At 34.6% G+C, this 72089-nt stretch overlaps 2 long non-coding RNA genes and 2 other non-coding genes across 4 annotated transcripts; 3 read left to right on the top strand and 1 right to left on the bottom strand.

Annotated features, from left to right (window-relative positions):
• Window positions 1-11504: 11504 nt before the first annotated feature.
• Window positions 11505-11576, top strand: TRNAQ-CUG (transfer RNA glutamine (anticodon CUG)). Its single transcript has one exon. It is a non-coding gene; the product is annotated as a tRNA-Gln (tRNA).
• A 29202-nt stretch (window positions 11577-40778) lies between these two features.
• LOC149987720 (uncharacterized) lies at window positions 40779-46094 on the top strand. The gene is made up of 3 exons (XR_016506608.1): window positions 40779-41945; window positions 42072-42146; window positions 43314-46094. It is a non-coding gene; the product is annotated as an uncharacterized LOC149987720 (long non-coding RNA).
• On the top strand, window positions 45584-47686 carry LOC112292934 (uncharacterized). Its single transcript, XR_012219010.2, has 3 exons — window positions 45584-45723; window positions 46369-46424; window positions 46946-47686. It is a non-coding gene; the product is annotated as an uncharacterized LOC112292934 (long non-coding RNA).
• Window positions 47392-47463, bottom strand: TRNAQ-CUG (transfer RNA glutamine (anticodon CUG)). The gene has a single exon. It is a non-coding gene; the product is annotated as a tRNA-Gln (tRNA).
• Window positions 47687-72089: the final 24403 nt, after the last annotated feature.

The raw sequence follows: 72089 nt of genomic DNA, 5'->3' as shown, positions 1-72089 counted from the left end.
ACCGATTTAAATGGCAAGCAAGGCATATTCAGGCAATGCAAAGATTGAAGAAATTATTGATGTCACCTCCAATATTGAGAAAGGTTGATTATAAGTGCAATAGATTAGTGATTCTTACTGTAGACACTAGTCCAATTGCCATTGGATGGGCTATGGATCAAGATGATTCCAGTGGGAATAGATTTGCATTTCGATTTGGAGCTAAAGTTTTAAGTATGCGTCAGCATGCATATTCGCAAGTCAAAAGAGAACTTTGGGGAGTTGTTTCGGCTATGAAAGTTGAAAGGGATTATTTGATTGGAGGAGTAGTAGTAATTGAAACAGATTGCTTGCCATTGCTTGGAATGATTATTAAATGTTCAACGTCAGATATTACAATATTGAGATGGATTGCTTATATTAAGTCACTAAATCCAGATTTTAAGCATATTACTGGAAAGGATAATTTAGTAGCGGACATGCTGTCTCGAGCAAGATACAAGAGGAAGGACGAAATGGTTGAAGACATTGATGATGTCAGATTGAAATTCTATTCAATATCAAATCTCAACAGAGAAGACAAGCTATTTCTTGAAGAATCTTATGAAAGAGAATTATTGGATATTGGTCATTACTTGAATACCTTGACTAAGCAGGAGAATTGGTCTACAGAAAAATTCAAACAAATAAGAAAAAAAGCATATGGATTTTTACTTCGAGATGGATTCTTATGGAAGAGACCGAAGAAAGGAATCGGGATGCCACAACGAGTGATAGGCAAAAAGGAAGAAAAACTAAGATTATTGAAGGAGTTTCATGATAGTTTATGGGCAGGGCATAGAGGAATCTGGGCTACTTTTGCTAAATTCAAGGAACGATATTGGTGGAAAAATATGTATCGAGATGTGCTCTCATTTGTAGAGTCATGTAAAATCTGTCAATTGTATTCTAATATCCGACATCGAGATGGTCTTCATCCTACGTATCCTCTAGCTATTCATTTTAAATGGATTGTTGATTTGGTTATTATGCCGGTTGGGTTATGGCAGATGAGATATTTGGTCTTAACTTGTGAAGATTTATCAAATCAAGTAGAAAGAAGAGCATTGAGGACAAAATCTATAGAGGGGATTTGTAGGTTTTTGCTTGAAGATGTCATTTGCTGCTACGGATGCATAGGAAAAATCACTGCAGATCGTGGAGAATTAAATGCACAAGAAGCTCGTAAGTTCTTTGAAAGATGTGGATTTAAACTATCACTAACTACTACTTATAATCCGGAAGGGAATGCAAAAAGTAAACGTGGTCAGCCACCGATTGTGAAAGCATTAGTTAAAGCTTGTAATGGGAAAGTTAAAGAGTGGCCACGGCTTTTGTCATTTGCATTATGGGCTGATCAAACAACACATAGTTCGGTGACAGGATATATGCCAGTAGAACTTATGACAGGTCAAAAACCAATTATGCCGATTGAAGAAAAGATACTTACATGGAGTATGCTACCATGGGAAGATGGATTAATAAGAGAAGAACTTCTGGCTATTAGGATTCGACAATTGGAGCAAAGAATAGAAGATGTCTAGATAGCATTGGGAAGGTTTAAAAGAGTAAGGTTACAAAACAAGGTGCGATTCGATAAGCAACATCGATTGAGACCAAAAGCAATCGAGGAAGGTGACTGGGTACTTGTTTATGACAATAGTCTGGATAATCAACATAGTACTTTGCAGAAATTTTGAAAACGTTGGTTTGGACCATATGTAGTAACAAGTGTTCATGATAATGCGACTTACTCATTACGGGAGTTAGATGGTACAAAATTGAAAATACCAATTGCAGGGAAGCGAATAAAAATATTTAAACAAAGACACACGGAGATGAATATGGAAGACCTTAATGAAGGTATAGAGATTCAGCAGCAAGAAGATGAAAGTGATTTAGATAATGAAGGTGACGAAGATGAAGAGGACAAAGACGTAGAAGATATATTCTGAATCAAACAGCAATTGGGTAAATTAGTGCATACCGGAGGATGCACAGGTTCAGAGGGGGTGGATGTTGTGTTGTAACACGAGTATACCATGAAAATATAAAGAAAGGGGACTTTTATTAATGTTCAATTATCTCGTATATTGGGAGCAACGACCAACTCCGGTGTAAATACTGAGTGGCCTGGTTCAGTCACCCCGTTATAGTCAGGCGGGGGATACTGAAATGCTCCATTCGATTCCAATAACGGGAGTCAGTAGGAAGAGAAAGGACCAATTCACATGACGGGTGAGCTTGGTTCGAAGAGCCAATTGGATCCAATTTCAAGAATCCAATCTGGGTCCTCTTACCCAATATGAGACCTGCATTGGTTGGGCAACCCAATGCAGTCTAGTTACGAAAAAATCCAAGTCTTACTATGGGCCTCAGCCAGTCTGACGCGAAGGACCAATTTGATCCAATTATGGGAACATCCTGGTTACTATGGGCATCTTATCCAATACGAGACTTGCATTGGTCGGGTAACTCAATGCAGTCTAATTACGGAAAAATCCAGGTCTTACTACGGGCCTCAGTCAGTCTAACGCAAAGGACCAATTTGATCCAATTACGGGAACATCCAGGTTACTATGGGTATGTTATCCAATATGAGACCTGAATTGGTCGGGCGACTCAATGTGGACCCGAGTACGGGGTTTCGATTTTGTTTCAGGCTGTCCTATTCTCTGTGCCATTTCACGGAATGTTATTTTCGGTAAATGGATCTCTTAAAGGTAAATATGGAGGAGGAAGCTCTGACGGCGGGAGCCAATTTTGGATCTAAGCTCTAACGATGGGAGCCAATTCTAGATCCAAGACGGAAGATTGAAGAAATTCAGAGGATAAGGTTAGGGAGAGAATAAGATTAGAGGGGGGGGGGGTTTTGGATCGAAGAGCTAACTTCAAGTTTTTTTTTCAAGGTTACTAGTTCGGTTTCATAAGAGGTTTTTGAAGATCAAGGGGGATTGGAGAGGAGCTTCATGCTTCGGGTCGGGGAAGAAAAGACGGAGAATTGGTTTTTTCTTCTTCATAGAGTTTTGGGAAGACTGAGGCAATCATTGCTGAAGTTAGTGTTGTAATGGTGAATTGGAATTTTTTAATGAAGTGGGTTTGATTACTCTTGACTGTTTTGTGAAATCGAGTTACGTCTGTGATTGAAGAATTAAAAGGGTGTCTATAGGATTGAGTATGCGGAGTGAATGAAATTTATTGGATTAATCTAACAAGACAGTCAGTGGATACAAGATCGTAAGTACAAAGCGGTATCGTGTTGTGGTTCGGCTACTATATGAAAATAATGTAATTATGTACTTAATATATAATTTATTAAGTAACATAGTAAGAGCCATGTTAGTAGATTTTAGTTGGTTGTAGGATATAATTTGATTAATACTTTGAGAAGAGGTTGTTTAAAAAGGTTACTATAGAATTTTTATAACTTTGATTTCTTTTTCATAGTGGCTTTTAAGATTGGTTTAGTTCATAGTGACTTCTAAATAATTAGAATCACCTTTGTTAGACATTGGTGACCTTTGAAAACTTCTTTTGGATTTTTTATTTGGTGTCAAAAAGACTCATTGTAAAAATCTTATAAGAAAAGGGATGAAGAAGGGGGTTTTGGTAGCAAAAAGATTAATTAGGGCACCAATATGGATGAATGGAGATGAAAAATAAAAATCTCCATTCCTATTGGTCAAAAATCATGACCAATGGGCTTTGAGGAGGCTGCCCGAGGCCATATTAGGGATTAGGGTAAGTTTCTCGAGGCCATTCGAGTTTTTGAGGCTAAGGTCAGAAGGTTTAGGTTTTTGGATATGGTTTTGGTGCAAAATTTGTGTCATTTGGGGTTTATATGAAGAAGTTATAGGCGCTCAAAGTTAAGGTGTAAGTTTTCGACGTACTGTCACTCTTTTGAGCATACCGCACGCGTACGGACAGCAAACGAGGATCGGCGACCGGATTTGAAGAAAACACTTTTTCGGCTACAGTTTGTGCATACTATTCATCGAATTCCAAGCTTTTATGAAGGAGATATTGGCAGTTGAAGTCAGCGCTTGATATCTAAGGATAGTAAGTAGCCCGAATTACTTGTACTTGTGATTTGAGCTATATCTTAGACAATTTGATGAGGTTTTAGCTCAAAATTTTCAAGATTGAGTGTAATCTTGTTATAAAGCTTTCTATATAAGTTTTGTGTGATTTGGAGCTTGACTTTAAGAGATATAAGGAAAATAGTTTTCGGGTGCTTGTAAGTTAGGGTTTTGTGCACCTGCTAGGGTTTCTTAGATGCCGAACGATCGGTGATAGATGTACGGTTTAATTGTTTTTATGGTAAAAGTTAAGTATAGCATCTAGCTTATGTAGAAATTTGAAACAAAGTGAACGGTTTGATTAGCTTTTATGAATTTTCAAAGTCTGATGTAAAAAAGTCCTTGGCGGGAAGAAATATATTTTGAAGAATTTTAAGATATTTTGAATTTTTATACAAAACAAGGAGTTTGTTTTTGAGAGCTAAGGCATTATATAAAAAAGAAACCTAAACTCTCTACAGCTAGATATCCGGTGTATTCCCAGATAGAAAATCACGCCATACGACAGTGGTATCGGAGATTAGCAGATTGGATTGTTTGGGGTTCTCTGTAACGTCTAGAGACCTACCGACTGGGGCAAAAAGGACTTCGACAAGTAGTCGAAGGGCATCCGTATAGATTTACGGTGTATTCTTGCAGTCGTTTATATTCCAGCAGTCAAAAACTAATAGACTGCTTGACTATTGGCGAATCTCCATACTACCTTCTACAGCCAGATGCCCGGTGCGTTCTCGAGCAGGAAAGCACGTAATACGACACCGATATCGTTGCAAGTCCAAATAATTCAACCATTTTCTTCTCAGAAATCCGATTTAATTCCATTTCACGAACATAACATCTTAAATACCTTGAAATATTCCTTCCATCAAATTGATCAATTTTATTGACCACTGCTTGCAATGCTTTGGTTGCCAAAGCTTCCTTTTGATAATTGCTTTGCTGTTGCTGCATTGATAATGAGAAGGCTTAAAACATACTAGCAATAGACGGATCCATGTGCATACCTTGTCCTTTAGAAGACCCCCACCAGAAACTCCACCCAAAGATCCTTCAAAATTTTAATTTTCGTTCTCCATAAAAATAAAAATAAAATCAAACGAAATCCAATACCTTCCACCTCAAGCTTTCACGTCGGGTTCACCACTTTATGTCGTATTATGTGCTTTTTTGCTCGAAAATGCACCGGGCGTCTGGTTGAAGAAGGTAGTATGGAGATTCGCTAATATTCAAGCAATCTATCGGTTTTTGACTATTGGAATATAAACGATTATAAGAATATACCATAAATCTACATAGATGTCCATCGATTGCTTGCGGAAATCCTTTTTTGCCGCAGATGGTAGGTCTCTAGACGTTACAAAGAATCCCAAACAACCCAATCTACTAATCTCCTATACTGCTTTATACTCACGACCTTATATCCACTGACTGTCTTGTTAGATTAACCCAAAAATTTTCATTCACTCCACATACTCAATCCTATAGACACCCTTTTAATTCTTCAATCACAGACGTAATTTTGATTTCACAAAACAGTCAAGAGTAATCACACCCACTTCATTAAAACCTCGATTCACCAGTACAACACATCGACTTTCAGCAACGATTGCCTCCGTCTTCCCAAAACTTTATGAAAAAAAAAAAACCCTTAATTCTCTGTCTTTTTTCCCCCAAAGCATGAAGCTAGCTCTCCGACCCTTAAAACCCTAATTCTCCCCTCTTTCAAATCCTAGCCTCTGAATTTCTTCAATCTTCCGTCTTGGATCTGGAATTGGCTCCACCGTCAAAGCTTTTTTTTCTATTTTTTGCTATTTAAAAGGTTCTTTTTTTAAAAACAACGTTCCCTGAAACGGCACAGAGAACAGGACAACCTGAAATGGAATCGAAACCCCCGTAATCGAGACCACATTCAATCACCCGACCAATTCAGGTCTCATATTGGCTAAGAGGCCCATAGTAAGACTTGGATGTTCCTGTAATTGGATCAAATTGGTCCTTTGCGTCAGGCTCGCTCAGTCATCGATTTAGTCCTTTCAATTCTGTTGACTCCCACTATTGGACTCGAACGGAGCATTTTGTTATTGGTAAGTGTGCCCTGACCGATTGTGACGGGGTGTCTGAACTGGCCCCAAAATATTGGCACTGGAATCGATCATTGCTCCCAATATTTGAGGTAATTGAACATTAATAAAAGTCCCCTTTCTTTATATTTTCATGGTATACTCGTGTTACAACACGACATCGAAAGTTCTGTGCTGCTGAAATCAATTATGAGATCGACGATAAGGAACTTCTTGCTATAGTGGAATCTTTCCAAGAATGGTGTCATTTTCTTGAAGGAGCTGCACATCTAGTGACCATATACACTGATCACAAGAATTTGAAATATTTCATGTCGGCTTGAGTTCTAAATCGACGTCAAGCTCGGTGGAGTATGTTGCTATCTAGATTCGATTTTTTTATCACTTATCGACCTGGAAAGCAGCAAGGACTATCCAATATCTTATCGAGGAGATTGTATCTTGTACCAAAGGTTGGAGAAGCAGCATTTCATCAACAATGTATGACGTTGTTGAAGCTAGTGCAAACTTGGCTTTACGCTACTATTGTGCCAATTGATGCTAACTTCCTGAACTAGGTACGTGTCGTGACCATTGAAGATTCAGTAGCCATTGATATCAAGCAGCGTGCCAATGACGACAAGGTCAAGGTGGAGGGAGATCTTTTATACTTTGAGGAGCGGTTGTATATTCCAAAAGGACTAGCATGACTCCGAGTTCTTCAATCTCGCCACGATTTTCCAACTGCGGGACATTTTGGATTCAACAAGCCCTTGGAACTTATTTCTCGAGATTTTTGGTGGCCCCAAATGTGGAAGGATGTGAAAGTTTTTTTCCACTCCTGCGATATCTGTTTAAGATCTAAGAATCCTCGACATCGCCCTTATGGACTTCTACAGCCATTGCCGATTCCACATCGACCATAGTCTTCAATTTCTATCAACTTCATCATGGACCTACCATCATCGAACTCATTTGACCGCATCTTTGTCATGGTAGATCGGCTTACAAAGATGGCACACTTTGTCACTTGCAAGAAGACATCGTCCACTGAAGTCACAGCAAGGCTCTTTCTTAATAATGTATATCGATATCATGGACTACTAGATGATATCGTATCAGATCGAGGAACCCAGTTTGTATCAAAGTTTTGGAGATCTCTCTTTGAGATACTGAAGGTGGATATCAAGCTTTCTTTAGCTTTTTATCCTCAAATTGACGGCCAAACGGAACGGGTGAACCAAGTCTTGGAACAATACTTACGATACAGCATCAACTATCAGCAAGACGATTGGACTACATATCTGCCGCTAATCGAGTTTGTATATAACAACACCCTCTATGCCTCGACTCAATACACACCATTCTTTGCTAAGTATGGATATCATCCGAAGCTTGATTTATTGAGTCCGTCAACAAATAACAATCCAACAGCTGAAGGATTTGCAAAGCAACTATCACAGCTTCAAACTACGTTGAAGCTTCAATTACAATCCGCTCAAGAATCCTACAAGGCATCTGCAGATAGATTTTGGAATTAAGCACCTACTTTCAAAATTGGAGATAAAGCATGGCTTCTTTGACGGAATATCAAGACCAAGTGACCATGTGATAAGTTGGACTATTAAAGATTGGGATCATTTATCATCTAGAAGCAAATCAATCCAGTGGCGTACCGTTTGGAATTACCGGCTTCTATGAAGGTACATCTTGTCTTTCATATTTCTCTGTTGGAGCCTTATCGAGAGTCATCTTTTCCTAAAAGAGTGCAATGTCTGCCACCTAGTATTGAAATCGAGAACCACGAGGAATACGAGGTTTAAAAGGTGTTGGATTCACGGCAAAGGTGGGGCAAGTTGGAGTATCTTGTTCATTAGAGCGGCTACGATATTAATGAGCGAACGTGGGAACCAGCTGAACATCTTGCCAATGCGCCCAAAAAGGTACAGGAGTTTCATCAACAACATCTTCATAAACCTAAGTCTGTTCGACGATAGCTTCCTTTTGAAGCTTGCTCACCCAAGAATATAAGAAAGGGGGAGAGCACCACCAAAATTTGTAGTTGATGTAGTTATTTTCTCCAAGATAAAGTAGAATTTTTTCAATAGCCATAATTTGGTCTTCTGAGATGGATAGCCAAGAGATAGATATTATGCCAGTCACATTATCTCAACTGACTTGCTCACGAAGGCGACCCTGAGATGAAGAATTGCCTACACCATGATGATGACGGAGGATACCAAGTAACCGATCACTGGTGATAGTATTTGAGTTCGAGCCTACTTACGATGGTCAGTCAGAAGGCATGTTTGCAGCATAATTTCACAATGAGGATACGGAAGTTCATACTTAGTCAGAAGTTGAAGGAGTGGGCCACTATTGTTGGCTTCAAGGGCCGATGAACCACTTACCTCGTGAACAACAGTTGGAGTTCATAGCTGATGTTATGCAATAGATCTTCATTTTCTTGCGTTGGTACTGATTAACAACAACATTGCTTCTCAGAGACCTCGAAGCTAAAAAAGGGGGTGATATTAAGGACATAGTCTTTCGAACCTTCTAGAGACAAGTTTCTAGAACCTTCTAGAAGCTTCCTAGTTGATAGAAGTTACTTGAGAAGTTTCCTAAATAGGAGTATATATTGGAATCGAGGCTGAAGAGTTCTTCAGTCTTGACAACACATCTCTTGGAGCTCTAGTTCACGTCTCTAGTGTTGTTCTTGTATTCATCTGATTAATCTAGTTCTTGTCAATTCTTCTTGAACTTCTTGTTAGATCTCGAGCCTGCATTTCTGTGTTCGTGACAGAAGGTTGAAGCTTTTTATCAATGACATTCCTTAAAATCAAGATGAAGAATTACAAGATCCATGATGATGACTGCTTCTTATAGAACTTGTCCCTAAAAGATCAAATATTATCATAGACATACACATTTATTCCAATAGTTATTTATATAATTAGATAGAAATAAGTAAATATAAATTAATTTCATAATATCTTCTAAAAAAACTTCTTAGAAGCTTTATAGATGTAATTTTGACTTTACATGTATTTGTACTTGATTGATAGGTTAGAAACTTGGTCAACAAGTTAATCATGTACCACATATATTAATAGCTTGTAGGACAAGCTACTTATATAGGACACATGTAGATAAATTTTTTTACGAGTCAAAACATGTATCTAACAAAGTCAACACATATTAGAATTCTTATAGAAGATTACCATGTAGCTCCTAATTAGAGTATATATATAGAGGTAAGAATTTTAAATCTTAAAATATATTCATTCTAAATAAATTTTCTATTTTTTAAAGATTTTTTTTAATATTTTTAATATAAAGTATTTTTTGTTATTTTCATCTTATCAATATTCTTAAATAATAATAGATAATTTTTTGTCAATCTAATAAGTCCAATAGATAATACCTTTTTTTTAAATTAAGTAGGAACTTTTTTATGCTTAAACCATTGCAATCTTACTTTGTAATGGTGTGTAGTAAAAACCCTCAAGATCTTCAAAATTTTCATTTGATAATGGCTTTTCTTTCAACTTATTGCAATTTTTATTATGATTTGCATAAATAATTAAAAATTAAAGTGCATTCATTCCATCTTAGTTTCTTATTCTTGTATAAGTTAAACTATCATTTGTAATATTTATTTGCATTTTTATAGCAATAATATATAGTTTTTCTAATATAATAAGATATCTAGGCATATCATGTACAACTTATTTTTATCCATGAATAATATCTCTTATCATCACCCTATTATTTTAATAAGTTTCTCATAAATCTTCATTTAAATTGTTGAAACATTTTTGTTGATCTTATCATCCATCCATATTCAACATCAATAGGCTATTTTTTTCTTTTCATATAATTCTTTTGATATCAAATTAATCTCAAAACCATGATCAACCATTATTATAATTGATTATTCTATTTTTTTTTAATTTTATCAAAGTTTTTGTAGTAGCTTTTCATCAATGATTTTAAGAATAATGACTAGAGGCTTGAATAAAATCTTCTTCTTTTATAAATGTTACTTATAAAATATCTCCAACAAATCACATTTCAACCTCTTTATCTACATTGTTTCTTATTTTTTTGTTTCTTATACATTTGATGTTGTAGTATTTTTTATATATTGTCATTTTTTTATTTTATCAATAATAATTTCATGAAATTTAAACTTTTTAATTCCTAAAATTTTATAAATTTTAGATTTAACATTTTTACTTAAAATCTATTCTTCTAATGTCTTCTTCAAATTTGTAGCAATCTCAATAACTGATTATAATTTATATGTAAGAGCTTCTCTTTTTTCTTTCATAATTTTTTTTCTTTTGTAGAAATGTTTTTTATTATATTTTCATACATAAAATCTTTTCATTGTTCTATATTTTTTTTTCTTTGTATAGTTTTTTTGATAGCCCTTTAGTATTATTTTTTTTTCTTCTATTAATTTTTCATGATGACTTCTTGAAATATGTGTATAAACAAGTAAACTATCGATTAGATCAATCCATCCAATAATTTGTCAATTATTGCTGCAAAGTTATTCTAAATCATTTCTTATAAATTTTTCTTTTCAACATAATTCATTGCACTTGACCACAAAAAATTAGATTCTTGTGGAAATTCAATATTTATGCATAGATATTCTCTTTGAGTTGATTCCATCTGATATGTTGATGCTTTATTGCTTGAAATTATATGTACTTTAATAGTATTTCATGTAAATACTTTTATTCCCTCTTAACTAATGATTATATGCATTTTTTCTCCATTCTCTTTTCAGTGTATCATACCAACTTTGAAAAATATAACTCCTTTGCATAGCATCTTTCAGAATCGGCCCAGACACAAGCACGCCGTGATGGCTTGCAGCGAGTGTTCCGAAGTATGCGTCAGGTTTCGAGCTTCGAAAAATCTAAGACCACGAGACGCCTGTTCCAGTGGCGCACAAGTCCCATGCGATTCAAGGCGGGGGGGGGGGGATGCAGAAGAGCCACGGCTGAAACAAAATCCTGGAGAGGAGGGAGGGGGGGGGGGGGGAGCAGACTTGAGCCTTGCATCATCGATCAGCACGGAAACATCACTTCTTCAGACACCTGTTGGAAAAGTGGGGCATGGTGCTTCTCGCAGCTGATTCAACGTGTCACTGCTGCGTACCAAGCCGGGAGCTCCCAACAGCAGCGGGTGGGGCAGGAACTGAGGCGTGATGCAGGAGGGCAGGACGAAGTGGTGAGACGCGGTGCGTGCGCGCTAAATCATGCGTCTCGCCTGTCAACACCATCCAGCCGCTCGATCAGCAGATTCTTCTGGCAATCTGACTTCGGCGGGTCCCGTAGTCTAGCGGTCAGGACATTGGACTCTGAATCCAGTAACGCGAGTTCAAATCTCGCCGGGACCTTTAGCCTTCCCTTTTGCCTTCCCTTTTGCCTTCCCTTTTGCCTTCCCTCTTGCCTCCCCACGTCTCCCCGATCCCGTCAGTCCCCACCGATGGCTTCCAGGCGCCGCGTTGTGCCGCTGTTTTGCTCCACCATCTCACACCTCGGTCCTCCTGCCGACTCATCCCACGCCCCACCGGCTTGTCATGCCAACACCACCTCCGCGCCCGCCATGCACCCTGCGCTGCACGACTCCGCCCGTACCCAATTCCAACATCCCTGTGCTCAGCATCCTGCCTCACGCTCTGCGGCTCCATCCCGATGCCTCCGCCTCCGGAGGATTGTGAACCCAAAGTCACTGGTTGGAGAGTCACTGTGGCTCGTCCTCACCCGACCCCTTCACAACGGACGCTGGAACGTCGAAGGTCTCTTTTTATAAAAGCTTACATTGTGCAATTGTTTTCATTTTCTGTTGTATGTAACGAAAAAGAAAAAGAAAAGAAAAATTATTATTACACCTGATGAACATTAATTATCAAAATTTGAGATAGAATAAAATGAAATTTAATCAATACTAAATTTATTATAATAACTATGTTTTGAACACTATGACACATTTTTGTGAAGAAATATTTTACACACATTATTCTGAAGCAAGTATTATAAATATAACCATGTTTTGTTTTTTTCATAACTAATAATAATACTAATTCAGTTTCAAATACATACATTTTATAGAAGATCTTTTCTGATAGGTGTATATTATCTACCTCACATAAAGAAAGATAATCACATATGCAGATGTCTGTATATATTAAAAATATGGAAGATCAAAAGAAAATTGATCTTATTTTTAGTGAAAAAAGCAGATAGAACCATTCCATAAAGCCTTGCACAAAACCACTACCAGCCAAAAATACTTGCAGACATTTAAAGCAGTGTTCTCAACCATGGCACATAAGAAAGAAGCTATCTAAGTGGGGCATTTACTTTAGCACCTGTTGATACCTGCATGTCGACTTCGATGGATAACATTATATATAACTCTGTAAACATTTTCATTTATTAATCTTAGTCATACAGTGTAAGACCAAGCACATGTCTAACATACATATCTAAAGTGGATTATAAAGATATGTATATGATGTCTCCGATTACTTCTTCATACTATAGACAATGCTTCTTGATATGGTATTAGAACAAGGTTGCAAACTCGCTATTATTCCATCTCTTTCTATTCTCCAATACTTGTAGTATTCAGCTCTTTCAAAATATTTCCTATTTCCACTCACTTAAAAGCATTACTTTTCACGTGAATCATCATGTCCAAGGATAGTTTAGTATAAAAAGATGTCAAGTTACTAAGCTACTCCAATACTTGTAGTATTAAGCTCCATCAAAACATTACCTATCTCTACTCACTTAAAATCATTATCTTTCACATGAATCATCATATCTAAGGGTAGTTTAGTACAAAAGGACGTCAAGTTATTAGGCTCTTTTAACTTCTATATCTGAAAGTATCTGATTACTTGTATAGCAAAAAAAAAACAAAAAAAAAAAAAACTTTAGTATATATTTTGTGGACAAGCATGGAATTTGAAGAGAGAAGAACATGATGAAGATAATACAGAATGACTGATATACATTATAACTATGTCCATTAAATTCACTCTATTATTGTATCTTATTGAATTTCAAGAATCAAAATCTGTGTGGAATTCTTTATATAGGTCCTTTGAAGTCAGCAATGACAATTACAAATTTGACTTCAAAAATTGCTTAGTTCTAATCCCCTCCTTCAAAATTTCACGCTTATAAGCATACTTCTCATAGTTTAAGCATACATTGACAACTCTAAAACTAGTACCTTTTATGTAAAAGAAAAAATTGTTAAAAATAATAGATCTTTATACATTCCAAAATTGAGTGATAATTCTTTTTAATAACATTATTCTAAACTATCTTATGCTTTAGATTTCAATCTACAAATTAAAAATATTATCTATCATTACTATAGAAAATAAGGATACAAATTCTTGGAATGTCACAAGAAACAAAGATATCAAATAAAGAAATCAAAATCTACAAGGTCCTATGTTGTTAAAGCAACATTATATCTATTTATGATAATATCTATTGATATTCTTGTTCAACTATGGTATCTAGATTTTAAAGCTAGCAATCACATGTCTCTTTTGAAAACCCTTTTTAACACCAAAATTTGTTTTACTAGGAGATTATATATTTACATACTGCTGAAGATATTGGATCTATCAACTAATAGTTCAAATCTCGTCAATACATACAGATATTAGATATCTTGTATATTTTAGAATTAAAAAAAAATCTTCTATCAATGATTCAAATTACTAAAATTAAATACAAAAAATTAAGCTTATCAATAATACATATGTTATCAATACTAAATCACCATTGTAGTAGAATATAGATAAGATATTTATATAGGAATAGATTGTTAGAACCATGGAAGTTTCTAAAATTGGATTTAGGTTAGTGGACCAAGTAGGATCTACTGTAGAACATTCTAAAAAAAATTTATGACAATTATTTAGATGAACTGTACTATAGAAGCTTCCAAAAAAGGCTTAGGGTACTTATTTAGGTGGAATCTACTACCTAAGAACATTCTAGAAAGTCCATTATAGTAGAACAAAGTATAAATAAGATTGGTAAGGCCCTTTTGGGATATTTGGTCGAGTATGGATTTGAACCTTTTCTTTTAATAAAATTTGGTTTTACATCTTCTTGTTCAGTTCTCTTTTGTTCTATTTTTATTTGCTTAGTTTTATCTTCCATGTTCTATTATGTTTAGTTTTTTTTAATTTTGTTCTAGTCTATTTTGTCTTATCTTGTAATGAAGTTTTATGTTGCAGTGGATTACAAGGATCTTCGATATTTGACATAGACCGGTCCTATTTTATTGATATTAGAACGTATATAAGACTATTTATTTTTAATAGTGTGTCAATAGTCATCATGTAGTTCAAAGTTAGTTGTTGTGGTCACATTAGATACTGTGTTAAGGCTACCATGAGCTACTCTTAAAAAATCAACTGGGAGATGAAAAGACATTACAATAGTAAAATCTAGTAAAGAAATTATTCCATGGGAGATATGGCGGAGCAATCTCAGATGGAAGCTTAAATACAACACCTCTTATGCAAGATAGCTACTTTGCAAGGACAAATAGAAGCCTTGAGGATAAAGGAGTCAATATCTGCTAGGTTGAAATTGAATAAATTTAGTACATATTCTGAAACTTCAAGACAAGAAGATGTATGTCAATGGCTCTTCAACATATGATAATACTTCCAATTATCTAGAGCAAATACCACTAAAAGAATTATATATGCAACCAATTATTTGAAAGATGTGGCAGCCATTTGGTGGTAACATCGAGTTCAAAGCTATCCACTTAAAGGTAGATTTTGTGATTGAGAGGAGTTTGAAATCAAGTTTAAGAATCAATTTTGGTCCATTAATGTGGAAAAGATAGCACACAATCAATTGACAAATCTTACACAATCTAGGTTGATGCAAGATTATGTCTCCTGATTCAAATTCCTATATCTTCAAATTGACAATGTTTTGGAAGTAGAGATGATAGATTGATTCCTACAAGGTTTGAAACCTAGAGTCTAGTGAGAGATGGAGCTAAGGGATCCACAAATATTTGAAGAGGTAATTTGGATTATAAAGAGAGTTGATGCTATAGATTTTAAAAATTGTAGAGCAAGACCTATAGCATGAAGTCCTATACCGCTATTTAATATTATAGCACAACAACTAACCAATGGAGATTGATGCCTTACAAGGATCATTGACACCACAAAGACAACAAAGATTGGTATAAAAGGGATTGTGTTTCAATTATTGAGAGTCAGGCTATTAGATCGGAGGTTGTTCAAAACGTCAATATTCAAGCACCAACAAGACAAGGCAGGTTCACAATCTTGAAAGTCATCGAATTGATAATGACGTAGAGAAGGAAAATGAGACTTTCCAATAAAGTCGCCAAAGGCCAATACTAGGAATAGCTATTGTCTCTCAAAGACAAATGGCATGGCCTCAAAGAACTATAATAAGAGTGAGTTGGTGCATCTAACAAGACTACTAAGAGGATAACCATGTCAAGTATTTGTAGATTGTGGCTCTATGAAAATTATATCTCAATTGAAATTACCAACCAACTTGGAATTAAAACTAAGGCAATTAAAGGAGGAAGTATATACCTTGCAGATAATTGAAAGAATATATTGAATGAGACATGTGAAAAAGAAATCTTGAAGTTGATTGACTCTTACATCTTAAGAGAGAAGTTCAAAGTGATAAAGCTAAGATATAATATAATCTTTGGTATGTCATAGCTAGAGATGGGAAATAAGTAAGTTGATTGGATAACAAGGACAATCTCCTTTAAAGATGGTAGATGCAAAGTGACTCTTTATACCACCATATCAAGTAAAGAAAAAAGACAATTTTTAATCAAAGACTTACTTGTAGAGACAAACTTTATGAAGAAGCAAATATAGTATAAGCAATTGATATAAATGGTGGTTCTAAATCTTGCAGCATTGGTAGATAAGACAACCCAAGGAGTAGAATAAGTAGAGTAACTCATATAGTAATATTAGGATGTCTTTTCAATTGACCCACATAGTGGCATGTTTTTTTATTGAGGTACTCTTTTTCCAATAGAATTATTTCTTCGAGCCAAATAAAGAAGTCAATCAATTTGTTGCTTAACACTAAAAGAATTTGAAGAGTTACAAAAAATATTGGATAAACTCTTAGAGAAAGGCCTCATTTGAGAAAGCACATTACTATGGAAAGCACCTGTACTCTTTGTACCCAAGAAGGATGGTGGACTTTGTCTTTGTATTGACTATCAAGGATTCAACAAGTAGATTGTCAAGAATGCATATCCATATCCATGCATGGATGATCTTCTTAACCTACTTCGAGGTGTAACTATCTTTAATAAATTGGACCTTTGGAGCAACTATTGTCAAACACCTATTGTAAGAAAGGATGTAGAAAAGACGACATTTTGTACAGACTATAGACATTTTAAATGGCTGGTTTTATCTTTTGGCTTCACCAATGCTCCAACTTCTTTCATGAGTCATATAAAAAAATTATTTTAAGACCTTTTGGACAAGTATGTAGTTGTCTTCATTGATGATATTCTTGTATATAGTAAAATTCTTAAAGAGTATGAGCAACATCTATGAAAAATGCTACATCGACTACAAGATAGTGAATTCTATTTCAAGCAATTAAAATATGAATTTTGAAAGCCAGAAGTCAACTTTTTGGGGCATAAGGTGTCCCCTAAAGACTTGCGTATAGAACAAGATAAAGTGAAAGCAATGGAGGATTGGCCAACCTCCAAGGATGCTTCTAAAGTCCGCTCATTTTTAGGCCTCATTGGATATTATCGCTGTTTTGTTTGACAATTTATTCACATTCTTGCCTCATTGATAAACCTATTGGAGAAGGATGCCTCATTTGAATGGAAACTGGAGAAGCAAAGCACCTTTGATAAGTTGAAGAAGGCACTTATTATTGCTTATATATTACAACTGTTATCATAATATGTGAAGTATTGCTTGAGAGTGCACCTCGCACATGGCTGTAGAAAGTAGAATGGAAATTGTAATAAAAAAATCTTAATTCTAATAGAATATTAAATAAATTCTAATTAAATCTTAACAATTCTAAACAAGCTTTAATCAAATTCAAAAAAAAACTTCAAAGAAATTATAAAAGAAACAATAAGAAATTTTAAAAGAGTTGAAAGATAATCCACAGTAATTCTTAAAAGCATCTTTAAGAAATCTTAAAAAAAATATTAATATAATCACAATATAATTTAAATAAATTTCAATTAAGTTCTAATTTAATCATAATTAAAATCTTGATAGACTTCAATCAAATCTTAAAGAAATGCCAAATCATAAATCAAATCCTAATCAAATCTTAAATCCCAAAAAAACTTTAACTAAATCCTAAACCAAATCCTAAATCAAATCTTAACTAAATCCTAAATCAAACCCTAACTAAATCCTTAGAAAATTCTAAATTCTAAACCAAAGCCTAACCAAATCTTCACCAAATCCTAAATTCTAAATCAAATCCTAATCAAATTCCAATCAAATCCTAACCAAATTCTAACCAAATCATAATTAAATCCTAAATCCTAAACCAAACTCTAACCAAATCCTAATCAAATCTTAAATCATAAGGTAGTTTAGAACCTCAATATCTTTTGATTAAAGTGTTGATCTTATTTAAAATTTTGTTTACCTTTTAATTTCTTAGTTAAAAACAAGTATAACAAATTTGAAAACAATTGCACTTATCAAATAGAAGAAAAATCCTAAAATCTGCTTAGATGTTGGCAGGCCTCTTTTTCCAACCTTGATATTAATCTTCAAGTATTAATATATCTCCTTTGCACAATTAAACTTGATTTCAAATTTCTCATATATGTAGAAAAACAAGTCTTCTATCTACATACATAACTTTTATTCTAATCCAATGAGTACATTGCAAAAAATCTTAAAAACCCTCACTACACTTAAAATTTTATTTTCTAAGACCTTGACCTACTAAAACCTCAATAATCCTCAATTCAACTATTAAATTAAGCTAAAATTTATAATACATATTAAGCACAACTATAACCATTAATCCACAAAATTTCACTCATAGATCTGGTACAAAACTCCTCATATTACCCAAAACATTAGTCTTATTTTATTTCACAAAAGCCCAAATCATCTCAAATAATCTTGATTTTGTAAAGATCTTACAAAGTCATTACAAATCCAAATCACACAAATCAAATGCTTATAGAAACTCTATCAAGTTTGCTATTAAATTCTACTCTTTGATCTACAAAAGAACCTCGAAGTAACCATAGGTGTACTGTTTTGTGCCCCAGGGTCTGATTTCGACCTAAGTTGATAACTGGTCATCTTTGGGTATAAATTTTTGGCTTCTTGACATAAAATTTTCTAAAATATACTTTAATTTTTTCCTACACATTCTTGTATTATTTATTTTTTAAATTTATTTTATTTTGTCTTATTTATGGTCTTACAAAAGTAAATAGAAGCCCATTTTATAAAAAATAATATTAGTAATTTTTAATTTTATTATCCCTTTAACTATTATTTATATTTTTAAGATAATTTACTATAATATTTTGAACTAAGATCTTTTATAATATAGTAATTTCTACATTCTTTCACCTATTAGCCATATTATATCATAACACCATATGATCATAACCTTGTATGCTAGACATTGATGCTTTTGACTTTGCTATTAGAGCGGTCCTTCAAAAAGACTTTGATAGGGGCCTTCAACTTTTGGCATATGAATCACGCAAGCTTTGAAAGGTACAATCCAATCACTTTACATGTAATGAAGAGCAATTAGCAATTATACACACTACAAAAGTGTAGCGATACTATTTGTTGGACAAGCCAATGGTTGTTTCGACTTATTATTGATCCTTACTATACGATTTGCATTTGAAAAATATGAAATTACAATATCATTGTTGAAAAAAAAATTGTAGCTTTTTGATATCCAGCTTGAGTACAAGCAAGGACAATAATATATTGTACTAGACAACTTATTACAGATACCAATCTTGAAGGATAAATCAAGTGATATGATAAAGTTTCTACTATTAATAGTATAATTTTAAATCTAACCAAAGAGGCAGAATGAAAAGAAGTTATCTATCAAGATATTTATTTTAAGAAGATTAATGATTGGCTGAAGGTGGGTCATATATAATATCAAGGTTACACTCTTAATTATGGCTTACTCTATTTTAAAAAGTAGATTTATATAGTCAATAATACTATACTTTGGATACACATACTTTAAAAAAGATATGACATCATGATATCTAGACATTTAGGACAAGAAAAGATTCTAGAATAAATCTCAATGACATGGTTTTGGATAGATTTGGATTGTGATATTCAAACCTTTGTATGCTCATGCAAATCATGTTAACATAATAAAACAAACAATGCAGCATCTCCTCAATTATTACAGCCAATTCCACTATCTATGACATGTTATAATATGTGAAGTCTTGCTTGAGAATGCTCTAAATACCTGGCTATAGAAGGTAGAATAGAAATTGAAACAACAAAATCCTAACTCTAATAAAATACTAACTAAACTCTAATAAGACCATAACAATGCTAAGCAAGTTTTAATCAAATTCAAAGAAACCTCAAAGGAATTACAAAGAAATAATAAGAAATATTAAAGAAATATTAGAATGATCACAAATATATCTCATATACATCTCAATTCAATCTTAACTTAATTCTAGTTAAAATCCTATTGGACTTCATTCAAACTTTAGGCCAAAAATTAACTAAATCTTAAATCCTAAAAAAATCCTAAATCCTAAATCAAATCCTAATTAATCCTAAATCAAACCTTAATAAAATCCTAAACCTTAAATCAAATCCTAATTAAACCTTAAACCCTAAACAAAATCCTAAAATCTAAACCAAATCCTAACCAAACCCTAGCCAAATCCTAAATCCTAAATCAAATTCTAATCCTAAATCAAATCCTAACCAAATCCTAAATCCTAAACCAAATACTAACCAAACCTTAAATCCTAAATCAAATCTTAATCAAATCCTAGTAATTTCTATAACAAATTTAAACCTCAATAACTAATGAATGAACCATTGATCTTAACTCAAATTTTTTATACTTATTAAAAACTAAGTTGAAAACAAGCACAAAAAATTTAAAAATGATCGAAATTACTAAATAGACGATAACCTCAAAAACGTGCTTGGGTATTGGCCGGCTTCCTTCTCCAACCTTGATGTCAATCTCTTAGAGCCAATATCTCTCTTTTTCATTATTCAATTGATTTCAAAATTCTTATACACATAGAAAAATAAATCTAATATCTTTTCACATAAATTTCACTCCAATTCAATCAATAGATTGCAAGAAATCTTAAAAACCCTCACTCGAACTAAAATTCTACTTTTTGAGACCTTAATCCACTTAAACCTCAATAATCTTCAATTCAGCCGTTGGATCGAGCTAAGATTCACAATACATATTAAACACAACTATGAACATTATTCCACAAAATTTCACATGTAGGTCTATTACAAAACTCTTGAAATTACTAGAAACGTCAATCCTATTTTATTTCACAAAATCCAAGTCATCCAAAAACAATCTTAACTTTGTAAAGCTCTTACAAAGTCATAACAACTTCAAATCACCAAAATCTAATGCTTATAGAAACCTTATTCAGTTTGCTATCAAATCCCATTCTCTCATTTCCAAAAGAACCCTCGAGTTGCCGTAGGTACTTGGTTTTGTGCCTCAAGGTCTGATTTTGATCCAGGTTGATAACTGACCATCCTCGGGTATCAATATCTAGTTTTTCTAAGCAGTTTTTGTTAGAATTTACTTTTAACTTCTTTCTAAAGATGTTTATATCATTTATTTTTCCAATCTACCTTATTTTGCCTTATTTTTGGCCCTACAAAGTAAGTAGAAGCTTTTTAAAAGGGCAACATTACTACTAAAAGTTTTACTACCTTCTTATCTTTTATCCATATTTTTCTACTTTTTCTTTTAACCTAGCTCTTCTATAATAAGATCCATATTATTATCTTTCATCATATAGTCGTGTTACAATATGACAACGTTGGAAGCAAGTGACTATAGATTTTATAACATATTTGCCATAGATGCCTCATAATCATATTGCGATTGCCATCTTTGTGGATCGACTCTCAAGGCAACTTCACTTGGCTATAATGCATTCGAATATTCATGCTCTAGTACTTGCATGAGTCTTCTTTGATACCATCTTTTGTCACCATAGATTACTTCATGTTATTATCTTAGATCAAGATCCACACTTCACAAAAAAAAATTGACATTCTTTGTTCAAGCTACTAGGCACACGACTTGTCATGTCTACAACCTTTTATTTTTAAACAAATGGACAAATAGAGAGTACAAATTAGACCTTGGAAAATATACTATGGGCATTTATGATGGTTCATCATAATGATTACAATAAATACTTGATGTCCTTAGAATTTACTTTCAATGATAGCATTTAAGCAAGTATCAATCATTCACTATTTTTTCATGATATCATTCAGTATCCAATTATGCCACCAACTCTCTATCATTTTATTGACACCAACAATCTGATAATAGAGGAACTTATACAACAACTTACAATGACCTTACAAGAGGTACAACATCGCCTCTTTATTGCGTAGAATTGACAGAAGTAGTATGCGGATAACCATAGGCAATATAAGACCTTCCGAAAAGATAATCAGGTATTATTTTCTAGTGCCAATTTCCCACTTATTACATCAATTCAAATCTGTAAACTAATACCTCGGTGGCATAGACCTTTTATATTTTTGCAATGATTTTTGATGTAATATACCGCCTCAAGCTTCTACCACATATTTGGGTCCATCTAATCTTCTATATTTGATAACTAAAGGAATTTCATATCAAACCAAAGTTCTTTGTGGATTGACACCAACTACTACCACCACCAGTTGTAATTGATGACCAGTAAGAATATGAAGTGGACAACATTTTGGAGCATTGCTACCTTTGTTGTGGCAGTGGATGTCTACAACTTTAATACATAATTCTTTAAAAAGATTATCTCATTTACGATGCAACATGAGAACCTATACAAAACTTGACTCATTGTCAAGAGATAATTTAGAGATACCATCGAGAGCAAAATAAAGACGTTTTGCATTAGTGGAGAAGGATTAACTATAATAGGATATATATAAGATATTTATATAGGGATAGATAGTTAGAACCATAGAAGTTTTTAGAATTTGGAGTTAGGTTAGTGGACTATGTAAGATCTATTGTAGAACATTCTAAAAAGAATTTAAGGCAATTGTAGATGTGGAGCCTATCATGGAACCTTCTAAAAGGAGTATAAGGTGATTATCTAAGTCGAATCCACTATTTAGGAACATTCTAGAAAATCTAAGGTAGTAGAACAAAGTATAAATAAGATTGATAAGGACCTTTTGAGGCATCTAGTTAGGTATGGCTTTAAACCTTCTTTCTTAATAAAATTTGGTTTTGTATCTTTTTATTCAATTGTATTTTATTCTATTTTTATTTATTCAATTTTATCTTCTATATTCTATTTTGTTTAATTCTATTCTATTTTATTTTAGTCCAATTTATCCTATCTTCTGATGAAGTTTTATATTGAAAAGGATTACAAGGAGCTTGGACATTTGAGATAGACTGGTCATATTTCGACCATGGACTAGTGAGATTCATTTTTTTTCAATTCTTAAACAAAACAATCTATATTCTTTTAGTAAAAGAATTATACTAATACTTTCTTTACTTCAAATACATAATAATAACCATCAATGCTTGGTAACTATCTCTATTATAGATATATATATTTATTTTAATATTTATCTATATGTTTAAATAGAAATAGTTTTAAGTAGATTTATTTCATAATATTTCCTATGCTAATGAAAGAAATTTAGTGTCAGTATCAAAAACTTGTGCAATTGAAGGAAGTAAATAGATATACCTTACAACCAAATCCATGAAGTTTTGCTTCTACAAGTACAATGGGAACAAGGATTAGTATGCCTAAGAAGTTTGATGGAATAAGATCAAAATTTCAATGATTTCTATAAAATGTCAAGCTCTACATTGTCGTAATACGTGAAGTCTTACTTGAGAATGCTCCAGGCACCTGGCTGTGGAAGGAAGAATGGAAATTGCAATAACAAAATCCTAATTCTATTAGAATACTAACAATGCTCTAATTAGACGATAATAATGCTAAGCAAGTATAATCAAATTCAAAAAAATCTCAAAGAAATTTCAAACAAACAATAAGAATTCTTAAAGAAATATTAAAAGGATCACAAATATCACTCAAATATATCTCAATTCAATCTTAATTTAATTCTAATTAAAATCCTATTGAACTTCATTAAAACTTTAGGCCAAAACTAATTAAATCTTAAATCTTAATAAAATTCTAAATCCTAAATAAAACCCTAACTAAATCCTAAACCAAACCCTAACCAAATCGTAATCCTAAAACAAATCCTAATCCAAATTCTAAATCCTAAGCCTTAAATCAAACCCTAATCCAAACCCTAATCGAATCTTAAACCAAATCCTAAACCAAATCCTAACCAAACCCTAAACCAAACCCTAGTAATTCCTATAACAGATTTAAACCTCAATAACTAATGAATAAACCGTTGATCTTAACTCAAATTTTGTACACTTCTTAAAAACTAAGTTCAAAATAAGCACAAAAAAATTGAAAAGGATTTAAGTTACCAAATTGACGATAACCTCAAAAATGTGCTCGGGTATTGGCTTGCCTCCTTCTCCAATCTTGATGCCAATCTTCCAGAGCCAATATCTCTCCTTTACACCGTTCGATTGATCTCAAAATTCTAGTACACATATAAAATCAAGTCTTATATCCTCTCACACAAGTTTCACTCCAATCCAACTAGTAGATTGCACGAAATTTTAAAAACCCCTACTGGACGTAAAATTCTACTTTCTGAGACCTTGATCCACTTAAACCTCAATATTCCTCAATTTAGCTGTTAGATTGAGCTCAAATTCACGACACATATTAAACACAACTATAACCATAAACTCACAAATTTTCACTTGTAGATCTATTACAAAACTCTTGAAATCACCCAAAACATAAACCCTATTTTATTTCATAAAATCCAAGTCATCCGAAACAAACCTTGACTTTGCAAAGCTATTACAAAGTCAATACAGATCCAAATCACCCAAAATCAACACCCATAAAAACCCTATCCAATCTTCTATCAAATTCCTTTCTCTGATCTGCCAAAGAATCCTTGAGTCGCCGTCAAAGCACGGTTTTGTGCCTCTAGGGCTGATTTCGACCCTAGTTCATAACTGGTCCTCTTCGGATATCAACTTTCGTCTTCTTGAGGTAATTTTTACTAATTTGCACTTCTAACTCATCCCTACATATTCCTATATCTTTTATTTTTCTAATCTACCTTTTTTTGCCTTATTTATGGCCTTACAAAGTAAATAGAAGTATAATTTGTAAATAGGCAGCATTAGCACCTTTAATTTTTCTACCGTTTGACTAATATCTATTTTTCCAAGATAATTTGCTACAATATTTTTGAAGTGAGATCCTCAAAACATGATATTTTCTTCACCATTTCACTTGTTATCTATGTTACATCACGACAATGTAAGATTGCATTCCTTCCAATATCTTAATGGATTTATTCAAGTTGAATTCATAGATATACTTCTATTTAGAAATACTTTATCTTGATTTGCACCTTTGTTGGAAACCAATTCACAACTTTTTTATGATTTGAATTTATTTCTAGAAGTGTTTATAGCTATATTTGGAAAAAATAATCAAAAAAGAATGGTAGAGACTAAGCTCTTATCTTATAACAAGGATCATGGTCAGCCACCATATATGTTGCTGAATTGTAAAACCTTGCTTGCAATAGAGACTGGAATGACAAAGCTCTTAATAATAAATTTTAATATGGGTTGAAGGATAATGCCAAAGATTTTTTTACTCATAATATCAAAAGATTTTTTTTTTTGAATAATTTATTGTTTAAGCCATTACATGTAACAATCAATTATTTAAAAGGCATCAAGAACAAAGATTTGATTGAAGAAGAATAAATCAAGTAATAACAAAAACTTTTAAGTTTTTTGAAACTTATTCATTAAATTCCAAAATCAATGCAAATTAATATGATATGTTTTAAATTTCTTACTAAGCAAGAAAAGACTTTTTATTGTTAAGAAGGTTTATATTTATATTATAGAGAATCCAAGCATATTGCTTAATGTTATTCAAATAAACAATACAATTATAAAATAAAGAACATGGTTGCCAAAGAGAACAATGTGTCAAAAAACAAGTTTCTCCAGTTATAATAGAGATTGTGCAGCTGAAATCTTACATAACTCCTAGTAAAGGTCCTATTCTCTCTTTAAAATCCTCACTTTGATTTTCAATAGAATTTTTTTTAGAATCAAAAAATTACAAAGTCTTAGCTTTATTGGATTCAAGAGCATCAACTTATTTTATAGACAAAGACTTTGTCAAAAAACAAAATATATCTTTACTTAAAAATATCAAATCTATGCATGTAGAAATAAAAGATGGTCATTTATTGTCTTTTGGAGATGTCACACATAAAACTACTCCTATAGAATTAACAACTAGTGGTCTTAATAGTTTAATAATATTTAATGTGATTAGATTTTTTTTCAATCCAATTATTTTAGCATTATTACATTTAAAAAGATATGATCTTGAAATAAACTAAATTTCTTGCAATCTTAATTTTTTCTATAGTTTAGCCTAAGTTTTTGCTAGGCAAGTAGAAACCTATAAGACTAATACATCCAAATCATTATTGGTAGGTGCAAAAACTTTTATACATGCTACAAAAAAAGGGTCAACTTTTATTATATATACTACACTTTCTATTGATAGAAAAAAGATTTTAAGTAGTATTCTAAGTCAATACTAAGAATATCAAGATGTTTTTGAAAACAAAAATGTAAATATTCTTCCAAAGCATCATGCTTCTGGTTTTTTCATTGATCTTTAAGAAGAAGCTCAACTACTATTTGGACCAATCTATAGCCTATTACAAAAAAAATTGGTTGTATTGAAGAAATACATTGATGAGAATTTGGCTAAAAACTTCATGTGTCATTCTTAATCTCCAACCAAGGTTCCTATCTTATATGTGAAGAAAAAAAACAAATCACTATAGATATGTATAAACTATCAAGGATTCAACAAGATTACTATTAAAAATAAGTATCCTCTATCATTGATTTTAAAAATTCTTAATCAATTGAATTAAATAAATATCAATATAAAAATAGATTTATAAGGAGCATGTAATCTAGTACGCATTTAAAAAAGACACAAATAAAAAACTACATTTTGAACTAGATAGGGGCATTTCAAAAAAAATAGCATGCCTTTTGGACTCACATTGTACTAGATGCATTTCAAGGCACTTTTAGTTCAATCACTATATATATGGATCACAAGAACTTTGAGCATACCAAGAATAACATCATATTTGAGCTTTGTTTTCCTGAACTTCTTTATCAAAGCATAGAAATCACTCAACCTTGAATTTTCTTGATAACAAGATTTTTAATTAAATAATCTTTAATTGATAGATTGGAAGGTCTAAAAGGTCTAAATGATACCAAGATATAAAGTATCTAATATACAAAAGCTATACAAAGAAGAAAGAAAATTATATTTAATAAATAATATGATGTTAGAATTCTTAGGCTTTGCATGTTGATTCTTTTATAAGATGCTAGGAAATTAGATTTTTTAATAAAATTTGATGCCATATAATTAGGACCTTATTTATTTTAAAAAAAATTACTCAAATAATTTAATTTGGTTGCAAACATTGAACAAAGAAGTCTTCTTTATTAGAACTTTGAAGAATAGATATAAATGATATAGAGTGTGATTGTTATTGTACATTAAAAAATAAAATAAAATAAAATAAATACCTTATTATCATGTTCATCCTTATCTAAGGCCGTAATAAATCAAAGTCTTCAAAATGGTTTGTTCAAAAGGATAAACATTCAAATTCAAGAAAAATAAGAGAGTTATTTATAAGTCTTTTCTTCTTTTAAAACTTAGCTTTCTTTACTATATACTTAAGTGATCCAAAGTAAGTAAAGAAGATACTTCATTAGATTTTTATGATTTTTGAGTCCAAAAATTAATTAATTAATCATAATTAAAAAATTAAAAATTAAAAATTATATAAGATTGTGAGTATTACAAATTATATATTTGGATCATATTTAAACATTTAAACATTTTAGAATTATTGGTCAAGTTAGAGATTATTAATTGAATATCTTGAATTCAAATCTAGTTAACAAAAAAAAAGGCTATTCTAATGAGCTAGTGTTTGTGCATAAAAGACCAACATTGCCTACTTAATGAATATGTAGGCCTTAGAAGATTGATACTAAAATCTTTTCATATTGAAAAAGAATCTCAAGATACTACTTTTTAAATTTTTAGCTTATTTTTTTTTCCTAAAATCTTTGATTTTTAAAATAGATTTAATTTTATTTTAAATTACTTATGTAATTTTATAGAATAAAATTGACTTTAATTTATTATGTTTAGTAATAATATCTTGTTTATTGTGATATTTTAAAAATTAATAACTTTTATAAATAAGTATTTTTTTTAATCAATAGATTTTAGATGGTTAACTCTAAGTTATTCACTTTTATAAGCTATCTTAGATGGTATCTCAGACATACATATTTATTCCAATAATTATCTATATGATTAAAAAAAAATTAGTAAAAGTAGATTAATTTCATAATATCTTCTAGAAGAGCTTTCTAAAAGCATCATAGATATAATTTTGATTTTGTATGTGTTTGCAGTTGATTAGTAGATTAGAAACTTAGTTAACAAATAAATTACACATCATATGTATTAATAGCTTATAAAATAAGCTATTTATGTGGTACATATATAAAAAATTTGTCTTGTAAGTTAAGATATGTATTTTCCAAAGTCAACACATATTGGAAGTCTTATAGAATATTGCCATATAGCTCATATTTAGATAGTATATATGGAGGGAAGAATAAAGCCTTCTTCACTTTTATCAATGGCTTTCGAGTTCCTAATCTTATTTCAAGACTTTTTAGTTTTTTTGTCTTTGACAATAGCCAATTTATTCAATATATTACTATCTTTGAGTAACTTTCTAATCTTTTTAAGTGGCAGAAGAGTTTATTGAGTTTTTTTTTTTTTTTGAGATTCATATCCTTGATAGATGGTCACCATGTGTAAGTTAAAAAATCAATTCAAGGATTGTTTTAGGATAAAAGAATATAATAAGAGTGTCAATTGGTAATTGTTAGTTGAAGATGAGTATAGAAGATGCTAAATAAAAGTAAAATACCTTGCCATATACACATGTCATTGGCATGATATGCATGCCCAATTCAGGTGGCTTTAGAAGGTGTTATCAAGAAGCATTAACCTCATTATCAAGAAGTAACTTGAAACACCATATGCAAATAAACTCATCCAACTTGGATATGTTTATCACATATGTACTTGGTCTTAGAGATGTGCTTGGTCTTATTCTAAATGAACAAGGTTAAGAAATGAAAACAATTATAGAGTTATTTGTGATGTTATTTATTGAAGTAGACAGGATATTATGAATACCCTTAGTACCAAGATATATAAATAATGTTATCATTCTAAAGACAAAATATAGAGGAAATACTAGAAGAATAGTAGGTGTGATTAGGTGGTGATTCATAGAAGTTTAGAAAGCGAGGATGATGTCTATGGAGATGGATTTGCAAAACTAATGTCAATTGGTCAGTATATGATTAATAAGGTTTTAAAGATTATTCTTGCCTTTAGGATTATAATTGCATACTAAGATGACTATTTGAAGGATGTCATCTTCTATGTAGGTGGAAATCATTATTCTAGATTTTTTTTTGACTTTTCTTCATCAAATTTCGAATTTTGCTTTGAATGTGATGACTTAAGTGAAACAATTTCATCCTTTAGAGTCAAATGTTAGGGATTGAGAAACTAATTTGGACAAAGTAGAGATTAACTATTGTTCTCAACCTCATACTATGGGAGTATTGGAGTTTTACGCAATAACGTGGGATTTTAGAAGAAGTCTTTTTTGGAATTGGCAAGAATGCAAAGTCCAAGTAGGCAAGTACCATGGCATTGAATTTTGATGTTTCAGGAGTTTAAAGAAGGCTAAGAAATACTCGCATGGATATTTTATTCATCATAGGAGGATTAAGTTTTTTACATCAAATTCATCTTTTAGCTTGATGAATCTCTACTTTTCTTGTAGTTTTATAAATAGATTTGTGATCTGATTGGAGGTTTATGTGTAGAATATGTTGACTACCTCAATGAGTGTATTAGGAGAATTATACTATATAATATATTAGTCTCCTATATAAAATACTATGTACTCTATATTGACCTTACACTAAGAGTTGTGGCTCTTGATGGCATCTTATTACATACAATATATTGTATATTAATTGATCATATTAATAATATTATTATTTCTAACATGATATTAGAGCAATAGAAATATTTGATCTTTAAAAAAACTTCAATGAATGCTTTATTAAGAAAAGAATTGCTGATATTATAAAATAGTTTATAATAAAAATAATTTCAATATAATTCATTATAATAGAAAAGATTGATTAAGAACTTGAAGTTCTTCAAACCATGAGAAAGAAATTATAGACCTAAAAATGGAAACATATAAACCATAAGCAAAAATAAAATTAAATTGATTACAACTAAATTTATAAATAATTTTAATTCTACTTCAAATTAAGAATTTTGAAGATTTCACAGAAAGTGGACATCAATCAGGTTTTGAAATTTGATGGTTTATATTTTAATATATAAAAACATAGATTAACATTTGTTCTTAAAGTTGAAAAGTTATGGTCTATAGTAAGTTGTGAAGAATGCTTAGCAGTGAAATCAATAGTAGCTGAAATTATTGCCGGAACTCCAACTTTACCAACTACAAGAGTAGGGAGTATAAGCACATGAGTAGACAAGGATACCTTGTCTTTAACAAAAATCAACAATTGCCTAGAAAACAACATTGTTTCACATATACAATCTTGTATATCAATAAATTTAGTATGACAAGAATTAATATAAATATTTGAATTACATGATGGAGTAACTAAGATATATTTAAAAGATAAATTATACATCTTAAAAATGAGAGAAGGTGATAGTATTATTAAACACATACATACTTTTAGAGCACATATGGAACAATTGTTGGCAGGATGATCAATAGTTCAAAATGATGAAGCAATTTTTACTTTAATGAGAAGTTTGCCTCTAACTTATAAATCCTTGATTAGCTCCTTAAGAAGGTAGCTTAGGATCTTATTAGCATCTTTGATAATAGATTTGATCCAAGAAGAAACATTCATGAAAAATATGAATTTAACATCTGATAATAATTCAACTTTATATGTACGTAAGAAATTTTAGAATAAGAACAAGAAATCTTAATTTAAAAAGAATTTCAGAAGGAATTTACAAAGAGAGAGTAATACCTCCAAACCACATGAAAAGAAAAATTTTGCTATTGACAAGAAGTACTTTTTCTACAAGAAATCAGGTTACTTGATCAAAGATTGTAGAATAAGAATAGCAACTGAAAATTGTAATAACAGAAAAGAAAAAAATATTATTACCAAAAAAAATAAATTATATGTGGCATCACTTATAATTAAAAAAAATCCAAATTCAATGTAATATGTAGACTTGGGAGCAATCCAATATATGTATTATGAGTTAGAAAGATTTGTTAAATACATCAAAAGTGAAGACAAAAAAGTTGTTTATTGAGGAGATGATATTATATCATATATAATAGAAGAATAAGGTGATGTAAACATCAAACTTACAAATAGTGATGAGAAGATTACAACTGAAGTATGTCATGGACATATACATTTACCTCAATAATTACTTATATGATTAGATAGAAATAGATAAATATAGATTATTTTCATAAAATCTTCTAGAAAAACTTTCTAAAAGCTTCATAGATGCAATTTTGACTTTAGATATATTTGTAGGTTGGAAACTTGGCCAAAAAATTAATCATATGTTAGTAGCTTGTGGAAGAAATTAATTTTGTATTATAGCATGTGAAACAAACTAATTATGTGACGCACACATAGATAATTTGCTTTGCAAGTTAAAACATGTAGCTAGCAAAGTCAACATATGTTAGAAATCCTACAAAATATTACCATGTAGCTCCTAGTTAGAGAATATATTTAGAGGCAAGAGTGAAGCCTTCTTCATTCTTGACAAGACCTTAATCTTGTTCTAAGACTTTCTAGTCTTCTTGTTTTTGGCAATAGCCATTGTAGTTTAATATTATATCATCTTTGAGTGACTTTTTAGCTCCTTTTAGTAATATATGAGTGTATTAAGGATTTTCTTTTTTTGAGATTTATATCCTTAATATTTTGACAAGAATGCTAATATATTGTTTCTATCTTGTTTTAGAAGTGAGTGGATTATCTTACTTCTATTGTTCTATTTCAAAGGTTATAGACTATCCACCTTTAAACAAAAAATATTATCTTCTAATATTGATCTTTTCCTTAAAGAGAGTGGATTTTCTCTCTTTGTAGAAATTTTTATTAGAAGTTGCCAATTATCCTCCTTTAATTTAACTTTTTGAATTTGTTTGAATTATTTATGAAAGAAAAAATTATGGATGGTACTCTCAATAGAAGTGAAAATAGATTTGTAGCTATTGCAAATCTTCATGAGCTTGTCAACACTCTAGGTGTAAAAATTTTATAAATTTTCAACATGAATCATAGAAGTACTATACCTAGGCCTATAGAAGAAGTTCAAAGTCTATAATAAGAAGTTGTGTGATTAAAAGAAGCAAGTAGATTGATCTCATAACCAAATCTAAGGAGTTTTACTTCTGCAAGCATGATAGAGACAAGGATTAGTATGCCTGAGAAGTTTGATGGAACAAGATCAAAATTTTGAATATTTTTGCAATAAGTCAAGCTCTATCTAAGGTTGCATCCTTTCCAATACCCTGATGGATTTATTCAAGTTGAATTCATATACGCACTTCTATTAAGAAGTACTCTTTTTTGGTTTGCACCTTTAATTAAAAAAGATTTGTAACTTCTTTATGATTTGAATTCATTCCTAGAAGTATTTACAACCACTTTTGAAAAAAGTGATTGAAAAAGAGTAACAGAGACCAAGTTCTTATTTTTACAACAAGGATCATGTTCAACCACCATATATGCTACTGAAATCTAAAACCTTGCTTGCAATATAGACTAGAATGACAAAGCCCTTATCAATCAATTTCAATATGGATTAAAGGATAATATCAAAGACTTGTTACTAATAATGCCAAAGATAGAATCTTTGAAATAATTTATTGTTCAAGCCATTGCATGTAACAATCAATTATTTGAAAGACGTCAAGAACAAAGATATGATTGAAGAGGAATAAATCAAATAATAATAAGAGTACTTAAGTTTTTACAAATTATTTATCAAAGTCAGAACTAATGCAAATTGATATGGTAAGTTTGAAATCCCTCTTAAAGTAAGAAAATAGTCACCGATGTCAAGAAGGCTTATGCTTACATTGTAGAGAAGCTAAACATACTATTCAACATTATCTAAAGAAACAATGTAATTACAAAATAAAAAGTATGATTGCTAAAGAAAACAATGTGTCAAAAAATGAGTTGCTTTAAGTACAATATGGACTATGTTATTAGAATCATGTATAACATCTAGAAAAGGTTCTATTTTCTCCTTTGATCCTTCATCTTATTTTACAATAGAAGTCTTTTTAGGACCAAAAAATCACAAAGTCTTAGCCTTGTTGGATTTAGAAACCTTAGCTTGTTTTATAGATGAAGACTATTAAGAAAATCAAATTTATCCATGTAGAAGTAATAAATGGACATTTATTATCTTCTAGGATATTACACATAAAACTATTCTTGTAGAAGTAGTGAAAAGTGGTTACAATAGTTTAGTAATATTTAATGTGATTAAGTCTCTTTTAAACTCAATCATTTTAGGATTATCATGATTAGAAAGATATAATCCTTAGATAGACTAGATTTCTTGCAATCTTGATATTTTTCATAGTTTAGCCAAAGGTCTTGCTAAGCAAGTAAAAATCCATAAGTCTAATATATCCAAATTCTTATTAGTAGGTGCAAAAGCTTTTAGGCATGCCACAAATGAAGGGCCATCTTTTGCTATATATGCCATGTCCATTGTTGATAGTAAAAAGATATTAAGCACTATTCCTAGCTAATATTAAGATTTTTAAGATATTTATAAAAAAAATGCAGATTTTTTTTTAAGCATCATCTTTATGATTGTACCATCAATCTTTAAGAAGGAACTCAACCACCATTTGGACCAATTTATAGCTTATTACAAAATAAATTGGTTGCACTCAAAGAATACATTGATGAAAATTTGGCTAAGAACTTTATATGTCATTCTAAATCTCTAGCCAAGGCTCGTATTTTATTTGTAAAGAAAAAAAGATGAATCTATACGGATGTAAGTGGATTATTGAGGACTTAAGAAGATCACCATGAAAAAAAGGTATCCTTTACCTTTGATTTTAAGACTTTTTGATCAACTAAATCAAACAAAGATCTATACAAAAATAGATCTACAAAGAGTATATGACGTGGTCTGCATCAAAGAAAGAGATGAATGGAAGTTTGCTTTTTGAACTAGATATGAACATTTTGAATATAATGTCATGCCTTTTAGATTCACAAATATATCAACTGGTTTCCAATATTTAATGAATGATGTCTTTTGTGAGTTTTTTGATGATTTTATTATTTATTATTTAGAAAATATTATAATCTATTTTAAGAATATAAAATAGCATAAAGTTCATATTTGTCATGTATTACAAAAACTAAGAGATGCAAGATTATATATAAAGATGAAAAAGTGTGTATTCCACACTACTCAAGTTGATTTTTTGGGATACATCATTTCCAATAAAGGCCTTATAATGGATCCAAAGAAGATCCAAACTACAGTAGATTGGAAGATCCTAAGAACAATAAGAGATGTGAAATGCTTTTTGGACTTTGCCAATTATTATTGAATCTTTATCAAGAAATTTTTTCAAGTTGTAGCTCCACTTATACATTTGACTTGTAAAAACAAACTTTAGTGGAATAAAGAAGCTAAAGCATCTTTTATTGCTTTGAAGAAAGAATTTACTTCAGCACCAACTTTATATTGCATTAACTTTTATAAGACATTCTTATGGAAATAGATGCATTAGACTTTGTTTTGGGTGCACTATTGTCATAAATGGGAACAAGTAAAAAATTCCATCGAAGAACTTTCTATTCTAAGAAATTTTTAATAGCCAAGATTAACTATGAAATCCACGACAAAGAAATTTTTGCAATTATGGATTCATTTCAAGAATGACATCATTATCTAAAGGTGCTTCAAGTCTAGCCACAGTATATATAGATCATAAGAACCTCAAATATTTCATATGGACATGCATTTCAAATCATTGCCAAGTCCATTAGAACATATCATTATCAAGATTCAATTTTAAGATTATATATCAATTTGAAAAAAAACAAGCTTTATTAGATGCTCTTTCTAGACTTTTTTATCTTACACCAAAAGAAGAAGACGTATCTTTTGATAAAAAAAAAAAAAAAAATCTTCTTGAAGCCAAAGCATTTTCATCTTCAAGCAATGAAATCAAAATTGACTATTGATTTGATCTTTGTCAAACAAATTCAATCAAGTATGTCCTTTCATCCTCTTATTTATGATATCAAGAATCTTTCTTCTAAGTCTCATGATGTTTCAAAGTTTGAGTTCAAGAACAACCTATCTTACTTTGAAAGCCACCTATATGCTCCAAAAAGAGAAGCACATTATTGAGGTAGAGAAAATTTGCATCAAGAAAGCACTTGGCTCCTAGCTATAACTAATTGCTCAACCAAGTCTTGAAATAAAAAAGACCAAGTTTAAATATATATATATATATATATATATATATATATATATAAATATATATTACTTTTAGGAGTAATTATACCAAACATATAAGTCTTAAATTTCCAAAAACATTCAAAATATGAATAAAAATTCTAAATCCTTGTATATCCTCATGGAATATTATTCTCAAACTTCAACAACTCATATCTTCCAATTAGACTATTCAAACACACTCAAATTTTACATAAATTACTGATGTATTTTTAAAAAATACCACATCAATTTTCAATTACAAATTTATTGCAAATCTTAAGATATCGCCAAAATCCTAACACTAGCTTCAAATCCTATTTTTTATATACTTGCATGCAATTTTCTTCATATCTCACAAACTAAGCACTTAAATACCACAAAATTTATATGTATAGCTTTTTAACACAATATTCTATCTTTTCTAAAAGGCTTTAGTTAAAAATTCGTCTAAAAACTTATGATATGGCTCCAACCATTATTATAAATAAAATCACTCACTTACTACCTTTGATTTGGATGCATTGACGTCAATTCTCTATAAATTCTTCATCCAGATTCTAAATTCATTAAATAATACATGAAAAGTGTAGCCAAGAAAGTGTTCTCTTCAATCCTAGTCGTTGATCTTTTGTTGCTTTCTATAAGCACATGTTATGCCTCAAAGAGTGATAGTAGATACAAAATTAATATCTTAACTTTGAGTGCCAATAAATCCTTTGTAAAAACTCCAAATCATATAAAACTTACATCCAATTCATATCCAAAAACTTAAACTTTTTGACCATATCTTCCAATGCTCAAATGACCTCCAAAAAAAACCTTAATCCCTAATAAGGCCTCGAGCAGCCTCCTTAAAGCCCATTGGGCATGGCTTTTGACCAATAGGAATGAAGATCTCTATTCTTTGCCTTCATCTGACCATGCCTTACTTTTATCCCTTCCAATAAGCCTTCTGTTAGTTTAGATTTTTATCTTTAGGCTCTAATCTCCTCTCAAGGCTTCATACTAAACATTTAGATCCTACAATTTTTTAAATATCATAATTAAATTAAGTAAAACTCAAAATAAAGTTTTTTATATTCACTCTCTTTAAGCCAATCTATTAAAAATTTTAACACACATCAAGACTTATGAAAATATCAAATGTTCTAACTAATTTTTACATATTATAAGTAATTATAGTACGACAATATTTATGTATTTTTCAAGCACATCATGACTTTCTAGCAACAGGTCATTTTATATACAACAAGACTTTAGAGCTTATATCTACAAATTTTTAGTGGCTACAAATGTGGAAGGCCGTAAAAGACTTTGTTCAGTCATGTGATACTTGTTCAAGATCAAAAACTCCTTATCATCAATCCTATAGACTTCTCCAATCATTGCCTATATCCAAACAACCATGGTCTTCCATTTCTATGAATTTTATTATAAATCTTCTAAGTTCAAGTTCATATGACTCTATATTTGTAATTGTAGATCGCTTCACCAAAATAGCATATTTTATATCATGTACAAAATCTATTTCAAGAGAAGAAATAGCTAAGCTTTTTATTGATAATATCTATTGCTATTATGGATTGTCAAAGGATATTATATCAGATAGGGAGACTCAATTTGTATCAAGATTTTGGAAAATCCTATTCAAGATTTTAAAGGTGGATATAAAGTTTTTTTCAGCTTTTCATCTTCAAATTGATGGACAAACAAAACAGGTGAATTTAATTTTTAAACAATATTTGAGGTGTACCATCAACTATCATCAAGATAATTTGACAACTCTTTTACTAATGGCAAAGTTTGCATACAATAATTTGATACAATCTTCTATTCAATAAATGCCTTTCTTTGCTTATTATGGTTATCATCCATGATTTGATAATTTTGACTTTTCAAAAATTAATAATCTTGCAGTGAAAGATTTAGCAAATCATTTGTCAGAGCTACATGCAACAACGAAGATACAATTAAAAGAAGCTAAAGAATGACAAAAGACCAATGTGGATGCCTATCATAAGGAACAACCACAATTCAACATCTAAAAGATTCATAAATGCGGTTTTGACTTTAGATGTGTTTGTAGGTTAGAAACTTTGCCAACAAGTTAATCACGTATCGATAGCTTATGGAACAAGTTAATTCCATACATAGATAACTTGCCTTATAAATTTAAACATATGGCTAGCAAAGTCAATACATGTTAGAGGTCCTATAGATTATTGCCATGTAGCTCCTAGTTAGAGAGTATATATGGAGGCAAGAATGAAGCCTTCTTTGCTCTTGTCAACGCCTTTTCAGTCCTTAGTCTTGTTCTAAGACTTTTTAGTCTTCTTGTTTTTGGCAGTAGTCATTTTAGTTCAATATTATATCATCTTTGAGTGACTCTCTAGCTTCTTTCAGTAATACATGAGTGTATTAAGGATTTTCTTTCTTTGAGATTCATGTCCTTGATAATGTATTACATATACTATGACTTGCAAAGAATTTATTCTCTACTAAATAATTGGATAAGCTAAGACGAGAAATTCACATAAAAGCTGATGCCACTATGCTTATAAATAAATTTGGTCTGGTCATTACAATATGTAAATTAAACCCTGATTTATATGAATTAGGTACAACAATAATTTTAAAGAAGCCTCAAATTGCTATTCCAGCAACAACACAATTAAATAAATTTGATTTATGGCACCTAAGACTATGATACATAAATCATCAAAGACTCAAATAAATACAAACTATAGCAAAGAAGATTGATTCTTTTGATGAAAAAAAAATTATCTTATGCCAACCTTACATAGAAGGTAAACATATAAGAAAAATTTTACTATACAAGGTGCAAAAAGAACTACTCAATTGTTAGAATTTTTACATTCTGACATTTGTAGTCTTATGCAAGTAGCTATATATTCAAAATATACCTACTTCATCATATTTATTGATGATCTAATAAGATATTGGCAAGTATATTTGATAAAAATAAATCTGAAGCATTTAAAAAATTTACCTTATATAAAAAATTTATAGAAAAACAAACAAGTTTCAAAATCAAAATCTTAAGATTGGATCGTAGATATGAATATACATCCAATGACTTTAAAGACTTTTGTAAGAAAGAACATTAAACCAGAATATACTACAATAAAATGGTATTTTTAAAAGAAAAAATAGAACATTAATAGGAGCAATACTTGCAATACTATCCTATTCAAACTTACTTAAAAGTTTTTGGGATGAAGTACTCCAAACAACAAATTATCTCCAAACTAGGAGCCCTACAAAATCTGTACAAGTTATCAAAACACCATTTGAATTATGGTACAAATGACAACCAAATTTATCCTATCTTAAAATATTTGGTTACAAAGCTCATATTTTTATTCCTAAAGAAACAAGAAAGAAGTTAGATTCTCATTCACAAGAAGCTATCTTTTTAGGCTATAGTGAAGAATCTAAAGCCTATAGACTTATGAATATACAAAATCAAAAAATTTTCATTTCAAAAGATTTTTTCTTCAATGAGAATCTATGTAATCGACAAACAATCACATACTTGTAAAAAGACAATAAAAAACTCTTACTATATTTAAAATTATTCAAACATCCTTTAATAACTATAATGACCAATGAGAAAAATATTCTCCCTGTTTAATGCATGTCTTCCCTACTAATGCCACTACCACAAGAAATACATGTATTTGATCAACAACCAATACATAATACTTCTTCAAATATAGGAGAACAACCCCCTTCTCATATTGATGCCATAGAAGACTTCTCTCAACTATCATTACTAATTGATGAAGAGATCTTACCTCTTGAAGATGATGAAGTCCATTCTATATTGCAAACCTCAAATCTTCTTTTTAGTTCTCAACCAAGAAGAATTATTCAACCAACCATAAGATTGTTAGAGTCTATATAAGGCAAAAAAGAGTATAAATGAGAATGTAATTGGCATCACCAAACCCAACTTCTTTCTACTCATATAGAAGCTCCAAATTCCATTCAAGAAGTAATAGAAAGGGTTGATACTTAAGAATGGCAAAAAATAATCAATACTGAAATTACATCCTTAAATAAGAACAATATATGGCACATGAAAAATTTACCTCTTAATTGAAAACCAATCAATTCAAAGTGGATTTTTAAAATGAAAACTAAAGTTGATGGAAGTATTGACAAATATAAAGCAAGGCTAGTTGCAAGAGATTTCACCAAAGTTCAAGGTATTGATTACATAAAGACATACTCTTTTGTAGTCAAACTTAATTCTATCAAAGTTCTTCTTGATTTAATTACTCAACACAATCTGAAAATACATCAACTAGATGTTAAAACAATAATTTAAAATGATTTTATAAAAAAAGACATCTATATAACTATTCTTGAAGGATTACCTTCTACACATACTAATAAGGTATGTAATTTAAATAAATCCCTATATGGTCTTAAATAATCATCTAGAGCATAGTATCAATGATTAGATCAATACTTAATCCTTCACAAATACCAATGCCTTGAATTAGATGCAAACATATACATCAAAAGAAAAAATAATAAGGATTTTATTATAATTATAATCTATATTAATGATTGTATTCTTATCAGCAACAAGCTTTCTTTAATTCAACAAGTGAAAGACATTCTCCAACAAGAATTTGACATGACTAATGAAGGAAAAATCCATTATACTTTAGGCAATACCATACTAAGAAATAGAAAATTAGGATTGATCATCCTTTATCAAGCCAAATACTTAATAAATAAACTTAATGAACTTAATATATTGCATTCAAATCCATTAAGTACCTCAATTTAGCTAAGAATTTGTTTAAGTAATGAAGACTATATTACTTTCTATGATTACCCCTATTCTCAAATTGTTGGCAGTTTAATGCATACCATTGTTAATTCTAGACTCCATTCTGCTTATGCTATCAGCAATTTAGCACAATATCTCTCTAAACCAAGACCTACACATATTCAAACTTTGAAAAGAACTATAAGATATATAAAAGGCACATTAAACTTTGGAATAAAATATCAACACTTATTTCAAGATAATATTCTCCATGGTTATTTTGATGCTGACTAGGTATGTGATAAGGACACCTGTCCCTCCACCTCTAGATTTTGCTTCTTATTGGCTAGAGGAGTTATCTCTTGAGACAACAAGAAACAACAATTTTTTGCTTTATCCTCTACAGAATCAAAATACATGGCTTTAACAAAAGCAATAGCTTAAGCCATGTCGTTGAAAAAATTATTATATGAACTTGGATTCCCTCAACATACACCAACTACTATATATTTAGATAGTCAAAGTACCATTGCTCTTAATGAAAATCTCAAATATCACTCTAAGAGCAACATGTGGAAACACAATACCATTTTGCCAAAGAAAAGATCCTTTCCAATATATGCCAACCATACAAATGACAGCATATATATTTATAAAATCTCTTCCTAAAGAGAAATATTTACAAAGCTTATCACAATTAGGCATGTATTAACTTCCTCTAAATATAAAATAAGCAAACTATTCTACAATCATTCAAGCATTCTAGTCTCTTCCAAACAATACAATTTTATAAAATATAAATATTTTGAAATATTATAGAGTGGGAGACAATCTAGTAAGATAAATCACTCCAAATCCATGACATTTCAATATACTAAAGAAAATCTATCTATCGATACTTCTAGGAGAAAAATTAGACCCTTTGTAAGCTTGCTGCATAGTTCATAGTCAAGATTGCCACAAGGCCCGTAATAGAATCCACTACGGATCTTGCAGCTAAGCTTACTACGAAGCCCACCTCACGGCCACTTGTAGGATCTATCGCATGGCCAACTATAGGATCCACCGCAAGGCCAGCTATAGGATCCGCTGTAGAAGGCACAACTAAGCTTATTGCGGAGCTTACAATAGAGCCTCCAACCAAGTCTATTGGAGGACTTGTCGTCAAGCTTGGTATGGAGCCCGCCGCTGCACTTATTGTAAATCTCGACAATGGGCTTGTTGCAGAGCTCGCTATCAAGGCAATTGTATCTGCGGCCGACTCTGCCTAGATACCTCCTTCAAAACTTGTTGTTGTGCTTGCATTCACAACGCCTCTTCCAACAACAGAACAATGAAGAAACAACAAAAAGAAAAACAAAAAATGTGTGGACAACAAATAAGAAGCAACAAGCAAACACAAGTCAATAAAGAAATACATATCTTCTCAGATTTGAAGAAGCAGTGGGAGAGCTACGAAAGAGCTTCGCAACAATGCAACACCAAAAAGGAGATTGAAACCCTATATTTCTCACACATATCTGTTTTCAAAATGGATAAAATTTTGCTATGGATGAAATTCAACTCAAGGATGAAGATTAGTATACTAGTGGGAGTATTGGGAGAATTATACTATATAGTACATGAGTTGCTTGTATAGAATACTATCTACTTTGTATTGACCTTACACCAAGAGTTGTGACTCTTGGTGTCACCCTTGTACACACAATATATTGTGTATCAATTGATCATATTAATAATAATGTTGTTTCCAACAGAGTGCATATGCTCTAATAAAATGTAACCACAATTCTACATTTTTGAGTTGTTTGTGGTGAACTGGGTAACTGGCCGCTTTAAGGTACTCTGATTGTCACAGAAGCTCGTTATTGGATCTGATTCGTGACCATGTATATTCGTGGACAGGGTGCAAAGCCAGATGGATTCGCAAATGCCCTCCAACAGTGCCTTTGCCTTGCGTCTGTGGAGGAAACTGCCACGGTATTTATTCATTTATTTTTGATGACCATGAAATTGGGCCTCCTGCAGACTTAAATACCCAATCCGTTATCGACTTCCTGTCAATGCGGTAGTTATCCCAATCTGAATCTGTGTGTCCGATGCTGGTGGGACTTTCATGATTTTTGTAGTAGATGCCGAATTCTAACGCCCCTTTGATATACCGGAGTACGTGGTTAGCAGCTTTCAAGTGTGGAACCCGAGGGCTTTGCATGAAGCGACTCATAACACCGGTTACGAAAAAGATTTTCGGTTTTGTGGTAACTAGGTAGATGAGAATCCCAACTAACCTCTGAAACCGTTTAGCATCAACTACCGATGAACACTCTTCCGCTCCTAATTTTAAGCCCACGAGCATAGGTATTGATGCCGAAGTACGTTCTATCATATTAAATTCTCGTAAAACCTGTAGGCAATGGGATTTCTGGGTTAAGAAGACTCCGTTCCGGAGTTTATTAAATTCGACACCAAGATATAGTGCCACATTTCTGAGATCCGTCATCTCAAAGCGCTTCATGAGTTGTTTGAGTTGGTTAATTCCTCCAAGGATTGATCCAGTCAACAAGAGATCGTCGACATTTAACATCAAGATGATAGTACCTGTGCTGTCGGTGATGTGAAATAGACTGTTGTCCGCCTCTGTTCGGGATAGTCCGAGTTCTTCGAGGAAGGAATTTTTCTTTTCAAACCAGGCTTTTAGTGCTTCGCGGAAGCTGTGTTGAGGGATTTTTTCAGTTTAAACACTTGGTTCTGAGTAGACGAAGTTTTGAAACCTTTGATTACCTCTATATAGATTGTTTCATGTAGGTCACTATTTAAGAAAGCTGTTTTTACATCAAGATGTATCAATGGCTAGGTGTTGCTGGCCAAAAGCGCCACTATAGATCTTACTGCTTTCCATTTGGCTACTGGTGCAAAACTTCGAAATCAATCTCCTTTGTTGGAAATCGCGGGCGGCTAGTTTGGCCTTGAACTTTTGTTTAATTTTGGGCCCAACTTTTGTTTTATAAACCCATCGTGCGGTGACGGTCGAGATGCCTTGTGGTTAGTCATAGACTTTCCAGGTTTGATTTTTGATCAAGGTCTCTTTTTTGGAGTCCATGGCTTTTCGCCATCCAGGGTCTGAATCTGCCTCTTGGAATGTTATAGGGTCAGCAGGCTCAGTCGTGACTCCAAAGAAGCAATCAAGTTCTATTGGAGTGATAAACTCGACAAGGTTCGCGGTCGAGAAACAATCTGAAGGAGTCGCTGTTTGACATAAGTACGTGACACTGTCGCGCAATCAGGTGGATGGTTGTCGAGTTCAAGAGAATTGAATTCTGAATTGAGTCTCTTATGAATGAGTGGTTTCTGAGTCTAGAATCCCAAGGTCGGAATCACTTGGGTTAGGGGCCAACAGAGGTTCGACTTCGTGTTCATGTTGAGTGCACTAGGGTATGGTCCAGATTCATGTCCATCCGCAATCTCAAGCGTAACGGGAGGGTTTGTTGACGGATTTTCCAAGTTCTGAAGTAGAGAAGACTCATCAAAGCAAACGTTCCCAGAATATAATGAGTAAATGATCGCTCGGAATCCATACCCGGTATCTCTTTGTCTTGTCATCGTAGCCAAAAAACAGTCCCGGTTTGGCTTTAGATTCAAGTTTGTTTTTATCCTTATTGCATATCTATTCGTAAAGTCGAGATCCATAGATCGGAGAAAAAAAAATTCAGCTTTTTCCTAAAGAGGTGTTGGAAATGAGTTACCTGGGAGGGATTGACAATGGCCGATAAGCGATTTATGAGGAACGCGGCTGTATTGACAGCTTTGGTCCACAAGAAACGCGGGGTTGCTGCTTGTAGGACCATGCACCTTGCTGTTTCGAGAAGTTTTCTATTAGCGTGCTCAACAACTCCGTTCTGTTGGGGAGTCGCAGAATTCGTAAATTGCCGCCACATTCCAGTAATTTCGCAGTAGTTGTTGAACTCAGTAGATGTGAATTTGCCGCCACAGTCACTTCAAAGAGTATGGATAGTGTGGTTGAGTTTTAATTCGACCATAGTTTTGAAAGTTTTGAAATTCTAAAGTGTGGTAGACTTTTTTTGTAAAAATCGCACCTTTATATAGTGGCTATAATTGTCGACGATTACAAATATATACACGGAGCCCCGTAACGCAGGTGTAGACATTGGCCCGCATAAATCCAGATGAAAAAGTTTGAGTGGTTTTGAAGCCCGACATTTGCTGTGTTGAAGGAATGATTCTCTGGATTGTTTCTTAGATTGGCATCCGGGACATACTTCACTGTGGATCGGCATGTAGGAAAACCCAAAAGCCATATGTTTTGCGGTGAGTGTGTGTAGTCCATCATATCCAATATGGCCTAATCGGAGGTGCTAGAGGCAAACAATATTGATATTGGCTTATGCAAGTCTCGTTGTGACATAAAGATTGCGGGCTTGTAGTTGATAGAGGTCGTTCCGTTTGTTGCGAATGCCCTTGACTGTGATCTATTTATGGTTTTTACTATACAGTATACATTGGTGATCGTCAAAACAAGCTACAATTCCTCTGTCAGTAAAGGAGCCAATCAAGAGCAAGTTCTTCTTCTGTCCGGGCACGTACAAAACTCCATGAACATCCTCTATTTCCCCAGATGGTAAAGAAAAATGGACATTACTTCTACCAGAAATTGGGTGGATTTGACCGCCCACAATCTTAATGTTGCCACTGTACTCATCTAAGGTAGAGAAGTTGCTACGGTTGCCACTTAAGTGTTGAGTTGCACCTAAATCCAGGTACCAACCTGAGTCGGGGCTGCTCACATCAAGGGAGAAAAGTGCGGCTTCGAACATGTCATAATTTCCATCATCTGAATCAAGAATTTCTGTGACTATACAATTGTCGAGTTCAAGCCAGTTCCACTCACCCTGAACTGCGTTGGCGGAGAGACATATGCCGAGCTTTGATCTCCTGTAAGCCTCAAGTTTTTATATGTTAGCAAGCCGCTCCAGACCCGTCTTTAGGGTGTCTCTATTGCCGGCAATCGAAGCATTTAATGCTTCGGTTCTTGAGTCCGTTGCTTGTTCCTCGGAAGCGACCGTGGTTGCGAAAATGTTGTTGTTGATTTGGGCGGTGGTCATGAGAGAAGTGTGTATTGGATTGAGGCTATTGAGCGCCTCAAAAGTAAAGGACTTTGGTATCGATATTTGGTACAAGAAGAGATTGTTTACTTCCAAATTTGGACTGTCTTCTGTTCTTTTCGAGCATGAGGGGGGCCTGTAACTGATCCAATGTTGAGAATTTTCCAGAACTAGTGTAATTTTGCGGCTAGTAGTCAAATGTGTTGGGCAAGGATTTCATTACAATCTTTGCAAGATCTGAATCGTCAATTTTTACTCCAATGGCTGTCAACTGAGCCAACGTCTGCTTGAACTGTGAGAAGTATACTTATACGCCTGAGACTTTGGAGAAAGAGATTAGGGCCAAGCAGTTTTTGAGGTCGAACTTGCGACTATCATTGTTGACCTCGAAGGACCTGCACAAAGAGTTCCACAGGGGTTTCGATTCTTGACACCCAGTGAGTTGCAACAACAGAGTGGGCTTGATGGACAAAGTTATAATGTACATTAGTTGTTCCATGTTATCCTCATCATGTTCTTCTCTCTTCAAATTCCATGCTTGTCCACAAAATATATACTAAAGTTTTTTTTTTTTTTGTTTTTTTTTTGCTATACAAGTAATCAGATACTTTCAGATATAGAAGTTAAAAGAGCCTAATAACTTGACGTCCTTTTGTACTAAACTACCCTTAGATATGATGATTCATGTGAAAGATAATGATTTTAAGTGAGTAGAGATAGGTAATGTTTTGATGGAGCTTAATACTACAAGTATTGGAGTAGCTTAGTAACTTGACATCTTTTTATACTAAACTATCCTTGGACATGATGATTCACGTGAAAAGTAATGCTTTTAAGTGAGTGGAAATAGGAAATATTTTGAAAGAGCTGAATACTACAAGTATTGGAGAATAGAAAGAGATGGAATAATAGCGAGTTTGCAACCTTGTTCTAATACCATATCAAGAAGCATTGTCTATAGTATGAAGAAGTAATCGGAGACATCATATACATATCTTTATAATCCACTTTAGATATGTATGTTAGACATGTGCTTGGTCTTACACTGTATGACTAAGATTAATAAATGAAAATGTTTACAGAGTTATATATAATGTTATCCATCGAAGTCGACATGCAGGTATCAACAGGTGCTAAAGTAAATGCCCCACTTAGATAGCTTCTTTCTTATGTGCCATGGTTGAGAACACTGCTTTAAATGTCTGCAAGTATTTTTGGCTGGTAGTGGTTTTGTGCAAGGCTTTATGGAATGGTTCTATCTGCTTTTTTCACTAAAAATAAGATCAATTTTCTTTTGATCTTCCATATTTTTAATATATACAGACATCTGCATATGTGATTATCTTTCTTTATGTGAGGTAGATAATATACACCTATCAGAAAAGATCTTCTATAAAATGTATGTATTTGAAACTGAATTAGTATTATTATTAGTTATGAAAAAAACAAAACATGGTTATATTTATAATACTTGCTTCAGAATAATGTGTGTAAAATATTTCTTCACAAAAATGTGTCATAGTGTTCAAAACATAGTTATTATAATAAATTTAGTATTGATTAAATTTCATTTTATTCTATCTCAAATTTTGATAATTAATGTTCATCAGGTGTAATAATAATTTTTCTTTTCTTTTTCTTTTTCGTTACATACAACAGAAAATGAAAACAATTGCACAATGTAAGCTTTTATAAAAAGAGACCTTCGACGTTCCAGCGTCCGTTGTGAAGGGGTCGGGTGAGGACGAGCCACAGTGACTCTCCAACCAGTGACTTTGGGTTCACAATCCTCCGGAGGCGGAGGCATCGGGATGGAGCCGCAGAGCGTGAGGCAGGATGCTGAGCACAGGGATGTTGGAATTGGGTACGGGCGGAGTCGTGCAGCGCAGGGTGCATGGCGGGCGCGGAGGTGGTGTTGGCATGACAAGCCGGTGGGGCGTGGGATGAGTCGGCAGGAGGACCGAGGTGTGAGATGGTGGAGCAAAACAGCGGCACAACGCGGCGCCTGGAAGCCATCGGTGGGGACTGACGGGATCGGGGAGACGTGGGGAGGCAAGAGGGAAGGCAAAAGGGAAGGCAAAAGGGAAGGCAAAAGGGAAGGCTAAAGGTCCCGGCGAGATTTGAACTCGCGTTACTGGATTCAGAGTCCAATGTCCTGACCGCTAGACTACGGGACCCGCCGAAGTCAGATTGCCAGAAGAATCTGCTGATCGAGCGGCTGGATGGTGTTGACAGGCGAGACGCATGATTTAGCGCGCACGCACCGCGTCTCACCACTTCGTCCTGCCCTCCTGCATCACGCCTCAGTTCCTGCCCCACCCGCTGCTGTTGGGAGCTCCCGGCTTGGTACGCAGCAGTGACACGTTGAATCAGCTGCGAGAAGCACCATGCCCCACTTTTCCAACAGGTGTCTGAAGAAGTGATGTTTCCGTGCTGATCGATGATGCAAGGCTCAAGTCTCCCCCCAAACGTGCAAGGTAAGAAAATAAAGTAGATTCATAGCAAAATATTGAGAAAACTATAATAAAACATGTCCAAGACGTATGTGGAAACAAAAGGTTAAATAAAAGAAGGGGTATAAGTGATTGCATCGGCCATGAACGGGAAGGTGTGAACAACAAAAGAGAAACATACACTTCATTTCACTTCATTGATGATGTTCCTGGTTTATTTCCACACATAGCGGGGATCGAAGCGGAGGCAGATTTGTTAGACAAAGAAGCACTAACAACTTCACTAATAATCTACAGGATTAGTTTTGCAATAGAAAGCTGCTAACCAGAGATGAATACAATACACACACACACAATCTAGTGGCTGAATCTCGAATTTTTGTGTTTGTTGATGGTATTGACTGCAAATTGATTTTGATCGAATGTGTCCAGTTTTCCTACAATGGAATTCTGTATGGTGCATTTTATGCAATGGTGTAGCAACATTCTTTGATTGCAACAAGGAATTGTTAATCAACTGAGCAGCAGCAGGTACGTAGGACATGCTTGGAGAGGAGCCCCGCACAGACCCTCATTGCCAGGACGGAAGGTGGACTCAGCCTTGCCGCTCAATGCTGGAGGAATGCGGCTTGAGAGATGTTTCCCTGATAGAGAAAGTTGCACATTAGCCAGCCTTCCATACTGAGTAGAAATGCTGAACAAAGCTCCTAGAATGATATTATTGCACGTTATGTGCAAGCCAAAGTTGGAACATTCTTAAAACCTACATACTTAATGAGTCTCCACCCTTCTCCTGGCCAAAAGTGCCGATTGCATCGCAAAGCTCTGCACATATATTCAATGTCACAGTGGGAATGTCGAATATGTTCACAATATTCACCATCTTTAAGTGAACAATGAAAAACGAACGCACCCACAAGAGTGAGGTGGGATGCGGGAGAGGAGAAGGGAGAGAAGGACGGGGTTGCCCTCAGCATTCTCGGGCAGTGTCTCGAGCAGAGAAATGATTCCTTCGGCACAAAGGGCGGGTTGCCCTTTGCAGTCATAGAGTGTGGGATAGAGTGACATTTGACAAAATTAATCATCTCATGGTTTGGACGTGTGGCTTTAACAAAGTTGAGGTGTGGCTTTAACAAGTCTCGATATATATATATATATATATATATAAAAGAAGAACAATTTAAAGTAGACATGTGCAATATTGATGTATACATGTCAATTTAACAAGTCCATAAACAAGTCTATATATATATATATATATATATATATAAAAGAAGAACAATTTAAAGTAGACATGTGCAATATGGATGTATACATGTCAATTTAACAAGTCCATAAATAAGTCTATATATATATATATATATATATATAAAAGAAGAATAATTTAAAGTAGAAATGTGCAATATGGATGTATACATGTCAATTGTGTAGTAGGATAAATTCAAGAAGAGAAAAATATATTAATTTAATGTATTAAAATTTTAGGATTTTGACTTTTAACTACTGATAAATTTTGATCAATAATTATTTTTTTATAGAAAGTATTTAATAAAGAAATTAGCATGCTAATATTTTCCAAATTAATATTCTTAGATGTTTTAAAGGTATCAAATGTAAATCTTTGGCATCTATACAATATAATCATAATTAGCCTTAGATATCAGATAATTTGGACTCTATGATTTTTAAGTATCTAATTGAGTTGGACCTTTTGAGCTTGATATCACAAACATCAATATTGATAATAAGAAGGATATAAGGAATTAGATAGAAGTATATAAAAATAAGTTAATTTGATAATATCTTAGTGAGAAGCTTCTTATAAGCTTTATAGATGTAGATTTGACTTAATAAGTATTTATAGGTGATTGATAGGTTGAAAACTAAAACAATAAAATTAGCCATGTGTTACAAGGTAGATATTGTTGAAGTTACTTTAATATCTATACTATATCATATTTATATTCAAGGTCCACCTTAAGTTTTAAAAAATAAAAATTATCTTCCTTGAGAAATTTAATGGTATGTGATCAAAGTTTCAAAGATTTATCAATTAAGTATTGTAAAATAAGTAGTTATTTTTGGAATATAGATACCTAGTGTATAGTGTAAACAAGGATAGATAACTGTTGAAAAGGTGGTTCAGCAGGTAGAATGGATGAATAGTCAAGAAAAGTAGTTATCATCTGTAGTATAGGAGTTGGTATCTCGGGGTAGTATAAGGAGGATGGGAGAGGGGAAGAAAATGCCAGTCTGCGATAGTACTGAGCCGGGGATAAGCTTGGTGCTATCTCTTCTTCTTAGTTTTTTTGTTTTTTTTGTGTTAGTGTTGATTCTAGTGAAGAGAATCGATTTAATGAATTAATGTTTGATTTACAAAGTTGTTTATGGATCACTGTTTATCAATTGTTGTGAAAGATTGAGGACGTATGGAAGTTTCCAGTCACTGTTTATCGCAAGGTTGTAAGTTTAGTGGAAAGGAATTGTAATCAAAGGAATTGTCTTGATTAGATTATGTAGATTGGAAGTTGTTTGTTCCAAGGTTTGGGATATGCTTGTATGTTCGTGAATTACACAAGGTACTGAAATCGTTGTCGTGGATGTTATTGTATTGATATGAGAGAGTGGACAGTAGGAGGAAAAGCTAAGTATTCTTCAGTATGGTAAGCATTCAGCAGTAGCAGTTAATTGCGTGATTCTAACAATTGGAGCTCATATACATGGTCATTCCCCGTATTCGAATCTCCTTATACGGATTTATTCTCGGAAGTTTCTTCCGGAATAAGTAAAACGAGCAATCACATTTTGGCGCCGCTGCTGAAGATTGACAACATTATTGAATGTTAGGAATTAACTATCGAAGCAGTAAAGGAGATTAGGAAGCAAACTCAGTAGAAATAATGAAAGAGTATGATTATTAAGAATGAGAATTTAACAACAAAGAGAATAAAGTAATCAAAGGAAAGAACAAAGTGATCGAAAGCAAGAAATTTATTGCGTAATGAGCGAGATTACAAATTTAAAAAGAAGCATCGATAAAGTTGGATTAAGCCGTGGTTGCATGCCTGTCGACATATTCGATCGTACCTAGAAGATGATCGACTACTAATATTTCAAAAGTACATACCATTAAAGAAATTACTAAGAGCACTCTGTTAGGGACATAATCCTTAGAAGCTTCTTAGTTGGTAGAAGATGTTAGGGACATAGTCCTTAGAACCTTCTAGAGATAAGTTTCTAGAACCTTCTAGAGATAAGTTTCTAGAACCTTCTAGAAGCAAGTCTCTAGAACCTTCTAAAAGCTTCCTAGTTAGTAGAAGTTACTTGAGAAGCTTTCTAAATAGGAGTATATATTGGAATTGAGGCTGAAGAGTTCTTCAGTCTCGACAACACATCTCTTCAAGCTCTAGCTCACTTCTCTGGTGTTGTTCTTATATTCATCTGATTAATCTAATTCTTGTCAGTTCTTCTTGAACTTCTTATTAGATCTCGAGTCTGCATTTCTGTGTCCGTGATAGTTTGTAGAGACTTCACTCACCTCAGATATCAGAGCTAGTTTCTTCCTCATTAGAATGTGGATTATCTCTCTGCTTGGAAGTGTACTAGCATTTTAGAGATTGTGGATTATCCTCCTCTAAACTTATACTTCTTTTTTTACAATATTGGAGTCTTATTCTTCTTCAAGACAACATACGGTTCTCCACGCCCCAACTATATCGGCAAGCAGCGTGAATTCACATTCAGAGGTAGAAGACATGCAAATTGATGCGGTACGTGTCAAATTCCTTACTCTAGAAGAAAAAAAGCGACGTATGGAGGAAGGTCTATACTTGTATTGCGGTGAAGTAGGCCACAAAGTTGGAAACTATCCCAAGAAGCAAAATCGACGTATTTTCAGGACTAGGGATGCGTTTATTCAGGAAAACGAGGATGCCTAGCCACAATAGGAACCGTGCGACTGGACAGTGAAATATTGCAACAACAACCAGGTTCCTTTCTTTCCGCTCAACCTACCCTTTGCTTTACAATCTCTTTGCTTATTGGCCCTCAGAAACTGAGAACCTTAGCATTATTAGATTCAAAAGCATCTGCTTGTTTCTTAGACGAAGAACTTGGGAAGCGTCATAAAATCCATTTAGTACAAAAATCCAAACCTGTTCATGTTGAGGTCATAGATGGATGACCTTTATTGTCTGGTAGTGTCACCCATGAATCAAAACTTATAGAAGTAACATTTAAGGGCCATAGTAGTCATATTATTTTCAATATTATTAGAACTCCATCAAATCTTGTTATTCTTGGTCTTTCCTGGTTGGAAAAGCATAACCCATCCATAGATTGGAGGTTGCGAAAGATGACCTTTCCCACAAAACCACCCAAGAGCAAGCCTAGTAGAAAATCCCGAATAGAGAAATCCTTATTCATTGAAGCAAGAGCGTTTATAAGATCGTCCAAGGAAGGCACACCGTTTGTCATTTATGCGACTCCAACTACCGGAGAGAAGATCTGGACAACAAGTATACATGAGTAATATAAGGATTTTAAAGACATGTTTCAAAAGAAGAATGTCAACATGCTACCGGAACACCGACCATATGATTGCTCCATAGACTTGCAGGAAGGAGCACAATTTCCTTTTGGTCCAATCTACAATCTATCGCAGATAGAGTTGGCGGAGTTGCGGAAGTACATCGATAAAAATCTAGCGAAGAACTTCATCTGTCATTCAAAATCGTCAACTGGAGCACCCATCTTATTTGTGAAGAAGAAAGATGGTTCATTGCGGATGTACGTGGACTATCGAGGCCTCAACAAGGAAACAAAGAAGAATCGTTATACATTACCCTTGATTTCTGGTTTCTTAGAGCAACTTGGACATGCAAGGATCTTTACAAAAATTGATCTAAGGGGAGCTTACAACCTCATACGAATCAAAGAAGGAGATGAGTGGAAGACAGCGTTTTGTACAAGGTATGGCCATTTTGAGTATAATGTCATGCCCTTTGGTCTTACCAATGCTCCAGCGGTCTTTCAACATATGATGAATGACATTTTCCGAGAGCACGTTAACGATTTTGTTGTCATCTATTTGGATGATATTTTGATATTCTCCAAAAACGAGGAAGAGCATGAAAATCACGTTCGTTTGGTCTTGGAGAAACTATGCGAGCGAGGACTATATGCCAAGTTAGAGAAGTGTTTATTTCACCAAATAGAGATGGAGTTTTTGGGGTTTGTTGCGACTACGGAAGGCTTAAAGATGGACCCCAAGAAGGTGGAAGCAATTGTGTCCTGGGAGGTTCGAAAGACGATTAGAGACGTACAATGCTTTCTTGGTTTTACCAACTTGTATCAGATCTTCATCAAGAATTACTCTCAAGTTGCTGCTCCTCTCACTCGGTTGACATGCAAGGATAAGCTGGAATGGGGACCTCTAGCGGAGAAGGCATTTCAAGACCTGAAGACGACATTTACTACGACTCCAATCTTGATACATCCAAACTTTACAAAGACCTTTTATTTAGAAACTGATGCTTCGGATTTTGCTTTGGGAGCTATACTTTCACAAATGGGAGAAGACAAGAAGCTCCATCCGGTTGCATTCTATTCTCGAAAGTTCTCTGCTGCTAAAATCAATTATGAGATCCACGATAAGAAACTTCTTGCTATAGTGGATTCTTTCCAAAAATGGCATCACTTTCTTGAAGGAACTGCACACCCAATGACCGTATACATTGATCACAAGAATTTGGAGTATTTCATGTTAGCTCGAGTTCTAAATCGATGTCAAGCTCGGTAGAGTATATTGCTATCTAGGTTCGATTTTGTTATCACTTATCAATGTGGAAAGCAGCAAGGACTATCTGACGCCTTATCAAGGAGATCATATCTTGTACTAAAGGCTGGAGAAGCAGCGTTTGATCAACAATGTACGACATTATTGAAGTCAGAGCAATTTTGGCTTTGCGCTACTATTGTGCCAATTGATGCTGACTTCCTGAATCAGGTACGTGCCGTGACCATTGAAGATTCAGTAGCCATTGATATTAAACAACGTGCCAATAACGACAAGTTTAAGGTGGAGGGAGATCTTTTATACTTTGAGGAGCGGTTATATATACCTCAAAAGAACTAGCACGACTCCGAGTTCTTCAATCTTGCCACGATTTTCTAGCTGCGGGAGATTTTGGATTCAACAAGACCTTGGAGCTTATTTCTCGAGATTTTTGGTGGCTCCAAATGTGGAAGGATGTGAAAGATTTTTTCCTCTCTTGCGATATTTGTTCAAGATCTAAGAATCCTCGGCATCGCCCTTATAGACTCCTACAGCCATTCCAGATTCCACGTCGACCATGGTCTTCAATTTCTATGGACTTCATCATGGACTTGCCATCATTGAACTCATTTGACAGCATCTTTGTCGTAGTAGATCCGCTTACAAAGATGGCGTACTTTGTCCTTTGCAAGAAGACATCATTCAGTGAAGTCACAGCAAGGCTCTTTCTCGATAATGTATATCGATATCATGGACTATCAGATGATATCATGTCAGATCGAGGAACCCAGTTCGTATCAAAGTTTTGGAGATCTCTCTTTGAGATACTGAAGGTAGATATCAAGCTTTCTTTGGCTTTTCATCCTCAAACTGACGGCCAAATGGAACTCGTGAACGAAGTCTTGGAACAATACTTATGATGCAGCATCAACTATCAGTAAGACAATTGGACCACATATCTGTCGCAATCGTGTTGTAACACGAGTATACTGTGAAAATATAAAGAAAAGGGACTTTTATTAATGTTCAGTCACCTCAAATATTGGGAGGAACGACCAATTCCAGTACAAATATTGAGAGGCTAGGTTCAGTCACCCCGTTAAAATCAGCCGGGGCATACTGAAATGCTCTGTTCGATTCCAATAACGGGAGTCAGTAGGAAGGAAAAGGACCAATTCAACGACAGGTGAGCCTGGTTCGAAGAGCCAATTGGATCCAATTTCAAGACATCCAATCCAGATCTTATCCAATATGAGACCTGAATTGGTCGTGCAACTCAATGCGGTCCAATTACGGGAACATCCAGATTATTATGGGCCTCTTAGCCAATATGAGACCTGAATTGGTCGGGCGACTCAATGTGGTCCCGATTACAGGGCTCCGATTCCGTTTCAGGCTGTTCCATCCTTTGTGCCATTCCGGGAACGTTCTTTCGGTAAAAGGATCTCTTAAAGGTAAAAATGGAGGAGAAAGCTCTGACAACGGAGCCAATTCCAGATCCAAGACGGAAGATTGAAGAAATTCAGAGGCTAGGGTTTGAAAGAAGGGAGAATTAGGGTTAAAGGGGAGTATAGGTTAAGAAATGGGAGGGAGAGAATAAGTTTTTTGGAAGGATCGGAGAGCTAGCTTCATGCTTCGGGAAGAGGAAAAAAGACAGAAAAATAGGGTTTTGGGAAGACTAAGGCAATCGTTGCTGAAGTTAGTGTTGTAATGGTGAATCGGGATTTTTAATGAAGTGGGTGTGATTACTCTTGACTGTTTTGTGAAATCGAAGTTACGTCTGTAATTGAAGAATTAAAAGGGTGTCTATAGGATTAAGTATGCAGAGTGAATGAAATTTGTTGGATTAATCTAACGAGACAGTCAGTGGATACAAGATTGTGAGTATAAAGCGGTATCGAAGATTAGCAATTTGGGTTGTTCGGGGTTCTCTGTAACATCTAGAGACCTACCGGCTGGGGCAGAAAGGATTTTGGCGAGCAGTCAAAGGACATCCGTATAGATTTACGATATATTCTTCCACTTGTTTATATTTCAACAGTCAAAAATTGATAGATTGCTTGAATATTAGTGAATCTCCATACTACCTTCTACAGCCAGACGCCCGGCGCATTTTCGAGCAGGAAAACATGTAATACGATACAAGTGGTGAACCCGACATGAAAGCTTGAGGTGGAAGGTATTGGATTTTGTTTGATTTTATTTTTATTTTTATGGAGAACAAAAATAAAAATTTTGAAGGATCTTTGGGAGGAGTTTCTCGTAGGGGTTCTTCTAAAGGACAAGGTATGCACATGGATCCGTCTATTGCTAGTATGTTTCAAGCCTTCTCATTATCAATGCAACAACAACAAAGCAATGATTGAAAGGAAGCTTTGGCAACCAAAGCATTGCAAGCAGTGGTCAATAAAATTGATCAATTTGATGGAAGGAATATTTCAAGGTATTTAAGATGTTATGTTCGTGAAATGGAATTAAATCAGGTTTTTGAGAAGAAAATGGTTGAACTATTTGGACTTGCCACAATACCGGAGATAAGAGACCATATTATATCGATTATAGATCATTATGGGAATTCATGGGAGGTTTTTTCACATGCATTGAAAGACGAATATTTCTTAGAAGATGCTGATCGCATTACTAAGAAGTTGTTTCTGGAATGGATTGAACGGCCTAATAAGAATTTGTAAGCAACAGAGCTACTAAGGGAATTTGAGAGGTAGTACTCTCAATTATCAAAGGTAGAAAAATTAACATTGGAGCTGAACAAAGTTGATCTATTTCTTCAAGCTGCTGATGGAGAATTGCAAGGGAAATTAGAACTCCTTCTTGAAGACAAAGAAGAAGATGAAGGATTGACAACGAAGTGGAAGAACGTTGAAGATGCGGTGGGGTTGCTTACAAAAAAAGAAAGGAGGAAGGATAGGAGCAATACTCCAAAAATAATACAAGCACCCAAAGCTCCAGTACGTACAACACCACCAACAATGCCTACAGTTCAACCTTCGACATCCTTGTCAAAGACAGCAGATATGGGGATGGAAGAAATTATACGAGGAATTTGAGATCTTCAAATCAAATTAACAAGACTTGAAGAGAATACTTCTACAAACAATTCGAAGAATGTTTCAAAACAAGGATATGTACAAAGATGCATTTGGTGTGATGACGCTTCACACCTTATCCTCTGAATTTTTTTAATCTTCCATCTTAGATCCGAAATTGGCTCTCGCCATCAAAGCTTTCTCCTCCGTTTTTACATTTAAGAGATCCATTTACCGAAAACAACATTCCCTGAAACAGAGAATAGGACAGCCTGAAACAGAATCGAACCCCGTAATTGGGACCACATTGAGTCGCTCGACCAATTCAGGTCTCATATTGGATAAGAGTCTAGTAATAAGATTCAGATTTTCCCGTAATCAGACTGCATTGGGTTGCCCGACCAATACAGGTCTCATATTGGATAAGAAGACCCAGAGTAAGACCTGGATTTTCTCATAATTAGACTGCATTGTGTCGCCCGACCAATACAGGTCTCATATTGGGTAAGAAGACCCGAATTGGATTCTCGAAATTAGATCCAATTGGCTCTTCGAACCAGGCTCACCCGTCGCGTGAATTGATCCTTTCCCTTCCTGCTGACTCCTGTTATTGGAATCGAACGGAGCATTTTAGTATGCCCCGGCTGACTATAACGGGGTGACTGAACCTGGCAACTCAGTATTTGCACTGGAGTTGGTCGTTGCTCCCAATATTCGAGATAACTGAATATTAATAAAATTCCCCTTTCTTTTTATTTTCATGGTATACTCGTGCTACAACACAACATCCACCCCCTCTGAACCTGTGCATCCTCCGATATGCACCAATTTACCCAATTGCTGTTTGATTCAGAATACATCGTCTACGTCTTTGTCTTGTTCGTCTTCGTCACCTTCATTATCCAAATCACTTTCATCTTCTTGCTGCTGAATTTCTATACCTTCATTATGGTCTTCCATATTCATCTCTGCGTGTCTTCGTTTAAATATTTTTACTCGCTTCCCTGCAATTGGTATTTTCAATTTTGTACCATCTAACTCCCGCAATGAGTAAGTTGCATTATCATGAACAGTTGTTACCACATACGATCTAAACCAATATTTTGAAAACTTTTGTAAAGTGCTATATTGGTTGTCCAAACTACTATCATAAACAAGTACCCAATCACCTTCTTCGATTGTTTTAGGTTTCAATCAATGTTGCTTTTTGAATCGCGCCTTGTTTTGTAACCTTGTTCTTTTTAACCTTTCTAATGCTATCTACACATCTTCCAATCCTTGCTCCAATTGTCAAATCCTAATAGCCAGAAGTTCTTCTCTTGTCAATCCATCTTTCCATGGTAGCATATTCCAAATAAATACCCTTTCTTCAATCAACATAATTGGTTTTTGACCTGTCATAAGTTCTACTGGCATATATCCTGTCATCGAACTATGTGTTGTTCGATCAGTCCATAATGCAAATGACAAAAGTCGTGGCCACTCTCTAACTTTTCCATTACAAGCTTTAACTAATGCTTTCACAATCAGTGGGTGACCACGTTCGCTTTTTACATTCCCTTCCGGATTATAAGCAGTAATCAGTGATAGTTTAACTCCACATCTTTCAAAGAACTTACGAGCTTCTTGTACATTTAATTCTCCACGATCTGCAGTGATTTTTCCTACGCATCCGTAGCGGCAAATGACATCTTCAAGCAAAAACCTACAAATCCTCTTTGTAGATTTTGTCCTCAATGCTCTTCCTTCTACTTGATTTGATAAATCTTCACAAGCTAAAACCAAATATCTCATCTGCCATAACCCAATTGGCATAATAACCAAATCAACAACCCATTTAAAATGAATAGCCAGAGGATACGTAGGATGAAGACCATCTTGATGTCGGATATTAGAATACGATTGACAGATTTTACATGACTCTACAAATAAGAGCACATCTCGATACATATTTTTCCACCAATATCGTTCCTTGAGTTTAGCAAAAGTAGCCCAGATTCCTCTATGACATGCCCATAAACTATCATGAAACTCCTTCAATAATCTTAGTTTTTCTTCCTTTTTGCCTATCACTCGTCGTGGCATCCCAATTCCTTTCTTCGGTCTCTTCCATAAGAATCCATCTCGAAGTAAAAATCCATATGCTTTTTTTCTTATTTGTTTGAATTTTTCTGTAGACCAATTCTCCTGCTTAGTCAAGGTATTCAAGTAATGACCAATATCCAATAATTCTCCTTCATAAGATTCTTCAAGAAATAGCTTATCTTCTCTGTTGAGATTTGATATTGAATAGAATTTCAATCCGACGTCATCAATGTCTTCAACCATTTCGTCCTCCCTCTCGTATCTTGCTCGAGATAGCATGTCTGCTACTAAATTGTCTTTCCCAGTAATATGCTTAAATTCAGAATTTAGTGTCTTAATATAAGCAATCCATCTGAACATTGCAATATCTGGCATTGAACAGTTAATAATCATTCCAAGCAATGGCAAGCAATCTTTTTCAATTACTACTACTCCCCCAATCAAATAATCCCTTTCAACTTTCATAGTCGAAACGACTCCCCAAAGTTTTCTTTTGACTTGCGAATATGCACGCTGACAAATACTTAAAACTTTAGCCCCAAACCGACCTGCAAATCTATTCCCACTAGAATCATCTTGACCCACAGTCCATTCAATGGCAATTGGACTAGCGTCCACAGTAAGAACCACTGGTCTATTGCACTTATAATCAACCTTCCTCAATATTGGAGGTGACATCAATAATTTCTTCAATCTTTGCATTGCCTGAATATGCCTTTCTTTCCATTTAAATCGGTAGCCCTTGCGTAATAGTTCATATAATGGATCCGCTGTGTGAGCAAAATGAGGGATCCAAATTCGATAAAATACACATGCATCCAAAAACCTGCGAACCTCCGTTAAAGAATCACAATCCTCTTTCATCCTTCCAATTGCATCAACTTTAGTCGGATCTGGTTTTCTTCCGTAAGATCCACATAAATGTCCAACAATCACAACCTCTCGTACTCCAAATACGGACTTCATACCCGATAATGTAAGATGAACTTCTCCAAGCCGAGTTAAAATCTTTTCACAATCTTGTATATGATCAACATTATATTTGCGACACCCCCTCGTATCTAAAGTTTCATCCTTGTCTCCTTCTCTGCACCCTTTTATAGGAACATCATCCAGAAAAGGCATAGTCTTTTCCGGAATAAAATCTCTCAATACCTTATTCATCCCATTCATCATATGCGCAACTGAGTTGGTCGCACCTTAAGGAAGAGTGCACATTCTAACCAATCCAAGTGGTGTCCTCATTGTTGTCATATTTCTACTTCCTTCGGCAAGTTAAAATTGATCATAACCTGAATACAAGTCACCCATTGAATAGTTCGCCCTTCCAGGTAACGCCTCAGTAAATTCATCTACAATAGGCCCAATTCCTGCATTCCTGACAGTTACTGCATTCACCGGTTGCATATCTTGAATAAAACGTAGTGACCCATTCTTCTTAGGTACCGTAAACCATCGACTAGAATACGGTGCAAACGAGGGTTCCAATATTTTCATCTTTATCTTTTCTTTTAATACCTCAACCAATTTAGGTAAATGTGCCCTCAGTACTGGAATCGGTCTTAGATTCCAAGGTACATGTAGTACAGTGAAGATTACCATAGGTATAACAATATTTGGATCCACACACCCAATTTCATGAGATTCGAAAGCAAACGATCTACCTTGTTTAACCAACATCTTTTTGAAGCAAGTAATTTCCTCCGGCAATAAAGAACCATCAGAACGAATCTTCAATTCTTCAAAAGTCTTTCTAGTAAACTGGTGTCCAATACTCATTGGATCTCTTAAACTTGCTTCTTTTGATGCTTCTCCCATTTGTTCTTTAGAATCTCATGGTAATGGTCCCGCAATAGGCTTTACCTTCTTATCTGCCGTTTTATATCTCGTCTGTATAGTGACTTCTGGTACTTGAAAAGTTTCAAGTATGGTATAAACCTCTCTTGAATGAATCTCAACAATCTTATCATTATCCCATAACCCAATAGATGTAATCAATTCCAATGAATCTTTCAGTCCATTTTCTTCATAAACACCTAAAATCCTCTCATCATCTTGCAATGTACCTAACTTGCGTTGTAGTATTGTAACACGAGTATACAGTGAAAATAAAAAGAAAGGGGAATTTTATTAATATTCAGTTACCTTGAATATTGGGAGCATCGATCAACTCCAGTACAAATACTGAGTGGTCAGGTTCAGTCACTCCGTTACAGTCAGCCGGGGCATACTGAAATGCTCCATTCGATTCCAATAACGGGAGTCAGCAGGAAGAGAAGGACCAATTCACACGACGGGTTCGAGGAGCCAATTGGATCCAATTTCGATAATCCAATCCGGGTCCTCTTATCCAATATGAGACCTGAATTGGCCGGTCAACCCAATGTGGTCTAATTACGAAAAATCCAGGTCTTACTTCGGATCTTAGCCAATCTGATGCAAGGACCAATTTGACCCAATTACGGGAACATCCAGATTACTACGGGCATCTTTCCCAATATAGGACCTGAATTGGTCGGGCGACTCAATGTGGTCCCGATTACGGGGTTCGATTCTGTTTCAGGCTGTCTTGTTCTCTGTGCCGTTTCAGGGAACGTTGTTTTCGGTAAATGGATTTCTTAAAGGTAAAAACGGAGGAGAAAGCATGACGGCGAGAGCCAATTTCGGATCCAAGCTTGAGGTGGGAGCCAATTCCGGATCTAAGACGGAAGATTGAAGAAATTCAGAGGATAAAGAAGATCAGGGGAATCGAGGGGGGAGCTAGTTTTCAAGCTTTTGCAAGGTTACCAGTTCGAGGTTTTCATTGGAGGTTTTTGAAGATCAGGGGATTGAAGAGGAGCTTGGTGCTTTGGGTCCGGGAAGAAAAGACAGAGAATTGGGTTTTTCTTCTTCATAAGGTTTTGGAAAGACTGAGGCAATCGTTGCTGAAGTCAGTGTTGTAATGGTGAATCGGGATTTTTTTTAATGAAGTGGGTTCGATTACTCTTGACTGTTTTGTGAAATCGAGTTACGTCTGTGATTGAAGAATTAAAAGGATGTCTATAGGATTGAGTATGCGGAGTGCATGAAATTTATTGGGTTGATCTAACAAGACAATCAGTGGATACAAGATCCTAAGTACAAAGCGGTATCGGAGATTAGCAGATTGGGTTGTTTGGGGTTCTCTGTAACGTCTAGAGACCTACCGGCTGGGGCAAAAGGGACTTCGACAAGCAGTCAAAGGGCATCCGTATAGATTTACGGTGTATTCTTATAGTCGTTTATATTCCAGCAGTCAAAAACTGATAGACTGCTTGACTATTGGCGAATCTCCGTACTACCTTCTACAGCCAGACGCTCGGCGCGTTCTCGAGCAGGAAAGCACCTAATACGACATAAGTGGTGAACCCGACGTAAAAGCTTGAGGTGGAAGGTATTGGATTTCGGTTGATTTTATCTTTATTTTTATGGAAAACGAAAATAAAAATTTTGAAGGATTTTTGGGAGAAATTTCTGGTGGGGAGTCTTCTAAAGGACAAGGTATGCACATGGATCCGTCTATTGCTAGTTTGTTTCAAGCCTTCTCATTGTCAATGTAGCAACAACAAAGCAATGATCGAAAGGAAGCTTTGGCAACCAAAGCATTGCAAGCAGTGGTCAATAAAATTGATCAATTTGATGGAAGGAATATTTCAAGGTATTTAAGATGTTATGTTCGTGAAATGGAATTAAATCAGGTTTTTGAGAAGAAAATGGTTGAACTATTTGGACTTGCCACAATACCGGAGATAAGAGACCACATTACATCGATTACGGATCGTATGGGAATTCATGGGAGGTTTTTTTACATGCATTAAAAGACGAATATTTCTTAGAAGATGCTGATCACGTTACTAAGAAGTTGTTTCTGGAATGGATTGAACGGCCAAATAAGAATTTGCAAGCAACAGAGCTACTAAAGGAATTTGAGAGGCAGTACTCTCAATTGTCGAAGGTAGAAAAATTGACATTGGAGCCGAACAAAGTTGATCTATTTCTTCAAGCTGCTGATGGAGAATTGCAAGAGAAATTAGAGTTCCTTCTTGAAGACAAAGAAGAAGATGAAGGATTGACAACAAAGTGGAAGAACATTGAAGATGCGGTGGGGTTGCTTACAAAAAAAGAAAGGAGGAAGGATAGGAGTAATATTCCGAAAACAGTACAAGCACCCAAAGCTCCAGTACGTACAACACCACCGACAATGCCTACAGTTCAACCTTCGACATCCTTGTCAAAGAAAGCAGATATGGAAATGGAAGAAATTATACGAGGAATGCGAGATCTTCAAATCAAATTGGTAAGACTTGAAGAGAATACTTCTATAAACAATTCGAAGAATGTTTCAAAACAAGGATATGTACAAAGATGCATTTGGTGTGATGATGCTTCACACACTAGAAAAGATTGCAATGAATTTAATAATATGATACGGCAAGGAATTATTTGCTGGAAAGATGGGAAGATAGCATTGAAAAATAGGGAGGATCTTCTTCAAACCAATTTTGGCAAGGGAGGAATGAGAGTATTGGTTCAAGATTACTTAAAAGAGCATGAAACAGTAGTACGAGAAAGTGCAAGTTATGGTGCTAGAGTAGATGATGAAATTCGTGGAAGTACGGAAACTAGTGAGTTTTGGGCTTCTGCCGTTTCTACAATGCAAGAAGGGAAATTACCTCGAGAAGCGTTATTGAGAACTGCAGCTACAATACGAGGTAGAACAGGTTGGGAGGATCCTGTTGAGTCTCTTTCAGTTCATGCATATATTGCTAAGAGCCAACATGAAGCTTTGATGGAAGAAAAAAGACGAGTAAAATTTTGATGATACTAGAGAAGGAAATTCTTTTAAGAGGCAAACTCGAGGAGACAAGGCTCGAGAGGCAACTTCACAAGAATTGCTTGTAAAGGATACCTCAGCATCATTGGGAGAAAAAACAACGGAGACAAAAGATAAGGGCAAATCAATTGCTTATAAGCTACTTTCTGACATTGAAGCGGCAACAAATTTGAAAGGGGTGTTGGAAGAACGTATATTAAACGCTAAGGTGGAATTCACATTGAAAGAAGTCTTGGGAATTGCAAAGAAGGAGTTTCATGATGTTATCATTGTTAGCATTAAGCAAAAGAGGCAATTAATGAGCGAAACTGGAATGAGTCATGATATTGATGCAAGAATATGTAGAGATGAAGAAGAGGTTGATATTGGTTACAAGCAACCACCAAATGAAAAGAATGGGTATAATCAGCGAGTACGTTTCGAAGATTCTAGTGACAAGGGAATGGAAACTTTGAGCCATTATACTCGAAAGCATTGGGCAAGGGCAACTACTGAGGTATTGGTGAAGGTAGGAGATATAGAAGAACCAATAGTTGCTTTGGTGGACTATGGTTCTGAAATAAATCTCATGTCTAAAGATCTTTATAAGAAGCAAAAATAGCCAATTGATATGGAACATGGATGGGCAATACGAGCAGCTAATAACACACGAGGCGAATTATATGGAGCTTGTCCAGATGTCAAAATTCGGATTGGGGATGTTGCGACGGAGCAACATTTCTTCGTTCAAGATACAACGTCTTATCCGTTGATTTTAGGACAACCTTATATCACGGCAACACGGATGGAAACAAAGGTACTTGACGATGGTTCTGCTTATGCAAGGGTACGGAGCGAAGATGGGAGGAAAGCTGTACAATTTCTAACAGTACCTCCTAACCATGAACGGAATTGAGATAGGTTGAGGGAGAAACCATTGCCAAAGATTGTTGAAGGATTTAAGGATTTTGAGGAGGTACCACTGTAAAGCGAGATTATGGAGGTACAAAAGAGGAGGTACTCTCGCGAGATGAAGGTGCCTTTGATGCGAGTTTTATTGGTATATTGGAGAATGGAAATATTATGTATAAGAAAGTTGATCATTTTAAAAGAAAAGAAAGAAAAAGATTATATGATATTGAAGGACAGTTACGCAAGATAGGTACATTGCAAGATGATGAGAGGATTTTGGGTATTTATGAAGAAAATGGACTGGAAGATTCATTGGAATTGATTACATCTATTGGGTTATGGGATAATGATAAGATTGTTGAGATTCATTCGAGAGAGGTTTATACCATGCTTGAATCTTTTCAAGCACCAGAAGTCACAGTAGAGACGAGATATAAAACGGCAGATAAGAAAGTAAAGCCTGTTGCCGGACCATTACCACAAGATTTTAAAGAACAAATGGGAGAAGCATCAAAAGAAGCGAGTTTAAGAGATCCAATGAGTATTGGACATCAGTTTACTGAAGAGACTTTTGAAGAATTGAAGATTGGTTCTGATGGTTCTTTATTGCCGGAGGAAATTACTTGCTTCAAAAAGATGTTGGCTAAACAAGGTAGATCGTTTGCCTTCGAATCTCATGAAATTGGGTGTGTGGATCCAAATATTATAACACCTATGGTTATCTTCACTGTACCGCATGTACCTTGGAATCTAAGACCAATTCCAGTACCGAGGGCACATTTATCTAAATTGGTGGAACTATTGAAAGAAAAGATAAAGATGAAAATATTAGAACCTTCATTTGCGTCGTATTCTAGTCGATGGTTTACGGTACCTAAGAAGAATGGGTCACTGCGGTTTATTCAAGATATGCAGCCGGTGAATGCTGTAACTCTCAGGAATGCAGGAATTGGACCTATTGTGGATGAATTTGCTGAGGCGTTTGCTGGAACGGCGATCTATTCAATGGGTGATTTGTATTCAGGTTATGATCAATTTCAACTTGCCGAAGGAAGTAGAGATATGACAACGATGAGAACACCGCTTGGATTGGTTAGAATGTGCACTCTTCCTCAAGGCGCGACCAACTCAGTTGCGCATATGATGAATGGGATGAATAAGGTATTGAGAGATTTTATTCTGGAAAAGACTATGCCTTTTCTGGATGATGTTCCTATAAAAGGGTGCAGAGAAGGAGACAAGGATGAAACTTTAGATACGAGGGGATGTTGCAGATATGTTGTTGATCATATACAAGATTGTGAAAAGATTTTAACTCGGCTTGGAGAAGTTCATCTTACATTATCGGGTATGAAGTTCGTATTTAGAGTGCGAGAGGTTGTAATTGTTGGACATTTATGTGGATCTTACGGAAGAAAACGAGATCCGACTAAAGTTGATGCAATTGGAAGGATGAAAGAGGATTGTGGTTCTTTAACAGAGGTTCGCAGGTTTTTGGGTGCATGTGTATTTTATCGAATCTGGATCCCTCATTTTGCTCACATAGCGGATCCATTATATGAACTGTTACGCAAGGGTTACCAATTTGAATGGGAAGAAAGGCATATTCAGGCAATGCAAAGATTGAAGAAATTATTGATGTCACCTCCAATATTGAAGAAGGTTGATTATAAGTGCTATAGACCAGTGATTCTTACTGTAGACGCTAGTCCAATTGCCGTTGGATGGGCTGTGGGTCAAGATGATTCGAATGGGAGTAGAATTGCAGTTCGATTTGGGGCTAAAGTTTTAAGTATTCGTCAGCGTGCATATTCGCAAGTCAAAAGAGAACTTTGGGGAGTCGTTTCGACTATGAAAGCTGAAAAGGACTATTTGATTGGGGCAGTAGTAGTAATTGAAATAGATTGCTTGCCATTGCTTGGAATGATTATTAACTGTTCAACGCCAGATATTGCAATGTTGAGATGGATTGCTTATATTAAGTCACTAAATCCAGAATTTAAGCATATCACTGGAAAGGACAATTTAGTAGCAGACATGCTATCTCGAGCAAGATACGAGAGGGAGGACGAAATGGTTGAAGACATTGATGATGTCGGATTGAAATTCTATTCAATATCAAATCTCAACAGAGAAGACAAGCTATTTCTTGAAGAATCTTATGAAGGAGAATTATTGGATATTGGTCATTATTTGAATACCTTGTCTAAGCAGGGGAATTGGTCTACAGAAAAATTCAAACAAATAAGAAAAAAAGCATATGGATTTTTACTTCGAGATGGATTCTTATGGAAGAGATCGAAGAAAGGAATTGGGATGCCACAACGAGTGATAGGCAAAAGGGAAGAAAAACTAAAATTATTAAAGAAGTTTCATGATAGTTTATGGGCAGGGCATAGAGGAATCTGGGCTACTTTTGCTAAACTCAAGGAACGATATTGGTGGAAAAATATGTATCGAGATGTGCTCTCATTTGTAGAGTCATGTGAAATCTGTCAATCGTATTCTAATATCCGACATCGAGATGGTCTTCATCCTACGTATCCTCTGGCTATTCATTTTAAATGGGTTGTTGATTTGGTTATTATGCCGGTTGGGTTATGGCAGATGAGATATTTGGTTTTAGCTCGTGAAGATTTATCAAATCAAGTAGAAGGAAGAGCATTGAGGACAAAATCTACAAAGAGGATTTGTAGGTTTTTGCTTGAAGATGTCATTTGCCGTTGCGGGTGCATTGGAAAAATCACTACAGATCGTGGAGAATTAAATGCACAAGAAGCTCGTAAGTTCTTTGAAAAATGTGGAGTTAAACTATCACTGACTACTGCTTATAATTCGGAAGGGAATGCAAAAAGCGAACGTGGTCACCTGCCGATTGTAAAAGCATTGGTTAAAGCTTGTAATGGGAAGGTTAAAGAGTGGCCACGGCTTTTGTCATTTGCATTATGGGCTGTTCGAACAACATATAGTTCGGTGACAGGATATATGCCAGTAGAACTTATGACAGGTCAAAAACCAATTATGCCGATTGAAGAAAAGGTACTTACTTGGAGTATGCTACCATAAGAAGATGGATTGACAAGAAAAGAACTTCTGGCTATTAGGATTCGACAATTGGAGCAAAGAACGGAAGATGTCCAGATAGCATTGGAAAGGTTAAAAAGAACAAGGTTACAAAACAAGGCGCGATTCGATAAGCAACATCGATTGAGATCAAAAGCAATCGAGGAAGGTGACTGGGTACTTGTTTATGACAATAGTTTGGATAATCAACATAGTACCTTGCGGAAATTTTCAAAACGTTGGTTTGGACCATATGTTGTAACAACTGTTCATGATAATGCGACTTACTCATTACGGGAGTTAGATGGTACAAAATTGAAAATACCAATTGCAGGGAAGCGAGTAAAAATATTTAAACAAAGACACGTAGAGATGAACATGGAAGACCTTAATGAAGGTATAGAGATTCCGCAGCAAGAAGATGAAAGTGATATGGATAATGAAGGTGACGAAGACGAACTGGACAAAGACATAGGGGATATATTCTGAATCAAACAGCAATTGGGTAAATTGGTGCATACCGGAGGATGCACAGGTTCAGAAGGGGTGGATGTCGTGTTGTAACACGAGTATACAGTGAAAATAAAAAGAAAGGGGAATTTTATTAATATTCAGTTACCTTGAATATTGGGAGCATCGTTCAACTCCAGTACAAATACTGAGTGGTCAGGTTCAGTCACTCCGTTACAGTCAGCCGGGGCATACTGAAATGCTCCATTCGATTCCAATAACGGGAGTCAGCAGGAAGAGAAGGACCAATTCACACGACGGATTCGAGGAGCCAATTGGATCCAATTTCGATAATCCAATCCGGATCCTCTTATCCAATATGAGACCTGAATTGGCCGGTCAACCCAATGTGGTCTAATTACGGGAAATCCAGGTCTTACTTCGGGTCTTAGCCAATCTGATGCAAGGACCAATTTGACCCAATTACGGGAACATCCAGATTACTACGGGCATCTTTCCCAATATAGGACCTGAATTGGTCGGGCGACTCAATGTGGTCCCGATTACGGGGTTCGATTCTGTTTCAGGCTGTCTTGTTCTCTGTGCCGTTTCAAGGAACGTTGTTTTCGGTAAATGGATTTCTTAAAGGTAAAAACGGAGGAGAAAGCATGACGGCGAGAGCCAATTTCGGATCCAAGCTTGAGGTGGGAGCCAATTCCGGATCTAAGACGGAAGATTGAAGAAATTCAGAGGATAAGGAAGATCAGGGGAATCGAGGGGGGAACTAGTTTTCAAGCTTTTGCAAGGTTACCAGTTCGAGGTTTTCATTGGAGGTTTTTCAAGATCAGGGGATTGAAGAGGAGCTTGGTGCTTCGGGTCCGGGAAGAAAAGACAGAGAATTGGGTTTTTCTTCTTCATAAGGTTTTGGAAAGACTGAGGCAATCGTTGCTGAAGTCAGTGTTGTAATGGTGAATCGGGATTTTTTTTAATGAAGTGGGTTCGATTACTCTTGACTGTTTTGTGAAATCGAGTTACGTCTGTGATTGAAGAATTAAAAGGATGTCTATAGGATTGAGTATGCGGAGTGCATGAAATTTATTGGGTTGATCTAACAAGACAATCAGTGGATACAAGATCCTAAGTACAAAGCGGTATCGGAGATTAGCAGATTGGGTTGTTTGGGGTTCTCTGTAACGTCTAGAGACCTACCGGCTGGGGCAAAAGGGACTTCGACAAGCAGTCAAAGGGCATCCGTATAGATTTACGGTGTATTCTTATAGTCGTTTATATTCCAGAAGTCAAAAACTGATAGACTGCTTGACTATTGGCGAATCTCCATACTACCTTCTACAGCTAGACGTCCGGCGCATTCTCGAGCAGGAAAGCATGTAATACGACAGCGTAATTGTCCTTCAATATCATATAATCTTTTTCTTTCTTTTCTTTTAAAATGATCAACTTTCTTATACATAATATTTCCATTCTCCAATATACCAATAAAACTCGCATCAAAGGCACCTTCATCTCGCGAGAGTACCTCCTCTTTTATACCTTTATAATCTCGCTTTACAATGGTACCTCCCCAAAATCCCTAAATCCTTCAAACATCTTTGGCAATGGTTTCTCCCTCAACCTATCTCGATTTCGTTCATGGTTAGGAAGTGCTATTAGAAATTGTACAGCTTTCCTCCCATCTTTGCTCCGTACCCTTGCATAAGCAGAACCATCATCAAGTACCTTTGTTTCTATCCGTGTTGCCATGATATAAGATTTCCTAAAAACAATCGATAAGACGTTGTATCTTGAACAAAGAAATGTTGCTCCGTCGCAACATCCCCAATCCAAATTTTGACATCTGGACAAGCTCCATATAATTTGCCCCGTGTGTTATTAGCCGCTCGTATTGCCCATCCATGTTCTATATCAATTGGCCATTTTTGCTTCTTATAAAGATCTTTAGACATGAGATTTATTTCTGAATCATGGTCGACTAAAGCAACTATTGGTTCTTCTATATCTCCTACTTTCACCAATACCTCAGTAGTTGCCCTTGTCCAATGCTTTCGAATATAATGGCTCAAAGTTTCTATTTCCTTATCAGTATAATCTTCAAAACGTACTTGTTGATTATACCTATTCTTTTCATTTGTTGGTTGCTTGTAACCAATATCAACCTCTTCTTCTTCTTTATATATTCTTACATCAATAGCATGACTCATTCCAGTTTTACCCATTAATTGCCTTTTTTGCTTAATGCTGTCAATGATAACATCATGAAACTCCTTCTTTGCAATTCCCAAGACTTCTTTCAATGTGAATTCCACCTTAGCGTTTAATATACGTTCTTCCAACACCCCTTTCAAATTTGTTGCCGCTTTAATGTCAAAAAGTAGCTTATAAGCAATTGATTTGCCTTTATCTTTTATCTTCCTTGTTTTTTCTTCTAATGATGCTGAGGTATCCTTTAAAGGCAATTCTTGTGAAGCTGCCTCCCGAGCCTTGTCTCCTCGAGTTTGCCTCTTAGAAGAATTTCCTTCTCTCGTATCATCAAAATTTCCTCGTCTCTTTTCTTCCATCAAAGCTTCATGTTGGCTCTTAGCAATATATGCATGAACTGAAAGAGACTCAACAGGATCCTCCCAACCTGTTCTACCTCGTATTGTAGCTGCAGTCCTCAATAATGCTTCTCGAGGTAATTTCCCTTCTTGCATTGTAGAAATGGCAGAAGCCCAAAACTCACTAGTTTCCGTACTTCTTCCAATTTCATCATCTACTCTAGCACCATAACTTGCACTTTCTCGTGCTGCTGTTTCATGCTCTTTTAAGTAATCTTGAACCAATGCTCTTATTCCTCCCTTGCCAAAATTGGTTTGAAGAAGATCCTCCCTATCTTTTAATGCTATCTTCCCATCTTTTTAGCAAATAATTCCTTGCCGTATCATATTATTAAATTCATTGCAATCTTTTATAGTGTGTGAAGTATCATCACACCAAATGCATCTTTGTACATATCCTTGTTTTGAAACATTCTTCGAAGTGTTTGTAGAAGTATTCTCTTCAAGTCTTGGTAATTTGATTTGAAGATCTCATATTCCTCGTATAATTTCTTCCATTTCCATATCTGCTTTCTTTGACAAGGATGTCGAAGGTTGAACTGTAGGCATTGTTTGTGGTGTTGTACGTACTGGAGCTTTGGGTGCTTGTACTGTTTTCAGAATATTGCTCCTATCCTTCCTCCTTTCTCTTTTTGTAAGCAACCCCACCGCATCTTCAATGTTCTTCCACTTCGTTGTCAATCCTTCATCTTTTTCTTTGTCTTCAAGAAGGAACTCTAATTTCCCTTACAATTCTCCATCAGCAGCTTGAAGAAATAGATCAACTTTGTTCGGCTCCAATGTCAATTTTTCTACCTTCGACAATTGAGAGTACTGCCTCTCAAATTCCTTTAGTAGCTCTGTTGCTTGCAAATTCTTATTTGGCCGTTCAATCCATTCTAGAAACAACTTCTTAGTAACGTGATCAGCATCTTCTAAGAAATATTCGTCTTTTAATGCATGTAAAAAAACCTCCCATGAATTCCCATACGATCCGTAATCGATGTAATGTGGTCTCTTATCTCCGGTATCGTGGCAAGTTCAAATAGTTCAACCATTTTCTTCTCAGAAATCCGATTTAATTCCATTTCACGAACATAACATCTTAAATACCTTGAAATATTCCTTCCATCAAATTGATCAATTTTATTGACCACTGCTTGCAATGCTTTGGTTGCCAAAGCTTCCTTTCGATCATTGCTTTGTTGTTGCTGCATTGATAATGAGAAGGCTTGAAACATACTAGCAATAGACGGATCCATGTGCATACCTTGTCCTTTAGAAGACTCCCCACTAGAAACTCCTCCCAAAATTCCTTCAAAATTTTTATTTTCGTTTTCCATAAAATAAAGATAAAATCAACCGAAGTCCAATACCTTCCACGTCAAGCTTTTATGTCAGGTTCACCACTTTTGTCGTATTACGTGCTTTCTTGCTCGAGAACACGTCGGGCGTCTGGCTCTAGAAGGTAGTCTGGAGATTCGTCAATAGTCAAGCAGTCTATCAGTTTTTGACTGTTCGAATATAAACGACTGCAAGATTACACCGTAAATCTACACGGATGCCCCTTTGACTGCTCGTCGAAGTCCTTTTTG

Source organism: Physcomitrium patens, chromosome 15, assembly GCF_059467195.1.
Source record: "Physcomitrium patens ecotype Gransden chromosome 15, ASM5946719v1, whole genome shotgun sequence".
NCBI lineage: Eukaryota > Viridiplantae > Streptophyta > Bryopsida > Funariales > Funariaceae > Physcomitrium > Physcomitrium patens.
Note: the sequence above shows the minus strand (reverse complement) of the source record. Positions and strands in the feature narration are given on the sequence as shown.